Source organism: Mirounga angustirostris, unplaced genomic scaffold (genome assembly GCF_029215605.1).
Source record: "Mirounga angustirostris isolate CCGP_5_RB_7025 unplaced genomic scaffold, mMirAng1.0.hap1 SCAF_4, whole genome shotgun sequence".
Taxonomy (NCBI): Eukaryota; Metazoa; Chordata; class Mammalia; order Carnivora; family Phocidae; genus Mirounga; species Mirounga angustirostris.
In genome coordinates, this window is record NW_026991712.1 from 188653425 (window position 1) to 188717451 (window position 64027).

The following is a 64027-nucleotide window of genomic DNA, read 5'->3' on the forward strand; positions in this document are numbered from 1 at the left end:
CCAGTGAAACCCCATCTCCCCTAAAGCTGTGGATGAGCCATGGACTCCCTTCAAAGACCACCTGTCCTGTCCTGTCAAGTTCTGACGTTCAGCATCACCACCACCCGATGCGGGTCGGAAACAGCAAGAAACCCTTTCCACAGGAAGTCAGCTTCCTTTTCAGTTCAGGTCACAACAACTGTCCGTGATATCTGCTCATGGGCCTGCATCCCGAAACGTGCGCCCCACGGCATGAAGCAGGCGCCCGGGGTTACCTGTCTCAGCATGTGCTGCGCTCAGGTGGGGGCCGGGGTCACAGGTGGTGACCCACGGAGACCGCGGGCTCATCTGGCCTGCGCTGCGGGTCTGTGGGCGCCGAGTGCAGGGCAGAGAGGCGGGGGGCCCATCAGGGCTAATGTGAGGCTGAATGTCAGGCAGCCCTCCCACCTGCATGCCCCGGGCCCTTCCCACAGCCCCATGTGGCAGCCCTGCTCCATTATGGCTTTTGCCTAATTAGGGTAATTTAAGTGAAAGTAATCAAAGCAATGGGAGATCTCTTCATAAACCGTCACCGCCACGTTCATAGCTCGGGCGTTGTGCCCTTGTGAAAGTCAGGGAGCCCGCCCCCTGCACACCTGGATCCCAGACTCTGCCTCTGTCCGTGGTGCCCTCCCTAATGGGCCAACCGGCCACACCCCGCGTCCCAGGACACCTGGACCCTGAGAAGCACGTCAGAGATGCAGCGCCCCCCCCGCCAGTGCCCCCCACCCACCCTACCTCATGGCACCCGTGTTGCCCCCCACTCTGCCATCAGGCACCCCACCTGTCTCCCTGAGCCCTGCAGAGGAACCAGGGTTTACCTGGCATCTGGGCACCTTGGCAACTCGAATTGGGAGGGGCCCTCGCCCAAAGCAAGACCATCTCTCCAGGGACATGCAGCTCATCGACCTTCCCCAGGGCCCCCCACTCCTGCTCGCTGCCCATGCAGGGCTCAGCATCTCAGACCCAAGTGCAAAGCCCCTGCCGGCTGAGGCCTCCAGCAGGCTTTGCTTCTTGCTGCGGCTGCTCAGGTGGGGATGGCAGGAGATGGGGGGTTCCCAAAATATTCAGCTGATGCTGCACCCCTTCCTCAGCTACAGTGAAGGTGACCCCCGGCCAGCAGTCTCACGTCCCAGCTTCTCGGAGCCACCTTCTGGGCCTTGTCCCAAGGAGGGGCAGGCCCTCTGCTCAAGACAAGTCGCCTGGGCCAGAACGAGCTAGTCAGCAGAAAGGCGCTGGACGTGCCGAAACGTCCACCTGCAGGCTGTTGGCAAGAGCCTGTGCGGAGGGGCACCCACAGCCGGGCGGGGGGGCGGGGGGGCGGACGGGAGACCCTCAGGAGCCCAGGCGGAGGGGTGGCCTGGGGCAGCCAGTTTCCCCGGAAGCAACCTACAGGAAGAGCTCTGGGATGGCAGGGCCCAGGGCGCCTCTCCTCCGCGGAGCTCCCTCCCCATCTGTGAGGACAGTGAGGATGCGGCGAGGGCTGGCCCCGGCCCCCGGTGGCCCCGAGACCCCCACAAACTCGGGGGGCAGCTCTGCCCTCCTCCCCGACCCCTCCCCTGCAAGGGCCTGGGGGAGGTAGGGGCGGGGTCCGGCCGCGGCGAGATCTGGGGCGGGGACTGCGTCCGGGGCGGGGCGGGGCGGGGCGGGGTCTGGCGGGGTGTTGACGCTCTCCCGGGAAACCGACCCCTGGGCGGAGCCGCACCCACCGCCCTCCCCACCGCCCGCCGCGCGCGCCCCGCACGGGCTCGGAGCACAGGCGGGTGTGCGTGTGTGAGCGCCCCGGCGTGAGTGTGTGTGCGTGTGTGCGTGTGTGAGCGCACAGGCGTGTGCTCTATGTCTCAGGGAGCTTGTGCGGCTGTCTGTGTGTTACAGGGCGTGTGTTGGGTGGGGTTTGTGTGCAGGCACTTTGGGACCCGAGAGAGACTGTCCCTGAGTACTGTAGTTAGTACTTAAGATCAGATTTGGGAAGGGGGGAGGGGAGTGGCAGGGGCTGGTCCCCAGAACCAATCTCAGAACTGACCCCCTGGCCTGGGCCAACGGGGCTCCCCACCCCCACCCCAGAGCCCGGCAAGTGCCCCTCACCACCCCAGCAGCCCACCACTCCCACCCAGAATGGCGGGCTGTGGGAGGTGGGCAGAGGTCTGGCCCTGAGTTTGGGCGGGTCTCTGGAGACTCAGCAGAGAAGGTGGCCTGGGTGACCTGGACAGGGAGCGGGTGGGGGTGTTCCACCTTCCTGTGGGGTCCTCTGCTGGGGTTGGGGTGGGGAGCAAGGGCCTGGAGTCCCTGACCCCACAGGCCACCCGGCTCTTCATGTGGGTCGCCGAGCAGGGTAAGGGTCTCATTCTGCAGAGGAAAGGAGCCTGGCCTGGGGAACCCTGGCAGATGCGCCCAGCCCCACCCGACTCTTCACTCGAAGGTGCTCTGCACGGACTCTGGGGTCTCAGTGGGGAGGAATGGGGACTAACCGCGCCGCCTCTACCCCAGGTGCCCCCCAAGGACTGGACATGCGCCCACCATGGGCACAGCCGTAATGTCGGCGCGGGAGCTCGTGGCCTGCCTCTGCCGGGAAGGAGACCAGCGCCTGGCCCTGGGAGAGCCCCTCCTGGCCACCGCCTTCTACCTGGCTGCCTTCAGCTGCCACGCCCCCTCGGCCGTGCGGAGCGTCAGAGCTGCCCTGGCTGAGGCTCGAGGGGCACCCGTGGTGGCCACCCTAGAGGCCTGGTGCCGCGGTGACAGCCAGATCCCCGCCATCCACTGGGACGGCATGGCGGTTGTCTCCCTGACGGGGACCCTGGCCTCCGCATTCCTGGCCAGCCTCTGCCCGGACCACCCCGCCGCTGTCCTGCACTCCCTGGCCAGCCTGCTGGCTCAGGGGCGCCACCAGGAGGTGGTTCAGCGCTGCAGCACCTTGCTGGATGCTGGCTCCCAGCAAGCCCTGGAGCTACAGCTGACCCGCGCCCTGGCCTGGATCCTGTCCGGGGTGCAGGTGGACGATGGCGTGGCAGACTATCTGCAGGCCTTTGCCTCCAGTGCAGACCGGACCGTGGCCTTTGTTCGATCCCATCAGCAGCCCTACCTCCCCGTGCTGATCAGCACCCTGCAGGACTATATCTCAGGGCACCAGGAGGCGGACAGCATTGGCCAGCAGGAGGCCGGCTGCCAGGGACTCCTGGCAGCCCTGGACCCTGGGGGCATGTGGAGTGACGCCCTGTCCCCGGAAGTCCTACTCCGCAGTGGCAGGTATGAGGACTGCCGGTTGGCGTGCAGCCGGGCCCTTGAGTCTGACCTGACGGGCAGCCCACCCCAAGGTAAGAGTGCGGTTCTTGTCCCCCTAAGGGCCGGGGTGAAAGTCGCTCCCGCCATGCCTTCACGGCGTGCTTAAGTTCTGGTTATGGTAGGGTGGGGGGGTTGTTCCTGGGGTGGGGACACCACGGTGACAAGATGGGCAAGCCCTGTCCTTACAGAGCACCCAAGAAAAGGAACAAACAAAATATGTGCTTTGAAAAATGGACCCTGCAAGGTGCTGCCCTAGCTGGGTGGTCAGGGTAGGCTTCTTGGAGGAGATGTCACTTGAATTAAGGCTAAAGGATTCCCAGCAGCAGAAACAGGACATGCCAGGTCCTTAAGGGAGAAAGAACTTGGGGTGTCCATGCCACTGAATGGAACCATAGTGGCTGTTGGGGGGCAGGAGCAGAGGGAGAAGGGGAGGCATGGAAGAAATAGATTTGGCTAAGCCCTGCTGGGCCTGAAAGGACTTAGCATTTTACCCCCAGAGCAGCGAGGAGCCATGAGAGGGTTTTGAACTGTGGAGTGAGGTTCTCTGGGTTGCATTTCTATAGTTTCTTCTGTCTGCTATGTGCAAAGTGTGCCAGGGGAGCCAGAGTGATAACAGAAGCTGCTGGGAGGCCGGGAGGCCGGGAGGCCGGGAGGCCGGGAAGAGGACCAGGCCGGGAGCCCAGAGGAGCAGTCCCGGCAAGAGATGGCAGAGGCACAGGTGAAGGAAGAAGGAGGGTCAAGAATGATTTCAGGAGTTTGGCCACTGGGTTGCAGAGCTCAGGGGACGAGCAGACAGGGAAAAGGGGGCTACAGGGGCTTTGGACACACCTGGTTTGAGGTACTGCTCCTGTCTGGTCCCTTTACAGAGTCCTCCTTCTGGTGGGGGCGTGGGCAGTGGCTGGATGGCTGGAGAGCCCAAAGCCACACACCAGCCTACCACAGACACTCCAAGATCCCTCCCGGCCCGGTGGCCCTCTCTGTGCCACTTCCCCGTGTGCACGTGGGGATGGGGGCTACACCCACTTCTGAACTTGCTGCTGAGATTTCAGTGAAAGTGTGTATCAGACCCTTAAAATGGCATCACCCACTAAGTGCTCAAAAAGATGTCCCTTGAGTCAATCATGTGGACCATGTCATTGGGCAGCTGAACACATGAGCCTTGAGGTGAGAGGGGGCTTGGTTTGAAGAAGGGATTTCAGAATCCAACCCACAAAGAAGAGATTCAGAGTCAAGGGCTTAGATATGGAGGGAGTGGGTCAGCCACACACTTAGAGATGCGGAACGGCCATGCTAGCTGCCATTCATTGAACACAAGGTGGGCAAACCATTGTAAGGTTCGATGTGCATTCAATGAGAATGAATGCAACTTCCATGGGCAACCCTCCAAGGGCACCTGGAGTGTTCGTGGTAGGCTCCTAATGACCCACCACACTGCCCCCACAAAGAAGGACCCAGCAAAGGGGACAGGAGGACAAGAAGGAAGAAAATGAGGAGCCTGCAGTGTGCTGATGAGAGCCAGAAGATGCAGGTGTTTGCAAGATGATGAGGCACACGCTGCCATTTCCATGACGAGAGGACAGAAGGTGTCTATTTTCTGTGCCACATGGGGTTTACTGGTGACCCCAGTGTTTGTGTGTTGGGGAGGGAGGGATCAGACAGAGAGAACTGAAAAGTGAGTGGGCAAATTTGTTTCTGGAAATACACTAAACCAGATGCCGTGAAGCCTTCCTACTATAAAAGGTACAAAGAGGCTCGACAGAGTCACAAAGAATCCTGAGCTTATGAGAAAGTAGGGTGCCCTCCGTGCCCAAAGCATAAACGTGCAGTGGGCTGTGAGCAGGGGTATTGAGGCTGGGGGCACTCAGCAACTCCCAGGGAGGAGGGACCTTCCACCTTAATGACCAGTAGAGACCCCCATCAAGACCAGAATTCCCAAGGCTACAACATCAGGAAGCAAGTGTGTTAGATAAGCTCTGCCCACCCCACCCCCCAACCCAGGGGAGACTGCCAGGAAGCTTGTCTGTCCTGCCTTGGCTCTGCAGTGGACAGGACCACCTTCCCTAAGAATCACTGCATTCCTTAGACCTAAGTCACTTACATCACAGGGAGTCACCCTATTGCCACCATCCACACAAACATGGCTTACAACATGAATAAATAAATGGCCTATAACAGACCTTTTACAAACACAGTTTCCTATACTAATCCCAAGGTTACTTATAAGGGTCCTTGAAAACACTGAACAAACCCTGTATATTTGGGAAAGTGCTCTGCCCTTCTCAGTAAGCAGACAAACTCTATATGAAGACAAGAATAAGTATAGTTTTAACTCAAATCTCCTATGGGTCAACATCCAAGCACCAAGGTTCCCTGAGTGGTTAATCTTCCCAAAGTGCCCAGGGCTACCATCTCTCATCCATTCAAGGTTTTTCATTAAGAATTACTGCAGTAGGTAGAAAGCATGGCCATGGTTGTTAAAGCTCCTCACAGCAAGGGGGCAGAAGTTGGCTTGGCCTCAAGTCTTGCTGGGACCAATAGAAAATAGAGGAATAAACATGATGTCATGTGATTCTGGAGGCCATGCCTCAAGGGGCCCAATAAGTTCCACCTTCATCCTCTTGCAACAGCCCCCCCAGTGCCATGTAGGAAGCTAGATCAGTGAACCACAAGGGCACACATAGAGGGAGGCTCTACCAATGGCCAACACCAAGGCCTCAGGCCTGTGAGTGAGGCCACCTTACACCCTCTTTTTTTTTTTTTTTTTTAAAGATTTTATTTATTTATTTGAGACAGAGAGAATGAGATACAGAGAGCATGAGAGGGAGGAGGGTCAGAGGGAGAAGCAGACTCCCTGCCGAGCAGGGAGCCCGATGCGGGACTCGATCCCGGGACTCCAGGACCATGACCTGAGCCGAAGGCAGTCGCTTAACCAACTGAGCCACCCAGGCGCCCCACCTTACACCCTCTTGCCCAAGCCAACAGATGGGTGCAGACATGAGGGACCCCAGGTAAGATCAACAGAACTGTCCAGCTCAACTCAACTCAGTCCAGACTGAGGAAGAACCATGGGTTCCTCTGGCTGTTGAAATGGTCATTGTTTTAAGCCACTACGTTTTGGGGGAGTTTGTTGTACAGTGATAGTAACCAGTACAACTGCTGAGTCAGAGCAACAGTTTCTGATGCCTGTTTTAGCCAAAACTCAATTCAATATAGGAGTTGTAATTTTGTGTTTCCATAATAATATTATTCACTACCTTCATTAATGAAAGAAAAAAGAGCATATGCTCATTGCAATGAATTCAGAAAAAGCATTTTATAACATATTAACACCCCACAAATTTAAACAAAGAATAGAAGGAAACTTACTTAATTGAAAAAATAATATCTATCAACACCTTACCAAAATATCAACTTAGTGGTTGATAGTAGCCTTCCATTTAAAATCAAGAATGTAGTAGCTGCCTACTCTCCCATTATCTATTATTGTACTAGAGATCCTAGCCAATGCAATAAGATAAGAAGAAAATAAATGTAAGACTAGAAAGGAAGAAACAAAGTTATTCCAGACAATATGATTAGCTATGTAGAAACCCAACAGAAACAACAAAAATGGGGGCGCCTGGGTGGCTCAGTTGGTTAAGCGACTGCCTTCAGCTCAGGTCATGATCCTGGAGTCCCGGGATCGAGTCCCGCATCAGGCTCCCTGCTCAGCAGGGAGTCTGCTTCTCCCTCTGACCCTCCCCCCTCTCATGCTCTCTGTCTTTCATTCTCTCTCTCTCAAATAAATAAATAAAATCTTAAAAAAAAAAAAGAAGCAACAAAAATGTATTAGACATAGGAACAGAATTTAACAGGATATACAGAAGCATTTATATTTATAGACACCAGCAACAAATAGAAACTTTATAATTTTAGACTATACCATTTACCATAGCAACAGAAAATAATTTATTTCAAAGAACATACAACTTTGTGGAGAAAATTATAAAATTTTATTAAAAGACAATAACGAATACCTATATAAATAGATATCCAATGTCCATTGTTAGAAAGATTTGATATTATAAGAAGAAGAACAAAAAAACAATAATAGACAAGACAAAGAAGAAGAGGAAGGGGAAAGAGATGAACAGGAGGTGGGGAGAGAGGTGGGGGAGGAGAAAGAGAAGACAGAGAAGAAGGTGGTGGTATAAATATTTACTCTACCAGTTAATACAAAGCTATACTACCCAATACAGAAGGTTATTGACTTAAGTGATGGATAGAAAGACCAATAAAACAAATTAGACAGGCCAGAAACAGACCCATAGGTATCCAGAACTTAATATGTGAGAGTGAGCATTACAAATCTATAGGGAAAGAAGAGGACCATTATTCAGTGGATGGTGCTGATTCTGGAAAAAAAAAAAAAAGTAAATTCTAGGTGGATTATGTGATAGCTAAGTTTTATAGTTTCTAAAAGAAAATATAAGAGAATATCATTAAGATTTCTGTGGATAGCTGGACTTCTTAAGATACAAAAAGTGGAGGGACACCTGAGTGGCTCTGTCAGTTAAACATCTGCCTTTGGCTCAGGTCATGATTCCAGGGTCCTGGGATCGAGTCCCACATCGGGCTCCCTGTTCAGTGGGGAACCTTCTTCTCCCTCTGCCTGCTGCTCCCCCTGCTTGTGCTCTCTCTCTCTCTGTCAAATAAATAAATAAAATCTTTAAAAAAAAAATACAAAAATTGGAAACAGTAAAGGGAAATTTGTTGTTTGATTTAATTAAAAATGTTAACTTCCATTTTGTCCATAACTATAAAAAATGAAAAGAAAATCCACATCAGAGAGAAAATATTTGCAAAATATACAATGAGCAAAAGATTAATAGCCAGAGTATTTGAAGAATTCTGACATATCAATAAGAAAAAAAAATCCAATATGAGAATTGGCAAAAGCATTTCCCATAAGAGAAAACACAGATGACAAAGAAACGTGAAAAATGTTCAACATCATAGTAATGATACGAATGCAAATTAAAACAATGAGATACCACTTTCCACCCACCAGGTTGGAAAAAAATTTTTAATTAAATTAATCTAATTAAATAAATTGCCCTCACTAGTAATCAGGAAAATTAAAATTAAAACAATGATGAGATAGTATTTTGTATCTTCCCATATTGTCACAGTTTTTAAGTCTACCCGTAGAAGAGTCTGGCTTCCATAATAGGGGACTGGCTTGACCAGCCTGTGTCCCACAGATAGCAATGATAAAATTTGGACAAAATACAAAATGCAATTATTTGGAGGCACTGAACAGTGACCAAATGTGGGCAGAAACTGGAAGTTGACCCTTGAAAGAAGAGGGCTATACAATGTGAGATTTGCAGCCTTGCAGCTTTTTGCCTGAGGAAACTCCTCAATCCATGCTTTATCCACGCAGAAGAGGAAGCTGCGGTTTTACTGGCTTGAGACGTTATAGGACAGAGTTCAGGCTGAGAAAAGTGGCTGGAAAGTTTAGAAGGAAAATTCTGAAAAGGAGGGAGCCACAGAGGGGACTAGACCCAAAACCTGTGTATTAAATCCACTTAAATCCTTGGAGGACCACTAAACTACACATACGTGGGAGAGACTGGGTGGTCTGAAAGAGCAGCTGCTGGAGCCAGCAAGAACTACAAGAGCTAACTGGAGATTTTAGCTGTGCCTAGCAAAGATAAGACAGAATATGGAGTTCGATCCTATCCCATGTAACTGCCCGCTAAAACAAAATTCAGTCCTCTTCAGAGGAACATGGCTAAATCCAGAGTGTCTACAAAACACCAACCAGATGCCCAGTGTACAATTTTTAAAAATTACTAGACATGCAAAGAAACAGGAAATTAAAATGTGAGCCACCGTCAGGAGACAAGTCAATATAAACTGACCCCAAGATGATCCAGGTGCTGAAATGAGCAGACCAAGGACTTTAAAGGAACTATCATAGATGTATTCAAGAACTAAAGGAAAATATGGTCATGATGAATGAACAGATGTGGAATCTGAACAGATAAAAGGAAACTATTAAAAAAAAAGAATGAAATGGAGGTTCTAGAATTGAAAAATTCATAGCATAATGGAGAAAGCAGAAGAGTCAGTCAAGTTGAAGATAGAAATTATCCAATATGAAGAACACCAGAAAAATGAGCAGAACCTTGGTGACCTGTGGGACAATGTCTAGAAGCCTAATGTGTGTAACTGGAACGTCAGAAGCAGAGCAGAGAACACACTTTCATGTGGGTAAATAAGTAACAAATCCCCCCAGGGCCCAAGGGCTCTCCACCTACTGCAACTCCCTAGGATCCATGAACTACCGCAAAAATCAGGTGTAGAATTGTTTTGTTCAGGAGTTAGTAACTGACTGGAAAGGCCCAAAGTCTCTTTTTCTTTGGCCACCAGGACTAGACAGGGTGACCTTGTTGGCTGGCTGGTTGGCTGGATGGTTGGTTGATCTCAGGATGCAAGATGTTTTTCTTTTTACATAACTCTGGGCTGTGGCGTGATGCTTACCCTAACAGAAAAGGGGCAGGGTCCCAGCAGGCTTGCTTCCATGCAGAAGTGAAGGTGTTTTACCCTCTCCTGTATTGGTGTAAATGTTGGGAGAAAGCTCTTTGAGAATTGTGAAGGACTCCATGCCAAAAGCACTAGAGTGGACGTTCTGAGACCCAGGATTGAGAATCACTGGGGTTCTGCAAAGCTCCCCTCCCCAGAGGTATTTTCCTAACCTGCAATGCAAGTGTGGGTGCCCATGATCTTGAGCTCCTGCCAGCACTGAGTTTTCTGGGATGCTCTCCACGGTGTGCACCTGCCTGGGCCCTGTTGGGAAAGGATGGCTTGGTTTCGTTACCAGAAAGCCCCCATCCTCATGAGCACACTTGGACATGAGGTATGAGGAGGCGGGATGACGCTGTTGCTGATGGGAACCTCACTGAGTAAAAGGCCCCCCAGGGGCCCTTTTACTGTTCCAAGCACTAGACAAGCATTAATCCATTTCATCCTCATGGCCCTGTGAGTGCAGACCTTTTTTTTTTTTTTTTTTTAAGAATTTATTTATTTATTTGACAGAGAGAGAGATAGTGAGAGCAGGAACACAAGCAGGGGGAGTGGGAGAGGGAGAGGCAGACTTCCCACCAAGCAGGGAGCCCGATGTGGGGCTCGATCCCAGGACCCTGGGATCATGACCTGAGCCAAAGGCAGATGCTTAACGACTGCGCCACCGAGGCGCCCCGAGTGCAGACCATTTTAAACCCCATTATAAAGCAGAAAAGGAAACTGAGGCACAGTGAGATCCAGTAAATGGCCCAAGTCCCCCACAGTGTAAGCAGCTTTGGGTGTGCCTTTCCCTCTTTCCTGCATCTGACTGCAGTCCCTGTTTCAGAGGGAAGCTCTGGGCCCCAACATTGCCCCAAGATGGCAAGAAGCAAAGATGCTGGAGTAACAACCAGCCCCCCCCCAAGGTCACAGGGTCAGAACCTCAGCACTAACCTGGGGGCGCTAATCCCAGAAGAGGGAACTCAATTCCCAAATCCATCATTAAAAAGTAAAGAGGTTTTGTAACTAAATGTCCTTCTTGGCCAATCGGTGAGGTTGACTTTGAACCCATGGGAAGAGAGCACTGCTGAGTAGGCATGCATGCAGCTGCCCACCCCAGCTGTCCCTCCTGATTTCTGCTCTGTCGCTGAGGGTCTATCGTGGTGATGCAATGTCCTGGACTACTGGGACACTCTCGGGAGATGCCGTGAGATGCTTCAGAGGGTCCAAAGCGCTGGACGGTGGGGGGCTAGGTGGCACCCTGGAGGCTGTGACCCGACAGGCAGGACCAGTGCTTCTGTTTCTCTCCCCAGGTGAGCATCGGGCCGCTCTGCTGGTCACCCGCGCAGCCGCGGCCTTATTGCTGGACAGTGGCGCCCGGGACCTGCTTCGGGACCTGCATGAGGCCTTCCGACAGAGCCCCTCGAGGGCGCGGAGGCAGTTGGAGGCGGTGCTCTCCGCGGAGGACCGAGAGCGCGTGCGGGCTCAGGCGCAGGAGGCAGCGGACCTGGGCTTCGCCCACTTCCAGGAGGCCGTGCGGAGCCGCGCTGAGCTCCGCGAAAACTCGGGCCTGGAGCTGCTGGCCCCGGTGACCTGCGCGCTCCGTGTCCTGCTGCGCGTTGCGCCGCCTGGGGTGCGCCGGGCACTGGGCACTCGCTTGGCCGAGTGCCTGCTGCTGGCGGGGGACGCGGCGGGCGCCAGGGCGCTGTGCGAGCGCTTGCTGCGGCCTGCGCGCCCCGAGGACCGTGCGGACTACCGCATCAGGGCCCACACCGGAGACCGCGCGCCCCTGTTGGTGCTGCGCGGCTTCTGCGCGCTGCACGCCGGCGATGCACCGCGCGCCCGGGAGGACTTCCAGGAGGTGGTGGAGCACGCGCCGCCGCACCTGGGCAGCTGCGTGCGTGCGCTGTGTGGCCGAGGGCTGTTGAGGGTGCTGGAGGGTAGCGCGTTCCTGGGTGCGCTGGACTATGTCACCGCCTGCCGCCTGCACCCCGAGGAGGCACTGCTCGTCGCCAAGGCCTACGTCCCCTGGAACCAGAGGGGCCTCCTGCTGACCGTGCTGCGGGAGGAGGGCCGCAGGATGCTGCAGCGGAGGCCAGACCTGGGGCTCACGGGCGCACGGGGCCGCCGGAGTAAGGCCGTGGAGATGGACAGCCCCGACGCGCAGGAAGGGTAAAAACTAGCCCCGCGTACCCCTGGGGCTACTGTTTCATTCTGGTCTCCTGCGAGGTAGCTAGGGGTGTGTGTCTTCCTTCTTTACAGATGAGTAAACTGAGGCAGGAAGCAGCTGGGGGATTTCCCTAAATCATGGATGGCAGTTTTAGTGCTGAAGCCCAGATCTTAGGACTCCCAGCCACAAACAGTGTGATGCCCTGTGGGAGTCAGGTGCAGGAAAGAGGGCCTAACTACCATAGAAAATTAAGAACTCAAAAATGGGCATGAAAAAATACAACTTTCCCATCACCCCACCGATGGCACTCCCTTCTAGTTGTTTCTCTCTGAGCATAGAAACTAAACTGAATGTGAACTCTATGTGCAAGTTATAGCCCCCTTTTTTTACTCGGTAGATCACGGACATTTCCTTTGCCTCTGGATTCCTTCTCGGGCACCCCAATCTATAGCCCGCCCTGTGACCATGCCATCATTCCTTGACCATTCCTAGAGCTTGCCCTTTGTTATAGCTAAACGCCTCCACAGTGTTCTGTCCTGAGTACGGACACAGAGGTGGGGTTTCAGGGTCAGAGAGCGCAGCCCGCTGTGAGGTCCTCGACTTCCGGAGCTGCCCATCTGCCCGTCTAGCCACGCGCCCAGCCCTGATGTTCGTTTTGGAATTTTTCTGCCAGCCTAATGGATGACCCTGCAGCTGTTTTGATTTGCACTTCTCTGGCTGCTGAGAGGTGACAGGGAGGTGTTTTAACAAAGCTCAAAGCACTGAGCTGGGGGCCTCCTGGGGGGCATGTTTGATGTCAGGTCTGCTGCCACCACCCACCCTGCGCGCGCGCGTGCACACACACACACACACACACACACACTTTCTCTGCCTGCAGGTTGCTCAGTTCAAATTGCTTTGATGTGCTGGTGAGGTGGAATTGCGCAAGATTGGGGGCACTTTATACTTTTTGTCTCTGGGAATTGTCATAATTGGAGGCTCCAGCCCTTCTCCCAGTGGGAGCTCATTCACATTCCCAGCACACCAGGAGCATTCCAAGTGAAGCCTGTGTGTTCTCTAACTGCCTTGAACACACCCCTGAGCCCTGCAAGGCCAACACTGTTATCCCGTTTCTACAGAAAAGGAAACTAAGGCAGGGTTGGCTTGTGGTCAGCCCACAGATGGAAGCTGTCTTCCATCTGCGAAATGCTTGCCACACGGGGTGGTGGGAAGATGGGGCGGGGAGTGAGCACTGAGGGATGTATGTCAGAGAGGGCAGCTGTGGTTTCCAGAGACCCCGTGTGTGAGGGTCCTTCCAGTAGGACCCGGGGCTCTGTGGCTGGGTGGGAAGGGAGCTGCCTGGACCAGGTGTGCGGGGATAGAATTTGCCTGTGGCCCACCTTCCTGGGCAGCTGAAAGGGGTGTAGACAGAGGCTTGGCTGCCTCTCCCCCAGCTATTCTCTCCACAGGGATGCCCATGGTGTGTACCAGCTGGCCACGCTCCTGGTGGAGCTGGACAGGGAAGATGAGGCGTCAAGCCTCCTGGGGGCTGATGCCCTGTACCGCCTGGGCCGTCTGGAGGATGCCCACAAGGCCCTGCTGCTGGCCCTCTCCCGGAGGCCCCACGCGGCCCCTGTGCTCGCGCGACTGGCCCTGCTGCAGCTGCGGAGGGGCTTCTTCTACGATGCAAACCAGGTGAGCAGGCCCCGCGGGGCCACAGCAGGGCAGGTGGAGATGGGCCACAGCCCTGTGGAGGGCACGGGCCTCTGGGCCCCTCACTCTGCACCCCTCAGCCTGGACTTTGGAGCAGGTAAAACGTGTCTCAGCCCCGGGCTCTGCCACCTCCAGCAAGGCCCCCTCACCTCCCCGACCCTCAGTCTCTTCGTCTGTGCTCTGGTCTTGTGGGTTGTCCCGAAATAGCTGGAGCAAGACCTCCAGCAGGTCTCCAGCATGCAGTAGGTGCTTCATATTTGCTTTTGTTGTGTTATGAAGGAAAAGGGCCAAAAGTCAGGTGTAGACTGAGCTCCGACCCAAACCTCCCAAGTAAACTAGGCTTGGAGGTGACCCTGCCTAGGGAGGGGAATGGCAGAGAGGCCTCCAGGTCCTCAGTTCCGGCTCACCTCACCTCTCTCCAAGACCACCCTGCTCCCAGGAAAAGCAGAACTTCGCCTCCCTCCGGTGTTAAGAGGGCTTCGCGTTGGAACCGGGGTCAGAAGGTTATGTTCCAGGGGGAAGATGTCGGGCTTTGGGGCCTGTCAGCTTCTTCTGCTCTGGCCGGATTTGGGTTCCTGGTTCCCCTGCCCTGGGCCACACAGGCGGGAGAGGGAAGGATGCCCAGGAACCGGCCGATCCTTCTGCTCTGGGACCTGTGTCTTCAGCGAGCGGCCAGCAGGGGCAGCATCGGGTCTCTGTGGGACGGAGCCGCTCAGAGAGCCAAGGTTATGTCCACCCGGAGTCTCGCTGCACCCAGAGCGGGCACTGATCCCAGCGCATTTGCTCCTCGCCCGGTGCCCTCGGTCACCTTATGATTTGAAAACCCCCTTTCCCCGCGCTTCTCATTTGGACCTGCAGTGTGTGGGCCGGTGAAGCGAGAGCTCCACCTCCAAGCCACGGAGGAGGTCCTCCGGCTCGGGGACACTGGGACCCCCACCCCCACCCCTCGCCGTGCAGCCCAGAGGAGCAGCCCCGCGCAGGCTCACACCTCGGGCCCTCCGCCTTCCCTGGGCTTAGCGCCGGGGACGCGCAGTCCCTGCCCCTGAGCCCATCCCCGCGGGCCACACCCCTGTACGCCCCGCCCCGGGGCCCGCCCCGGACGCTCCGGCTCTCGGGCCACGCCCCGCGCGCCTCGGCCCCGCAAGGGCGGCTGAGGGTGGAGTGGGCTGGGCATCAGGCACAGGGAGGAACCCGGTGGCTGCCTTGCCCCTGCAGCTGGTGAAGAAGGTGGTCCAGTCCGGGGACACGGCGTGCCTCCAGCCCACCCTGGACGTCGTCCGCCACGAGGACCGGCAGATGCTGCGGGGCCACTGCCACGCTCGGGCCCTGGCCATCCTGCGGGCGCGGCCCAGCGGGGCCGAGGGCACAGCCCGCACCAGGGAGGCCATCGCCTACCTCTCTCTGGCCATCTTCGCTGCAGGTAGCTGCTGCCCGCCCGCCCCCGGGGTTCCCACCCTGTGCCAGGTACCTAGGGGCAAGAGGAGCAATGCGGGGGTCAGAGACCGGGCGGAACCAAGCCCGCTCTTGGTTCACGGGTGTGTCCGTGCGCTGGGGCCGCTCGCGGAGCACGCCTTGCCCTGAGGCCCTAGCTGTCCAGGTGAGCACGCTAAAGCGTGGGAGAGGGGCCAGACTAGCTGGGACCTGAGCCGCGATCCTCCTGGCACCCTGGGCCCTGTGCGTAGGAGGGCCGCCCTTGATTGAGGCCATTCTCCCAGCTTGGCCCCTCTCCAACGGGGAGAGGCCCTTCCTGGAGATAGTGGGGTGTCTTTGTATGAGTGTAGCTGGTGTCCCCATTTGCCCAGCCAGCCCACCCAGCACCATCCTGGGCGACAGAGCCTCTTGCAGTTGGGCCTTCTTAGCACAGGGCCATAGGGCACCCAATCTGGAGGGAAGGGACTTTCCCAAGGATGCACCCCGATTTCCTGGGGTGCATGGAGATTCAAAGTGTGGACTTCAGATGAGAACAGCAGGTGGACTCCTGGCTCTGCACTTACTAAACATCTCCTCACTTACCTCTTCTCAAAGTGGGTGACAGAGACACTGGTGAGGGCTGGGAGTGAGGATCACGTGAGCTAGTTCATGGACAACGCAGGGCTGGTGCCTGGTGCAGCAGAGCTCATGCCCTGCACACATTAGTGAGGAAGGGGACACGATCCAGAGCGTGCGTCCTTCTCTCCGTCACGGGACAGACTCACCGAGGGTGCTGTCCTTGGGAAGGGGCTTCTGTGCCCAGCATTCAGAGGGCTCCTCCCTGCCCACGTGGCACCTTCCCACCTTTGACTATTCCATGTCCAGCCCCAAGGACCCGTCCGCCTCCTGGCCCCTCACCTGGCCTCACCTCAGATGCAGCTGCAGCGGCCCCTCCTCTCGAGACCCCTGTCTGACTCTCCACCAGCCTAGATGCCATCCTCACAGTTGGGCTCCCTGTTTCCCACAGCCAGTGCCCCCAGATCAACCCCATCGGCCCTCCAAGACCGTGTCTTGGTGCCCAGTGGTCTGTGAGCTCCCCAAGGTGGCCTCGAAGCTGGTGCCCCCCTGCCCCACCCCACTGTTGGGTACCAGCAAATGCTGGATGAGGGCAGACACGTTGTACCCACCAAGGCCCAGCAGCGGTCATGCCCCAATGCCACACCCCCCCTTCCTCCAGGGAGTCAGGCAGTTGAGTCCCTGCTCATCCGAGCCCGCTGTTACGGGCTCCTGGGCCAGAAGAAGACGGCCATGTTTGACTTCAACTCAGTGCTGCGGGCTGAGCCGAAGAACGTGCAGGCGCTGTGCGGTCGGGCACTTCTGCACCTGGCCCTGGGCCAGCAGAAGGTACCGGGCCCCACCCTCCCCGCCCGGATGGGCACGTGGGGTTAAGGGAACAGTGCTTTAGGGGAGGGGCACCTAGAAGAACCAGCACGGTCTTCCTTCTCAACCCAAGCCTAGAGGGAACAGGGCCAGGCCGTCTTGAGTGTGAGACGCCCATTAAAACCCTTCCTGCTCGGGGCTCACATCATCATCACACCTTCCATGGGAAGAGGCCCACTGCCTCCCAGCCTCAGCATGGACTGTGCAAACCCTGGGGGCTACTAGACACCCCCCTCCCCCCGCTTAAAATAACAAGACCTCAGCTGCCTTCTTGGGTACCACACCCTGAGCTGTCTGCACAGAGCCCGTGGATTCAAGCGGTCAGCTTGCAGGGACAGGGGTGGGAGGGTATCCACACTGTCGGGCCCCAGGCGGGTGCTTTTCCCGGAGAAAACCTGCCCACAGGCGGCCACAGCTGCACAGCCCTGGACAGGGGCACTTCTCAGCTGAGAGCAAGGTCACAGGTGAGTGGCTGAAACTGAGTGTCTGCCCTGAGGCTCTGCAGCCCAGAGGTGACCTGCCTGCCAGGCTTCTTAATTAAGGAGAAATGATGCCAGATGCCACTGAGGTGGGAGCCCCTACAGGTGGAGCTGGCGTCTGCCCCTCAGGATATCTGACACCCCCCTGCCCGTGGGCGCTGGCAGCCTGATTTCTGCTCCAGCCTGCCGTGGGCTCTCAGTGTGAGCCCCCCTCGGTCCGGCCATCCCTCCCTTCCCACAGCTCCAGTTCACTGGCTCACCATGCTCAGCTTCCTGTAGCTCAGCAGAGGGGCCCTCCGGCTGCGGAGGGCAAGAGCTGGGCCGTCTGCCCCTTCTGGTATCCCCAACACCCAGGCAGATGCCCAGCGGAGGCGATTCTGCCGCCCACCCTGCCCTCCTCCCCCCTGCAGGAAGCTGTGGATGACATCCTCTTGGCTCTGAAGCTCGACCCCAGGAGTGTGGTCCCTGAGATTCGCTCTCTGAAGCCGGAGGCTCAGGCCCTCATCACCCAGGGCCTCTGGTCCCGCTGCCAGGCTCTCCTGAGCCAGCCGCTGGACACTGGGGCTCCCCTCAGCGACGAGGACGCCCGGGGCCTCCTAGCTGTGGGGGAAGCGCTGATCAAAATCGATGCCGGGCAGCCAAGCGGACACATCCTGCTGGCAGATGCACTCACTGCAATGGGTATGCCCGGCCCAGGTTTGGGGAATGTGGGTGTCTGTCCCAGCCCCTCTCACCCTTGATTCTATTCTGTAAAATGGGAGAGACCGACCCTGGATTCAGTGCCTCCTGGGGTCTTTCCACCCCAAATCCTGATCCCTGTGACCAGGTCCGTGTGGGGCCTGGGGTGCAAGTGTCTTGAGCTCTCATTCACCTGTGTGGTTTTGCCTTCAGGGAGGAGAGACAAAGGAGCAATTTGGGGTTCCATAAAAGGACCCAGATGATTGGGGCTTCTCATTAGCTCATGCAATTATTCAACAGATGTTTACAGAGTACCTATGGAACACCAGGCCGTATTGTAGGTGGGCTTGTGTCAAGCCCCCATGTGCCCAAATCCCAAGAATATTACAGTCCTAATGTGAAAGGAGAGAGTTCTGTGCAGCCTGCATTTCCCTGACCTGTCACTGTCACCTCCAAGCCTGTGGAGGGCCCCCAGCCAGGCCTACACTGCCCTGCCGCCCAGTATATATTCCCGCAGGTGCTCAGGAGAGCCCCCTTGTGGTGACCACAGTGAGCATTGCTCAGAGACCTGCTGCTCAACCTGGGGGTCTTGCACCCTAGTGACCCCCCATGACGGGCTCAACAGGCAAGCTGGGGCTGGCGTGGTGTCACTGTGTCCCCCTGCCCCCGGCCTGAGCCCCTCCACCAGCTGGCCCCTCCCTGAACCAACACTGAGCAAGAGAGGCTCTGGCCAGCGTCCCACCTCTCTCGCCCCCTGCCCCAGCACCCCCCTGACTGTCCTTCCTGGATCACTGACAGGCAGCTATGAGGAAGCTGGCGCCTGCCTGCAAAAAGCCCTGCAGCCCACCCCACGGTCAGAGGCGGCCCGCGCCCGGCGAGGCCTGCTCCAGCTCAAGAAGGGAGACGTACCCGCTGCCGTGCGGGACCTGCAGTGCCTGGCCGAGACGGAGGCCCAGGAGCTCGGCTTCCTGCTGCGGCGCCTGGAGGCCTCGCAGCGGCAGAGCCTCAGCCAGGTGTGCTCCGCGGAGCCCCCCCCCCAGCGCCTCCCCAGCACCCCGGACCCCGCCGTGCTCAGGGCTGCTGTGCCCTCCCTGCTCCCCAGTTTCAGCTGGGGGCCAGGGGGGAGACAAGCCCGTTTAAGACAAGCCTAAACCCCAGCAACCTCCCGGCTTCTCTGCATGAGGCATCTAGGCCACAAGGGACAGGGCCTGGGAGAGAGCGCGGACCCCTCCTCGGAGCCGGCCGAGCCAGCCAGGAGCACCTGGCCCTTGCAGGAAGCCCACGCCCAGCCCCTGGTGGGCTGAGAGCCTGGCAGGAAGGCAGCGGGCTGAGGCGGGCATTGGGCTAGGGCCACTGCGGCTGGCTGGCTGATTTTCGTTCCACTGTCTATTCGGTGGGACGGTGGAGCCGCTACCCCACCCTGTGGGCCTCCCGTCTCAGGGGAGACAGGGTGCAGGTGCCCTCCTGAGTGTGGTGGTATTGAGAAGACCCTACAACAGGCCAGTAGTGAAACGAGGCGGCACTGGAGGTGAAGCCATGATGGGACAGACAGGCCAAGGCGAGGGCCAGAAACGGGCAGAACGTCGGTGCAGCTGCTGTGGGTGGAGGAGGGGGCGGGATGGGGGGAGAGGTTTCTGGGCCCAGTCTGACAGCCGGAAGGGGCTGCGCCATCCACCAGCTGGAGGCAGGAGCCCCAGCAGGCGGGAGGAGAGGGAAGGTGGGGGACAGCGCAGAGAGGAATCCCCCGAAGTGGCTGCATTTCACCTGTGCGGAGGGGAGGGGAGGGGAGGGACCAGCAGGAAGAGGAGGCCCCGAGCACAAGCCTTGGAGTGGGAGTGACTCAGAATCAAACCGTGAGTGGCCTGGGGCAAGTACCTTACCTCCTCACGCTAGCGTGTGCCCAGGACTCTAGGGGTTTCTCTGGGGACCCCGGAAGAACAGAAACCACACTGGTGTTTCAACCAGGGGGTTTAACAGAGCAGGTGGCTGCACAGGCCTTAGGGGCGGGAAGAGCAGAGAGAGAGCCCTGGGTAATGCAGGGTGACAATTGCCCCAAGGGGAATGGGTCATCAGGACCTGGCGCTCAGAGCAGAGCCCTGAGGAGTGGTCTGGCTGGGGTCTCAGCACGGAGACTGCTCTGGTTCATAGGACGGAGCTGGGTGGAGTCTCTGAGCCTTTATGAGGGTGCGGGGAGGGGGTCTCCGAGACGGGAGGAGGGGGGCCGGGCGGGGGTCTCCGAGACGGGAGGAGGGGGGCCGGGCGGGGGTCTCCGAGACGGGAGGAGGGGTGCCGGGCGGAGGTCGAGACAGGAGGAGGGGGGCCGGGCGGGGGTCTTCGACGGAGTTTGAGACAGGGGGAGGGGTGCCGGGCGGAGGTCGAGACAGGAGGAGGGGGGCCGGGCGGGGGTCTCCGAGACGGGAGGAGGGGGGCCGGGCGGGGGTCTCCGAGACGGGAGGAGGGGGGCCGGGCGGGGGTCTCCGAGCGGAGAGGAGCGGGCGGGCGGGAACACGAGGTTAAGAGCAGAGGCGGGCAGTGTGGTCTCCGCGGCCGTTGAAAACCCGCTGGGCCGTCGCCGGGGACGCGCGCCGACCCGGAAGTCAACGAGAGGTCCCGCCCCGCTTCCGGCGCGCGCCCCGCCCCTCAGGCGGCACTGCGCCTGCTCGGCGGCGGCTCCCCGCTCGCGAGCGGGACGGGCGCTTTGAGGTCCGAGGGGCGCAGAGCCCGCTCTCGCCCGGCCTGCCGGCGCCTGCTCCCGCCGCTCGGCGTCCCTCGGCCGGGCCCAGGCTGCCCCCCGGCGCGCCGCCTGCATCCCAGCCCGACGGCGTCCCTGCCGGCCCCGGAAGCTCGGTGCTCTTCCCGGGGCCAGGGCACGAGTGCGACCCGCCGCAGGGCCGAGGGAGAGGGACAGCGGGGAAGGCCGGCCCCGGGGATGCTCTGTCCCGGGGCAGGGGGGGGGCCGGCGGGCTGGGCTACCCAGACGGGGTCCAGCAGTCCCCAGGGAGGGAAGGACTAGGTTGGACGGTGCCCGCTGACCTCTGGCTCCGCCCTGCAGCGTCCTCGGAGGCTGGGAGTGGGGGGCGCCCACCGCAGCCCTCAAAACACCACGCTGCCAGTCCCGGGGGGGGGGTCAGGCACCACGAACCCCAACACCTGGAAATCTTTCTAGCAGACGCTGGAACTGGTGGTCCATCAGCAGCACAGTCTCTTCCCCTTGACCCTAGCTCTGCAGGGTCTGCTGGACCCTATAGTGAGAAACCCACCAATGCTCAGCAGGCCCTGCCCTCCTGACCTCAGGCAGAGGAGGGGGCTCAAGGACCAAGCTGGGTAGAGGCGGTGCTTGCTACCGCCCTCAGGGCCAGGGCAGCCTTGGGAGGGTGGGCAGCTGCCCATCCATGGGCCTGTTGGGAAGGCGACTGCAGAGAGGGGCTGAGACAGGGAGGAATGAGGGAGGAGGTCACCAGATGATAGAAGCAGTAGGGCTAGGAGGGAGGGGAGGACCAGTGAGGAGGAGAGGGGAATCCAGGAGGACCCCATCTGAGCTGGGCTTCCAGGGTGGTGGGGTTGCGGGGTGTGTCCTCTACCCTGTACTTCCACTCCCTCCAGAGCAAGTGGGCAGCCGCTCTGGGCAGGGAAGGGGCCTGTGGCTCTCTGGGCTGACCCACGCTGCCTCCCTCTGTCCCCTCTGTGCAGGCTGCGGCCAAGGAAGCCAACACCCTCCTGAACTCAGGGCAGCCCGGGCGAGCGCTGGGCTACTGCTCACTGGCAGTCCTCGCTGGGGGCAGCAATGCCTGTCACCTGCGCCTGAGGGCCACCTGTCTGGCCGAGCTGCAGGAGTTTGACCGGGCACTGGAGGACCTGGACCATGTCCTCCGGATGGATGTGGGAGCCCGCGACCTCCCGACGCGGGTGGAGGACCTGTGCTCCCAGGGCCGGCTGCTGCTGAGCCTGGGCAATGGGGCCAGGGCCACAGGGGCCTTTGCCCAGGCCCTCAAGCTGGCACCCACCCTAGCCCAGAGCAGCCTGTGGGAGCGGCCGGGCCGGGGCCCCACTGCCCAGGCGTTCCTGTGCCATGGCCAGACCTGCCTGGGGGAGCAGCGCTATGCAGAGGCCTGGACGGCAGCGGAGAGTGGCCTGCTGGCAGACCCTGAGCACAGCGGCCTGAAGAGGCTGAAGGCGAGACTCCAGAAGGAGGCATCCTTGGGCTGCAGGCTCCACTGACCCCATGCTCTCGAGCCCCAGATAGGCGCCACCCGGCCATTCCACCCCAGATGGGCTCCTGAGCAGCAGGATACGGTGGGCCTAACTGATGTAGGTCAGACTCGGCTGAGAAGAGAGACTCTATGGACTCACACATTTTAGGTTACTGAGAAAGTGTGACAGCCTATAGATAGTATTACCTCATCTTAAGACAACAAAGCTATAAATTTTTTGGAGTTTCTTGCATGTGAAACAGCTCTTGGGTCCAAGAGGAGATCACATCTGAAATCAAAGAAAATTGAAAAACTAATCATAACAAAACCCGTGGAGAGAAGCACCTGCAGGATGCAGCCCCAGCGGGGCCCCGGGGAAGGTCCGACCCCAAGCAGATTACTAAGCAATGGAAAGAAAATGAAGTACGTGTTCAGTTCGAGAAGTTAGAAAAAGACAATAAAACTAAGGAAATCAGAAGATAGGAATTAAGGATAAAAGCAGAAATTAATAAGTTAGAAGAATAAATAAATACAAAATCTGGTTCTTCAAAGTAAAGTTAATGAACCAACAGCTAATTCTCTGAATTGAGAAAATGGAGAAAGCACAATGGCCTTCACCTGGGCGCCTGCTGCAGTGAGCCCCACATGTCTCCTGACGAGCAGACAGTGTGGTTGTGCTGGCTCTCAGGACAGCAGGAGGCACTTTGGAAAAAAGGTCTCCACTCGCAGGTCTGGAAGGTACCCAGTGGGCTCAGGGCCGCACAGCTCGGTTGCAGAGACTGCAGACCTGGCGTTCTGCCTTTAGTAGGGCCTCAGGGTGGGATCTCAGGGGTTTTGTGGGGTCACTCGTTATTGGCTAGTTTGAAGCAGAAAAGTGGGAATGGGGTCTTGGGAGCTGCAGGCAGGGTCACAGAAGCAGTTACCAGGGTAGCTGAGAGCTTTCTGAGAGGGGGACCTCACAGGTGTGGGCGGCCCACTTCCTTCTCTGGTCGCTTTGCCTAACAGCTGTGTCCAAGGCTGGCAACACGTGTGTTCCAGATGAATGTCTTTGGAAGTGGACACCCTGGCAATCGAAAGTTTGACGTCAGCCACACCACAGAGAGTGCTGTGGGTGTGCCCAGCCCAGCTGGGGGAGGTAACGGGCGGGTGCACACCAGCTACTGGAAGCGGTGCCGCCAGCTCACGTGGCGGTGCGCACTCCGCACCGGTGGCCCACACTTAACTTGAGATGCCAGGTCCTCCCTAGTAGAACAGAGACGGCATCCAGAGGTGTAGGGAGGTCTTCTCCCATGTGGCGGTGCACCCCCACTGCAGCCCGCTCGAGGGATCACAGGACTTATCTTCTCCAGGCTCTAGTTCTGTGATGAGCTGCATGAACGTGTGTCCTAGTCTTGAGCCATCCTTGCATTCCTGCACGTATTGCTCTGGGTGTATTCTTCTTTTAACATGCCGCTGGATTTGGGGCTGTTGGTATTAGGATTTCTGGACTGGTGATTCATAAATTGGTTTGTAGCTTTCTTTTAGTTGAGATTATGCTTTCTTCCACAAAGAACTTGGAAGCTTCTTTTTCTTGGCCTGGAAGTGTTTAGAGACATTTGGAATTGACTGTTCCTTAAAGGTTGACAGGCTTTTCCATCTGGAACTGAGCCTGCTTTAGGGGAGGCTCCCAGACAGCCTTCTCTCTTCATCCTTGGCAACTGTCCTGCAGAAGTTTTAGGCCTATTCTGGTCAGTTTAAATATCTGCCTAGGAGCTAATTCATTTCATCCAGGCCTCCAAATTTATTTGCCCAGAGGAACATAATTTCTTATGATGCTTTTAATTTTCTGTTACTTTGTCCTTGTCACTTCGAAGCACACCCAGAGCAATACGTGCAGGAATGCAAGGATGGCTCAAGACTAGGACACACGTTCATGCAGTTCATCACAGAACTAGAGCCTGGAGAAGATAAGTCCTGTGATCCCTCGAGCGGGCTGCAGTGGGGGTGCACGGCCACATGGGAGAAGACCTCCCTACACCTCTGGATGCCTTCTCTGTTCTACTAGGGAGGACCTAGCATCTCAAGTGTGGGCCACCGGTGCGGAGTGCGCACCGCCACGTGAGCTGGCGGCACCGCTTCCAGTAGCTGGTGTGCACCCGCCCGTTACCTCCCCCAGCTGGGCTGGGCACACCCACAGCAATAGGGCCAGCCCAGCCCAGAGCTGTATTCCCTCTGCCGTGGCCTGACCCCACACACAGTCTCCAGGGTCCCCAGTGTGAATTAGAGCTTGCAGTTTTTGGGGTGCATATGCTAGTTCCTCCAGGATCAGGCTTTGTACCTGAGCCCCCCCCCAGAGATGCTGAGATTAGACCCCTTCTGTGGGTTTAGAGTCAGTAGGTGAAGGAAGAGGGTTGTGGAGGTTGAACAAAATGAGCATCCTCCTTTCTAAGCACCCTGACCCACATGAGGCTCTCAGGATTTATAAAGAAAAAAGGCAAGTCTCTAGCCCTGGAGGACAAGTTGCATCCACTGCAAAGGGGCTCCGAGGACTTGGGGATTCAAGGTCCTCAGCTTCCTCTGAGCCCCTTCCTAGTTCCAGGGTCCCACTCCTTCTCAATCAGTGCCCCAGCTTTTCATAAGAAAGTTGACGAGGCTGTAAATGAAACCAACACTGTAATTGCACGGCTCACAGAATTAAATGTTGTTTTTGACTCTTAGCACTACCAGCCCTGTGCACGTCACAGGGGCTTCTCAGGGGCCACGGAGCCCTCTGACTCCCGGGCTGTGACCCGAGCTGGTCGTTCTCTTCCTGTTTGTGCTCCAGGACATTCGGGAGAGCCCTGCCCCATGCCACGGTCCCCGCGGCCACTGTCACTGTGTGAACAGCCACGTGCAGCAGCACCTGAGCTCCCACGGCCCCTGAGCGGGTGGGGGCATCACAGCCACCATGAGGAAATCACCCCACACCACAATTCTCCCTTCCCAAGGAGCACAGCCCTGCAGTCAGGCCCCAGATCCATCTTTGAGTGTCTGGCGACAGGGACCACTCTTGGTACCGATTTATGTATCAGTCAGAGTCCACTTGGGAGACAGAAACCGCACCAGTGATTCAGACGGCGGGGATTTAATAGACTTGCTCGTTAGCTGTGATGTGTCAGTTATGGACGTGGGGTAGGAGGAACTCCAGGGACCATGGAAGTAGCAACCACAGAGCTCAAAGTCGGACGACCCAGCCTGCCCAAACAAGCTGCCAGCCGTCACCCACACCCCTCAGCTTGGTGACCAAGCTTCCCTGCATGTGCCCCTTGCCCCACGTGGTACTTCCTCACCACAACTTTGTGCCTGGCACTGTGCCTCCATTCTCTCATCCGACTGCAGTGAATCTTATAGGTGAGGGGACAGAGACCGGGGACAGTGAGAGCACCCCAGCCCCTTCCCTCCTGTCCAGGATACCCAAGGCCTGACATCAGGAAGCAGCTGTCGGGAAAGTGTGTGGAGGGGGGACTCCCACAGGCCAGACTCTCACCCCAGCTCTCTCTGAGTGCTTCGGAAATGTCCTTCAACTTCCTCCATTCTTTGCCTCCTCTGAGCAGGGCCCCTCATGCCTGCCCACAGCACAGGTGGGCAGAACCAAGGAGAGATCTGAATCCTGCCCTACAGAGGCCCAGAGACACCTGCCAGATGGGGCTGCGCTTCATGCAGAGGACAGCAGCTTGCCCCAGACCATCCCGCCTAAGAGTGGGGGGCAGGAAAGGGGTGGACCCAGGTGTCAAGGGCAGGTGTCTGCTGAGCCTGAGAATAGCCCCCTGCTCCATAGCAGCAGTGACCAAGGCTAACTTCTAGACCTGCCCTGGTCCCAAGGTTGATAAGGGAGGTGGCACCCATGGTTGGCTGGGCCTCCAACTTCCACATCTCACATCTTTTGCCCAAGAGACAGGGAGGAGTGAGCAGGGAGCCTCCACTGGCCCCTGAGCTCACCTAGGAGGAGGGATTAAAATCCACCCTCCAGAGTGTCCCAGGCAGCAATGGGGCCTGGGACTCACTGCATCCAGGGACCTCGCTGGGGCTGGGCGTCTGTAGCTCCTTGGCCTATGGAACCCCTTCCCTGGTTTCTCTGGGCTGCCAGGTACCTGAGCACGGCCTTGCTTGGTGCCACACCAGAACCTGCAAGCTCGGCACCCCGGCTCGCTGGCCCCTTGCTTGCTCACAGCCTGTCTTTCACTGACAGGGCTGCAGACAGAACTCATGAACAGGGCAGCTTGGGTGGGAGAAGCGGGACTGAGCTCAGCCAGCACCTGCATCCAGGCAGCCTTGGTGGCGGAGGGGGAGGTGCTCTGGCTGGCCTGTGCCTGAGGAGTCCAGGGCCATCATGCTCTGGGAAGGAGCTTCTAGCTGGCCGGGCTGGTCCCTGGTCCACCCCAAGCTCCCCAGGAAGGGCAGTCCTGGCTTCTTACTCCCCTGACCTTGACCTCCTCCCCTTCCAGGTCAGCAGCCCAGGCAGTCTCCAGGCCAGGCTACCAGCTCCTCGCTCTTGGCGGGGTTCCCAACCTTCGGATGGGGTGGGTGCTGGGAGACAGACAGCGGGCTGAGGAGAGCCTGGGCTCTGGGGCCATGTCTGGTATCAGTCCCCAGCAGAGCTGCCCTCCTCCCAGGGTGGGGCCAACCTGAGAGGCCGCCCCAACAGGGTCTGGGCACCGATGGCCCTGCCCAGACACCCTTCCCGAGCCCCGGGGGCCTGGGGGGACCGCTCTTTCCATGAGGTTCTGAAACAGAAGCAGAACCGTGCCTGAAGAAGGGAAACCTGGCTTCTGGCAGGACCTGCTCTGCCCAGGGCCCAGGCCCCATCAGCAGGGTAACTGATTCACTCTCAGAAGCACTGGTGGGGCTCTGTCACATCCAGAAGGCTCTCTCCCCACCCCCACCCCCACCTCCCCTGCAACTTCCACCTGGCAGGGCCCCCGGAACCCACCAATCTCACTGGAGACTGAAGTGACAGAATCCCATGGCAGGGGCTTTGCAACCCCCACGGCCAGGGTGGCTCTCTGGTCCCCATGTCTCAGGCAGGGTGGGGAGAAGGGTCTGGCCTTCCTTCCCAGCGGCCCCTGTGGCCCCTTTGGACTGTGGAATCGAGGAGGGAGGAGGGGGCAGGACGCAGGACCGCAGGGAGCCCCGGGCTCCCCGAGCTGCTCTCTGCCCCCTCCCCCCTCCCCCCCACACCAAACCCAGATGGAACACCCCACCCGTGAGCGCAGGAGATGGTCCCCGCCTCCAGGGAACCCACACCTGCATCACAAAGGAGGCCCGGAAGCCTCACTCACTCGGGGCCCCACCTGAAGCCCTTGCTCTCTGCCCCTGGGAGCCCTCCCACCTGGCCCCAGCTCACCGAAGCTCTAGGCCACCCCGCCCCAGCCTTCTGAGACCTGCCCGCAGGGGGGTGGCCCTTCCTGAGTGCCCTGAAGGTGAGCGAGTGTGGGGCCAGCCTGCGGGCCATCTTTCCTGGGCAGCACCGAGGGATTCCCTACAAGCACCCAGCCTGTCTCCCGGGTGCCGGGCAGAGTGCAACCTGTACCCAGGGCTGGCACCCCCACACACGCAGAGTTCTCCTCCCCAAAGGACCCCCCTTTCCCTGGCTGGCCACCATAGCCCGGGGAGGCCACAGCAGCCTCCCTTTCTGATTCTCTAGTGCTGGGCTTGGCCCTCAGCCCTCAATAGGAGAGTTAGTGTGTATGCACCTTTCTGCCATAGCGGGTTCCTGGAAGCCAGCAGGACAGAATGAGTGAGTGAGTTCATTAGTTCTGATGGAAGAAAGAACACACTGGTGGGACCGGAGCCACAGAAAGCTCAGACATGTCCAGCTGAATCATTCATTCATTCAGCATTCAGCAGATGTTGGGAGATGCCTAGTGGGCACCAGTCTGGGTGCTGGGGGCCCAGGCAGACGGAGCCGCCCGCCCCCATGGCATGGACATTTCCCCCGGGGAGGTGGACAATGGAGATAGAAGGGCCGCGGAGGCTGAATCGCACATCCGGTGGTGAAACAGCAATCAGGTCTGGGGTCGGGCTGGCTCTGGTGAATACAGACCCAGGGAAGGCGTCACTGGGAAGGTGACCTTGAGCAAGGACTTTTGGAGTGTGAGCGGGGAGCAGGCAGGAATCTGGGGGAAGGGCAAAGCCCCTGAGGAGGGGTCTGTCTGGAGGTGGGGTGGGGAGGACGGCAGGGGGTGCGGAGAGAGGTCACAGGGGCCACGGGGGATCCTGAGATGAGAGCAGGCCTGGCTTCTCTCAAGTCAGGTCATGGGGCAGGTGAGGCCCAGACCCCTGGGTGCTGGCAGGTAAGAACCTCTCACCCTCCCCCCACAGGGCAGGACTGGGGTTGCCCTACTCAGGCTTCCCCCAAACTGTCGGCCCGCCTGGTACAGGGTAGGCGCTGGGGCTCCAGCAGCAGGTGTGCGGTGTGTGTGAGGACCAGGAGTCTGACACAGGGAAGAGCAGCCTGCTGCGCTCCAGCTACATGAGCAGCCTTCCGGGGCAGGGGTCCGAGTTCCAGCAGCAGAGGCACACGCACACGCATGCACCCACGTGCGTAAGGGAGCACACACAGACCCCAGAGCCCGTCCTGCAAGCAGCCCTCCCCCTTGTGCACGCGGCGGCAGCCCCGAGTGTCCTCCACGGCTACCCGCCTCCTAGCGCGGGCCCTCAAAGGACCGGGCAGGGGAGGATGGGGAGGGGAGGCACAGGACCAGCACACCAGCCAGGTGACCGCGAGAGCCGGCCCTGCCGTTCCGTCCTGGCCTTCTGCTCACCGCCTGCATGAACGCAGGTCCTCCTGCTCTCCCCCCTGCCCACTCCTGGGCTCTAGGCAGGAAAGGTGGGCAGGGGGCCCAGTGGCCCACACCATCTCCCGGAGGGTTTTCCTGACCCGGCTCCCGGACCCCGTCCCCACCCCCTGGCGCTAGGGCCCCTGGCAGGCTCCCCTGCAGGAGCCCTTGGCAAGCACGGGAGCTGGGCTGGCTGGGTCCCTAGTGCCCACCACCGGCTGTGAGCAGAGGGGTCGCTGGGCCTCCCCTCCAGAGAGCGGGCTCAGAGAAGCTGGCCTTGGGAAGAGGCTGCCACCATGGCCGGCACGCTGGGCACCCGCCCCCCCTCACCGGTGTCTCGGGCACTCAGAGACTCTGGCCCAGGGACAGTGCCGCCAGCCGGAGACACGGGCTGAGGGCCGGGTGTGGACTTGGCAATGGGAGAGGAGCCGCGAACGTCCTCAAAGGACCAGCACCTGCCCCCAGCCAGCGTCAGGCCTCCCGGCCTCAGGCAGGGTCTCAGGGGCTCCACACGCGTCTCCCCTACCCTGGTGGCCCCACCCTGGCCACACACAGCCCCTGCCCTTGGCCTTGGGGTTTCTCAGCTGTGCACTTTCCCCCGGCTAGAGACTTGGTGATGGGGAAGCCCGAAAGCCCAGTAGGGATGGTGGAGATTGCCGGCTGGTCGGGGCAGAAGCACCGAGGCTTCCTGGAGGGGGGGCTGCTGCTGCTGCTGGTGCTGGTGACCGGCGCCCTGGTGGCCCTGGGCCTCCTCTACGCGGCCCACAGCAGAGGTGAGTGAAGACGCCCCCGCCGCCCCCCCCCCCCCAGGGCCTGCGTGCCTGCCCACCCTGACGAGCCCTGACGAGCCCGCCCTGTCAAATGGGGCAGGCGCGTCGGCCCTGGGCGCTGAGCGGCAGGGTGCCCGCAGCCCCTTCCAGGAGGCTCCGTCCAGGGCTGGCTGGCGCCCGCGGGCTCCTGCGGGACTCCCGAGGTGCAGGTGCCCCCCTCCCCTCCCGCGGGCAGCCACACCTCGCTCCGCAGTTCGCAGCCTGCCCGGGACGCCCCGCCCCCGCCCCTTCCCGCTGCTCACCGTGTGTCCGCGGCGGCTACCGGGCGGGAAGGCCCTGCTGGGATGCTCCTCCCCCGCCCCTGAAGGTCGCGGCCTCCCAGACCCGCTCCGCGTGTTGCAAGATGGTGGGAGGGGTCAGCCTGGGTCCCAGAGCGATGGGGGCGCGGCCAGGGCTGCTCTGCAGGGACACTGCCTCTTCTGCTCTCTCCCCTGCCCCATCCCTGCGTGGACGTGGAGGGGCTGTCCCCGTCTTGGGTCGGGGGCATGGCCGGGGCCCAGGTGCATGCAAGCTGCGCCCCCTGCTGCCCACGGGCACCACTTCAGGCATGGACGCCGGTGTTCACGGGGCACAGCTGCGGTGCGCTCCTCCCCAGGGCCGCGGCGGGCACAGGATTCAGGAGCGGTGCCCTCCTGGTACTCTCAGCAGCGGGGCACCACAGCCTGTGTCCCTAGAACATTCCCTCACTGGCTTGGCCAGGGCCATCTGCGCTGAGGTGGACCATCCATCCATTGCTGGGCGTCTCAGCCCAGGGCTGCTCCCAGCCTGTGCAGGTGCCCGGCCAGCTGCTTCGGTCTCTGGGTGTCCCCGCAGGGTAGAGGGGCTCTGCTCCATGGGCAGGGGTCAGGGGAAGGACCGCTGGCTGCACAGAGAGCCTTGGGGAGCCCAGACCTCAAGGAGCCTTTGTTCAGGGCTCACTGGGCTGGAAACACCTTGGTTAGAGGCTTCCAGAGGACAGGGCTGGTCCCCTACCCCCACCCCAGCTGTGGGGTGCAAGAGGGCCCCTGTCTTCTCCCAGGTAATGCAGAGCAGCATGAACCACCAGACAGGAGGGACTCTCCCTACCCAGTCTGCCTTCTCCTTGTGGTCTCCTAGATACAAATGGGGTCTCTGCTGGGGCTCCTCAGTCAGAACCGCCATGCCCCACCTCCAGAAATGACGCCCCCCAAGCTGATCTCAGCCTCAGGCTCTGTTGAGTCTGTGGAAGGATTTATATGCAGTATTACCATTTATTTCTAAGCGGTTTCTCCTTTCCACTATGATTTTTTTCATTGATTCATGACTTATTTTGAAATCTTTTTTATTTTAAAATCCAGATGCATGGAGATCTTCCTAGTTACCCTTTTTTTTTTTTTTTTTTTTTTTTTTTTGGTTTCTGCATTAACTGCATTGTTGTCAGAAGCCGTGGTTTATGGGATACTGATTCCTCAGTATTTACTGAATCGCTTCAGGACTAACACGTGGTCAGTGCTGCCAATAACCCGTGAGAGTTCGCGGAGGACGCCCAACTGTTAACTCTTAGATGAAGTCGGAGATACGGATACATCCCTTAGATCAGTCGAGTCTTCTGTCTGGGGTTTTCCTGTGTTAAGTCTTGTGCTAGAGAACTCCCGGTTTTCCCCGTAATCATGCCAAGCAGCAATTTGCCGACTTTGAGACCATGTTGTTATGTGAATACAAATCTAGAATTAGCATGTCTTCCATGACCTATCATTGCATAGTGACCCTTTCTACCTTAATGCAGTTTGCCTAAAATTGTTTTGTCTGATACCAATCTAACTATTTGTGACCATTTGCTTAGCCTGTTTTCTCCCATTTTTCTTTCAAACGTTCTGTGTCTTTAGCTTTCGCTGTGTCTCTTGCAACAGTGCGTAGCTGGATTGGGGTCCTTGTCTCTTACCTGCGGCATTGAGTCTCTTTGCATTCACTATGATTACTGGAATGTCTGGTTTTTCTATTGTGTTCTTTTGTGCTTCTTGCACCTCTTTTTTCTCTCGTCTTACCACTATTATTTTGTTCTCTATTCTCCCTCAGCTAGCTTGCAAGTTTTCGAACACTGTCCTTTAAGGGGTTATCTTAGATTTTTTTGTTTTAATAGTTATTATTTTAAAAGTTATAGACAAACACTTTTCAGAACATCAAAAGTTTTTATAGAAATTACAGTGGGAGGCACAGCCCACCCTGGAATCCTGCTCCCATGAGCAGCGACAGCCACTGTCCAGCACAGAGGCCAGCAAACTGCGACCCATGTTTTGTAAATAAAGTTTTACTGGAACACAGCTGTGCCCATTTATTCATATATTGTCTATGGGTATTTTCATGCTACAAGTTGAATAGGTGAGACAGGGTCTGTATCTGGTCCATAAAGCCTAAAATATTGGTTACTTGGCCTTTTACAGAAAAATATTGCCAACCCTGGAACTGAAGTGTCCTCCTGTGTCTAAGCCTTGACTTTGAACCTTTTTTACTGTCACCGTGGGATGGTGAGGAGGTGTTATAAGGTTGTGGTGAACACCCAGGCATGGCTAGGCATACCAGCTCCCCCAAATCTACCTGCGTGACCTTGGCAGGTTTCCTTCACACCTCTGTGCCTCAGTTTCCCTACCTGTAAAATGGAACATAGCATAGCATATACATTAGAGGCTTACTTGAGGGCCCATGATTTAATACATCAATAACACTTAGAAAAATGTCTTTGTCTGTCATGCTGTTCATGATCAGATGTGATAGCAAAATATTGGATTTTGTCATTTACCCACCACCAGGGCAGTTATTGACGTGCTGAAGGGAAGGCAGATTTAGCTCCCTACACCAGCCAGGCCCTGCCCTCCCAATATAGATGCGTCTTTGCTTTGGGGTAAAGCCACAGGTACCATTTACAATATTTCTCCTGAATATTATTCACAGCTGAGCTCTCTGCCAGTATCTGGTTTCCTCATCATTAATAGCTGCCTTGTTCAAGAGGTTTCCTTTCTTTCTGTCAAAAGATTTTATTACAAGCCTGTCTTTATCTCAAATATCAACCTCTTGCTCCCTAAGATAGATTTTTAGTTAATTGTGGGATGCAGCTCGAGTGCAAAGTACTCATAGCTCACCAACAGTGCTTACTGTTAATTCCTGTCGATGTGAGCCTATTCAAAATGACCTCTCTGATCTTTTCTCCAAATAATTCTTAAGAAGTGAGCAGCTTCTAATATCACACAAGTAGTTACACTTGCTGTCTCCTGTAAAAGGTTACAGGCCTGAATGAAAAAGTCCTTCCAACATAAAAATTGTATCTCAGTTCTTCTTACCCACCTGTGTGGTGACTGTCTCACTCCTGGGTCCTGTCAAAGGGGAGATGGTATCATCTCTGCTTAGAGGGGCTCATCACTCCCTGAAACTCTGTTTTCCTAGTTGCCCTCTGACCTCAGATCCTAGATGGGTCCAGAGAAATTGCAACGTCTGTAGATTATCTGGATTTTCCTTGCTGTTGGGGTGGGAATGACATTCTGTCATGGATTTTGACATTCTAAGCAGAAAGCAGAACTGTTCTACCTTAGATCTGTGTATGCATATTTAACTTAATAAAGTGTTCAGTGAATCAAGACCTCCATATTTCTTCCAAAAATACAAGCATTTAGAGCAGGTCAACTCTCCTTCTCCTCCACCCTGTCCATGTTATTGTGGGCAGCACTTGGTTTCTATCTTATTTTTATCTGCCGCACATAAGCAGCGTTATTTAATACAGTCGATGTTAATTTTGGATTTCCCACATCCTAATCAGTTTCTTTGGTCATCATTTTTCTTCCATCTCAGGTGGTCCTTATGAAATACTGTTTCTTCTCTCCAAAGTACATACTTTTGGAGGCTTCTATTCAAGATGTGATTTGTGGACCAGTAGTGTCAGCCTCACCTGGGAGCTTGTCAGAAATTCAGAGACTCAGGGCCTGCTTGGGGCCTGGATTAGAATCTGCACTGAATTCCCATGTTGTTCATCTGTGCTGAAGTTGAGGAGCACTGATTCAGGACGGTGTTTGCTGAACTTGCTGATAATCAGAATAACTGGGGGCAATTGTTAAAACTCCAGACCTTGGGCCCTGTCTCAGTCTGCTCAGGCCGCCATCACCGAATACTGTAGGCTGGAAGTTCAAGATCAAGGTGCCAGCCAAGTCATTTCCTGGGGAGGACTCTGTCTTCTGGGCTTGTAGTGGCCACCTTCCCATTGTGTCCTCACATGGCGCTCAGTGTCTCACCTCTTCTTAGGATCAGGACCCTACCCTTGTGACCTCATTTAACCTTTGTCCCTCCTCACACAATCCCACTGGTGGTCAGGGCTTCAACTGTGAACTGGGTGGAGCCACAGTCAGTCCAGAACAGGCCTCCACCCTGGTGTGACCTAGAAATCTGTACAGGACGAGCCCATGAGGCGTCTCTCATGATCAGGCAGGTTTGGAGAGCACTGCTTTAAAAGTTTTTCACACTTATTTTTTGCTTATTTGAAAATAACTTCATTCAGTACCCATCCTTCATTAATAGTTTAACTGGTGAAATACATCTGAGCCTAATTCTCCCTTGGTGGCTTGAAGATTCTGTCTCACGGTCTGGCTTCCGTTGCCACTGTCCAGAAATCTGGGCCCATCTAAATCTGTGTTGTTCATTCTGCTTTGGAGAGGTTGTGATCCCCAAATCTCAGCCTTGACACCATGTATTTATTGTGGGAAGTTGTACATTATCTTTCTGAATATTGTGTCTCCCACATGGCCTCTCTTCTCCCGTTCTAAAATTCTGATTCCATGTGTCCTCGATCCTCCCCCCCTCCATCCTCTGTGTCTCTGGAGAGTTTCCCTCTCTGACTTTGTCCCACATTTTGGGTCAATTACTCTGAACTACATTCCAGCTCACTAAACCTCTCTTCACCTGTGTTCTTTCTGCAGAAATTCTTCCCCCAAAAAAACCTGCAATAACTTGGAACACATACACTTTAGAACACTGCCTTTTCTCATATATGAATTAAAATGTTGCTTGTGTTTTGCAAGATGTCAATTCTCCAAAAATATATCTGAATATTTCTGTACTGCAGTGCAGTTGAGGTTCAGATGAAACCCCATAATTAGAGTGGCATGCTCTCACTCAGGTTTCAATCAGCAAAGTAAACTGCAGCTCAGGGGAAAAAATCCATTTTGGATTTTTTTTTAATTTAATCTCAGTGGGGGTACCCGTGTGGATCAGTCGGTTGAGCATCCAACTCTTGGTTTCAGCTCAGGTCATGATCTCAGGGTTGTGTGATCAAGCCCCGCACTGGACTCCATGCTGAGCACAGAGTCTGCTTGAGAGTCTTTCTCTCTCCCTCTCCCCCCTCTTCTGCTCCTCCCCCCATTCATGTGTGCTCTCTCTCTCTCTCTCTCTCAATCTCTCTAAAAAAATAAGTAAATGAAATCCTTAAAAAAATTTAATCTCAGCAACTACATTCTTTTGTGTTTCTAGAATTGACAATTTATTCTCTCAAAAACTGATTCTTTTTAAATGTTTCATGACCTGTTTTCAATGTTTTCTTTTGCTTCTTCAAACATACTTGGATTATTTTCTGCGCCAGTGAGGTATTGCTGCCTAACACACTGCCCGGGGATTAGAACAGCCCTTATTTACAGGGACATGCGGGCACACAGCTGTGCCGGGGGTCAGCTGACCCGGCTCAGGCTCGCAGGGCGACTCCGTCCCACATAAACTATACCCCCCACGAGCACCAGCAAGCAGGCCTGGGCAGGAAGGAGCCTCTCCCGGCACAAGTCTAAGAGGACAGTGGAAAGCACACAGGCCTCCTGGGGTCCAGACCCAGAGCAGGAATAGCGTCCCATAGCATCATTTCCTCCTCATTCTGAGGCCAAAGCAAGCTGTGCAGTCAACCCACAGACAAGAGAGGGAGAAGGTGTCCTCCAGCAAAGGCATGGGGCAGAGAGGAGTCGAGATTTGGGGTCCATCATGCCCTACACCTTTGGGATCAGAGTCCCCAGATAGAAAATCCTTGGAGATCATAGTTCTGTGTCTGTTTTGCACACCCGTGGAAGCTTGCCTTTGCATCAGCATGAATCCATGCTCACACTGGTTTCATCTGTGGGGACCCTGTGTCTCTCAGGCCGGGAAGTTGCCATCCAGAGAACATGTGTGTTTGTTTCCACCAAGCACCTGGGGAGGCCACCAGCCTGGGCCTGCTTAAAATAAGTGTCTCAGCTTGAGGTTTCCTTGGCCACATGGTCCTGTGAACTCGTACCCACAGCTGCATGACAACCAGCCCATGATCACGCGTTCTCCAGGGAGGAGGGCTATTTTCCACCCATCTAAGATTTCTGTGGCCTTCTTTTTTGAGAGAGAGATAGGAAGAAGAGACAGAGAGAGGGAACATAAATCATTCAAATCAAGGCCAACCTTTAGAAGAGCAAAAGTTACAGACAAAAATGTCAAAAAACTTTTTTTCCAAAATATTTTTTTTAATGTAGTCTATGTGAAAATAATTCACATATTACAGAAGTTATGTGAGCAAATATAAAACAACAAAGAGTGGATTCTATGTCAGTTGGGTGTTAAGGAAAGCTGCTCCCGTCTGGAATTATGAAGGAGGAGAACATCCTTCTTGGGGTCTCTTTGCTGCCTTTCCTGTTGGTCCTTTTTTAGCATTAAAGTAAGCTTCATTTCTATTCAACCTGTGAGTCAAAATGTCCTTGCCGTTTTGTTTGCCAGTTAATAATTGGGATGCCTGGGTGGCTCAGTCAGTTAAGTGTCCCACTCTTGATTTCAGCTCAGGTCATGATCTCAGGGTCATGAGATCGAGCCCCATGTCAGGTTCTGCACTGGGCATAGAGCCTGCTTAACATTCTCTCTCCCTCTCCCTCCGCTCCTCCCCCGCAATAATAATAATAATAATAATAATAATAATAATAATAATAATAATAATAAAGTCCCACAGGTCCTAGATCCTGTGTTCCAGTTGTTTTAAAAGTAATTTAAAACTTTCTTAGAACAGCTCTGGGTTCACGGAACTATTACAAAGATAGTGCCGTGCACCATATGGGCCTCGCCAACTTTCCCTGTTAACCTTCTACTCTACTCACTAGGATACATTGTTGCAAGTAGTGAAGCAACATTGCTATCTAACTATTAACTAAGGTTATACTTTGTTCAGATTTCCTCTGTTCTTCCCTCATGCCTTGTTCTGTCCCAGGGTCCTACAGGATGCCACATGACATTATTCATCAAATTTCCTTAGACTACTCTCGGCCGTGATGGTTTCTCAGCCTTCCCTTGTTTATGACCTTGACAGTTTTGAGGGGTCCTGGCTTCGTATTTTGTAGAATGTCCCTCAGGTGGGACTTGTCTGATGTCTTTCTCATAATTGGACTGGGGTGATGTGTTTTGGGGAGGAAGCCCATAAATCAGGGGGACATACTTCCAGTGACTCCTCACCGTTGCTGACCACGATCACGTGACCTGAGCACGTAGCGTTCATTAGGTTTCTCCACTTTCCTCCCACTTTCCATACTGTCCCCTTCAAAAGGAAGCCACCATGGGCATCCCACACCCAAGGGGTGGGGAGTTAGAATCCACGTCCATAGAGGTGGGGCACCTACATACACTATTTGGAATTCTGTATGGGGAATCTATTTCCCCCATTTATTTATTTATTCAATGATTTATTTATGTCGGCATGGACTCATGAATATTTATTTTATACTTTGGATTATAATCCAATACTAATTTATTTTGTTGTTCAAATTGTTCCAATTTAGGCCATTGGGGGCTCTGTCAGGTGGCTTCTGTGCCCCTCCAACCTACCCCCCATCACTGTAGCTTCGGGATATTGGAGGGGAGGGTAGCACTTTCTTGCTTTCTAGCCTTTTGAGATGTTCCAGGCTCATCTACCCCTTGTGCTCCCCCTGTTCTGTATCCACCACCCCTACTCTGCACCCCTGCCAAACACCTGGTGATCATTGTTTACCACCTCTGTGATTGCTCTTTCAAAATGTCATCTAATTGGAATCATGCTGTATGCAGGTTTTTCGGATGGCTTCTGCACTTAATAATATACTCATAGGATTTATCCATTCATCTCTTTGTGGCTTGATAGCTTACTTCTTTTTATAGCTCAATAATAATGCCATTGTATGGATGTAATACAGTTTACTTATTCATTCCTCCATTGAAGGACATCATGGTTGCTTCTAGTTTTTTGGAATTGCAGACAAAAAAGCTGCTATAAAATTCACATTCAGGTTTTTGTGTGGATGTAACTTTTTGAACCAGTTGGGGAAACACTTAGGAGTGGAGTTGCAGGATCATATTATAAGACTGTGTTTGGTTCTGTAAGAACCTCCCACACTGGCTTTCGGGGTGGCTGCACCATTTGGGGATTCGGGGATGTTTTCCTCTGTTCCGTCTGTTTTGTCTTTTTCCTTCGTGCCATGGTCTGGATCACCCATGTTGACATGGGTTCTTTCTTGTGCAGGTTCAATGTGTTGTGAAGCCTGTAAAACCAATCCTTCACTTCAGTTCTTTCTTACCATTTCCATTTCTCTGGTGACGTTCACCACATACCTACATCCGCTTCCCATCTTCTGTACCAGACCCTTTAACTGAATTATCATAACCACTAAAGATTTTGTCTGCTGACTGACATCTGGTCACCTGAGTCCACGTCTTTGGACTATCTTGGGTTTTTCTGATGATGGGTCACATTTATCTACTTCTTCTTGTGGGGCGATTTCTCTCGGCTGTCCTGCCCTGCCTGTGCCCTTGGGGGCGAGGGGAGGACCTGATTGTGGGTGTGCCATGTGGAACCCCATCCCTGGCGTGCCAGCTCACAGGCTCCTCCAGCTTCGAGCCCTGGCGCCCAGGGGAAGGCTGCCGCAGGCCCCTCTCTCTGGGGAGGGCACCTCCCTGTCTGGAATCTGGCTCTGTAGATTTCCTGCCCATAGCTCTCTAACGGATCTCAGCAAACCCCCATGTTCTTGCATCTGCAGCTTGTTCTCCTCACTGGGAGGGAGCCACGGTTGCCTCCAACTTTCTTCGTCCTGATCAGAAGCAAAAATCCTTTCTCCTCCTCGTCACTGTCCCTGAGGGGGCAGCCCTTTGGGGTCCAAGGGCTAGTTCTTGTCCCAGGGCTCTGGGTTAATGAGCCTGACAAATACCCGTGGGACAGCCATGCCCTGGCACCCACGGACCACATCATTTCTGGTTGCGATCAGCACTGTTCTCCTGTGTCCACCGGGCTGGGGCTCCCTGAGGCAGGGCCAGGGTCGTACTCATATCTGAATCTTCAGGGCCTGGCACTGGGGCTGGCTTGTAATAACCAACAAACGTTGGACGGATGGATGAACAAAGGGTGGGTGGGGAGGGCAGCAGCAACAAGTGGGGGAGAAATGCCTCTGCCCACCCACCCCAGACCCCGTGTTTCATAAGCATTCCTTCCAACTCCCAAAGTTTGGGGAGCTCCCTGCACCCTCTGCAGTCTCTGACCTGCACAAGGCCCTGTTTCCTCCTTCCCGCCAGGTGTCCATGTGCCTCCCTAGTGGGGAAAATCAGCCACAAGCCAGGTCTGTAGGTAGCTAGGCCTGGCATGCCCTCTCCCTGGACCTGCCTCTCCCCTGTCCCTCCACATCCCCCTTCCCCACCCCCACTCCGGGTAGAATTGACAACCACCCGGAAGATCCCGAAGCTGACCAGACAATGCCCCCATCCTATGCAGAGGAGGGATGGAGGGAAGGTGGCCAGTGGGTCAGAAAGTGAAAGTAACATCCTTTCCTGGTAAATGAACCTGTTGTTCCTGCCTTGGTAGGACCCCAGGAACTGCCACCTTGCATGGTGTAGCCCATGATCCCAAGCTAGAAGAGGAAGTCAGAGGAGAAAGAGGTCCCGCCTCAGGAACCCTCTGGGCCCTGGCAGATAGGGGTGGGGCTGAGTGGGTTGGGTCTGGAGAGCAATGGGGTGGGCAAGCCCATGGGGCCCCTTCCCCCTCCCACTCAGAGATAAGTTCTGCTGGGTGACCCTGGTGACCAGGCCCGGCTACAGGGAGGCAGGCAGGCCCCAGAGCACCCTGGACCCCAGCACTGCAGGAAAATGCCAGGGCTGTCCCCAAGCAAGCCCCAAGGTGTCCCAGGAGGGGCTGGAGGCAGAGAGCTGAGTGCTGTGTTTCTCCCCAGGGAAGCAGCTGACACTCTTTCCTAGCCGGCTTTGCTTCTCAAAGGAAGAGAAGACCATTGTAAAACGAAAACCCCGAGGTAGCTTTGCCTTCCCTATCAAAATACAGCCCGAGCAGGTGGGCTGTAAACTGGGCCTCCTGTGGGCTGGGCAATTCATGGCAGCCTAGGGTGTGCAGCTGGGGAGTGGGGCCCTGCCCCGGGGCCCCCAGAGTCCCATAGAAAGACAGGACAGGGCAGGGATACAGCAACGAGCACCTGCTAGACACAGGATGTTCCCTGGGCTCCAGGAAGCCAGCATGAGTTACACTACCCCCCAGGCTTGGGGCGCCATCCCCAAGACCAGGCAGGCACACCTTTATACAACCAGCTAGTGCCAGATAGAGGGTTGGGGGGGCATAGTGTGCAGAGATGAACAACACAGGCAGGCTGCCTGGAGGAGGTGACGGGCGAGAACTGGCTGGCATACAGGCAGGAGGGCAGAATGGCCAGCTGCTGTCCTGGGGACCCAGGGCAGCTATGGGGGTCAGTGGAGGCAGAGGGTATAAAGAGGCTCCCAGGTCACAGCAGGGCTCAAGCCAGCATGAGGCTCACCCTCACTCAAGGCCCCAGTCCCGGGCCACCTAGGGAAGACTCAGCGCCCCAGGTTGGACTATCCCTGGGGGCTGGGGGTGGTTTGAAGCCTGGTCCCACCCGCCCCAGCAGACTGATGCTGCCTACACCCCGTCCCCCTCCACCTCCCCACTTGCTCACACTGCGTCTTGCCCACAGCCATCCAACGGCCCAAGGAGATGGGCGATATCTGCACCAGTCCGGGCTGTGTAATAGCAGGTAAGCCTCCTTCCCCGCACCTTCGACAGCCCTGCCCGGGGCGAGGGGGCTCCCATGAGGCTGCCACAGGGCCCCTTGAGGCCAAGGGGAGCCACCTCAAGATGTGGCATGGGGGCTGGCAAGCAGAGCCTGGCCCCGCCTGCAGGTGGGACTTCTGTGGTGGGCAAAGAAAATAGGTGCACTTCCGCTTCCCATCCCCGTGCCCCCCAGGAAGCCGCCCTGCCCCTGCCGAGGCCCCCGTGATGGGGAGGAAGGTAGTGCTGGGCCTGGGTCTTCCTGCAGTTACAGAAAGAAAGGTCACATGAACGTACAAGTTTCCTCCCACGAATTTGTCTTAAAATTGGGGTCCATATGCTGCCATTTGCAGACTGAAAAGAGTGAAAATGGCCTGAAGAAATGCCGGTGAAAACTCAGAAATGAGACTTTTCTGCCCACATTGGGGGCATGGACAGGCATTCGAGCTGGTGCTTCCTGCCAGGCCCCAGCCAAGTGGGACAGAAGGCGAGGGAGGGTCCCAGGGTGGGGGGGCCACAGGGGGGAATCCAGCCTGGCTGTCTCAGCTGAGAGCCTTCAGCAGGGAACCCCGGACCCCACTGATGCTGCACACTCAGGGTGCTAGGGGCCAAGCCCTCTCCTCTAACAGCAGACAAACCCCAAGTGGTGGGTAAGAGCCCCCTCTCCCCCACAGACACACTGGCGAGTAAGGGGGCTCCAGGGGCAGGGCCCCCAGCAGAGCACCTCCTGGGAGCCCGGACTGCAGGCATCCCAGGTTTGCACATGAAGGGCAGAAAGGTCACGTGGTTTCAGGTCATGTGGCTAATAAGTCATAGCCGTAGAGCTTGAATCCAACCACGCCGAGCCTCGGGGAGGGTGACTGACACTCCCCAAGGGCACACAGCCATGATTGAATATCCAACTGTCCCTCGGCTGCCCATAACTGGGTGCCCCTCTCCCTCTCCACCCGTCTCCATGAGCAGCCGCCAGGATCCTCCAGAACATGGACCCATCCAGGGAACCCTGTGACGACTTCTACCAGTACGCTTGCGGAGGCTGGCTGCGACGCCACGTGATCCCCGAGACCAACTCCCGATACAGCGTCTTTGACATCCTTCGAGATGAGCTGGAGGTCATCCTCAAAGGTGAGAGCAGCTGCGACCTTGGGGGTGGAGCTGGGGTGAGGCTCTGCGTCTGCCCCACTCTAGGGTGGCCATGGGGCCAGCGGGACGGGTTGCTGGGCCCTCTGGGGTCACAGGGCAGGGCACAGGGGAGGAGAACTCCCCTGGAATAAAGGCCCGGCAGGCGCAGAGGGACCACCTCTCACTGAATGGGGTCAGGGCACTGGGACCTTTGACCTGGCTCTCCCCACAGCCGCCTCAGGTCTCCGTCTAGCTTCCTCCTCTGCCCACAGGGGTGCTGGAGAATTCCACCACCAAGGACAGGCCAGCTGTGCAGAAGGCCAAGATGCTGTACCGCTCCTGCATGAACGAGAGTGAGTGGCAGAGGGCTGGCAGGAGGCTCTGGGACCCACAGCCCCTGCAGCACAGCATGGACTCATGCCAGAGGGGCTGTGCCCTCACCAGACCACTGGGTCAAGGCTCCCCTGGGGACATGGCCTTGCTACCAGCTGCCTGTGACCCTATCTATATCCTGACCCCAGCCTGGGGCCACCCTGTCCAGGCAGGAGGAAAATGGTGAGGGGCCCACCTAGAAGCCCCAGGGAAGGTGCACGAGCATGCACATGGACGTGTGTGTGTGTGCATGCACGTGGATATGTGTGTATGTGCATATGTGTTGTGTGTGCATGTGTGCACGTGGACATGTGTGCATGCATGTGGATGTGCGTGTGCATGGACGTGTGTGTGCATGTGCATGCATGCACACGCACACTGTTAAAGAATTAGCACGACACTTGTGAAGGACGGTGAGGCAGACTTTATTCAGGGCGTTCTGATGGGTGCAGGGCCCACTGCAGTGGGATTTTCCACAGGGGAAAGAGCGGGGGGGATTTCTAGCCCAGGGGCAGGATGGGGTCGGTGGACAGAAGATTACTAGAAGGGGAAATTGGGTTGAGGGGGCTCTGGCTAAGCCAGCCTTATAGGACTGCTGCCGAAGGCAAGCCAGAGTGAGGGGACATCACCTGGCCAGCCCATAGGCCCCTGTGTCCCCACCTTCACCTTATTTGTGACAGAAGCTCCCAAGGTCCCTGTCAAACCATCGCTGCCCGGGGGAAGTTGTTCTGTCGGCCGTGATGCTGAGCTCCCCCACCCAGGCCAGAGCGCCCAGGGCCGCGCACAGGGCACCTCTTTGAGCACTCCTGGGCCGCAGGGCCTCCCTCAGGCTGGCTCACCCGGCACCCGATCGCCCGTCCCCCTCCCACGCCCATCTGCTTTCGCCGAGCCCCAGGCGCCTGTCACAGCCGCATCCGTCAGGCCCCTCTGCATCCGGCGCCGCAGCGGGTGACAGGGGCGGGGCTCGGCGCCGGGCGAGCGGCGTCCCCGCGGGCCTGTGGGAAGGTGCACACCCACTGCGCGTCTGGGCCAGTGACCCCTGCTCTCCTCTCAGGCGTGATAGAGAAACGAGACTCGCAGCCCCTGCTGGACATCCTGGAGGTGATGGGAGGCTGGCCGGTGACCATGGAGAAGTGGAACGAGAGCGTAGGTAAGGCCAGGGCCTGGCGGCGGCCTCGCCCAGCAGACAGGCCGACACCGCCTGGGGCTCCTGCAGCTGAGCCCTCCAGGCTCCTGCTGGCAAGTGTGTACCAGCTGCTGGTGGGCCCCCTTCCAGAGCCCTAGGGAGTCCTCACCTCCCCCCGCCGCACCCCGGGCTCAGGGGGCACAGGCGGATGGCAGGCCCCACACGCGGGCCCTGCTGTTCCCTGGGCACGTTTTCGGGAAGTGGGTCCCTTGTGTCCCTCAGCCCCCGGGCACCCACAAGTGTGCTTGCCACCATGAGCGGGGCAGGGGTCTAGCAGGCTGGGACCCAGTGTCCGACGAGGGCCTGGCCTGGGACCCCCAGGAGCGCAGCCTGGCCCCAGCCTGAGGCGCTGACTCCCCAGGCCCCAGGTGGGAGCTGGAACAGCAGCTGGCTGTGATGAACACGCAGTTCAACAGGCGCGTCCTCATCGACCTCTTCATCTGGAACGACGACCAGAACTCCAGCCGCCACATCATCTACGTACGAGCCGTGCCGGGGGGCCGGGGTAGGCCGGGCCCCTCGTGCCTGGCTGGGGGCGCCTGCAGGGCAGTGGGGAGCTGGCCGGGGCCGGGGCTGGGGAGCGGGGGAACGCCGGGGGTGTCCCCAGAGCCCTGCTCCTGTCCACGTCCCGCTCGGGGGCACTGGCCGCCTGCGGAACCAGGTCCCGGTCAGGGGAGCCGGCCCGTGTGCCGAGCCGGTCCTCGGGGCCACCTGTCCGGGCCCCTGGCACCAGGACAGGAAGGCTGACCTCAGAGAGCCACCACTGGCCACAGCCAGGCCACACCACTCTGGGAGGGCGAGGGTGCCGTGAGGCCACCTCTCAGCCCGCCCTGCAGTCCGGCCCCTGCGGCCCTCCGCCCATCACTCGCAGAGCTGGGCTGGGACACCAGTGTCCACATACACACCAGCGTGTGCCCGTCCTGGTGGAGCTCGTGTTTCCACTGGGCACAGTTCACGGGCAGTGGAGAGAGCTGCTGTCCTCGTCAGCCAGGCTGTGGGGATCCCCGGCTCCCTGCCCAGGTTCACACCCTCTGTGTCTCCAGATAGACCAGCCCACCTTGGGCATGCCATCCCGAGAGTACTATTTCAACGAGGGCAGCAACCAGAAGGTGAGTCAAGCGGGCCCCCAGGCCCCTCCCCCTGGCACTTCCTGCCTGCCCCTCTGCCCTGCCCGCCCACCCGTCACTTCAGGGCCCCCTGTGACCCGTTGACCCTCGCTGCCCACAGCTAGCCTCTGTGAGCGCCTGCAGGGGGCTCTGAGGCCTGTGGACAAGCTAAGCGTGGCCTTCGGCCTCATCAAAGGGACAGTCCCCAAACACCCTGCGCCTATATGGGGACAAGCTCAGCTCAACCCATAGCCCCGAGGGTCACACCCCGCCTGCCTGTCCGGCAGTACAGGGCTGCGGTCCACACTGCTAGTCTGCTGTGGAGAGCCGGCTGGGATCTGAACCCAGGCCGCCGGAGCCCAGGCCTGCTCCCTTAACCATTCTGCTCCTGCCTCAAGGGAGGAGGGAGACGGGGAGCCAAACCCAGGCGAGCAGGGTAGAAGGTAGAGCCAGGGAGCGGTCTGTGACAGGTGGAAGCTGTGAAATGACCCACGGCGGGGAAGCAGCATGGTGGGCTCGCTGGTGGAGGCGGGCTATGCGCTAGGCTGTGATGGGTCCAGCCAGGAGAAAAGCAGGCGTGGCTGATGGAAGAGCCCGGGAGTGGGGCAGTGGAGTTGAGAGAACCAGACTGGGCAGCAGAGAGACACAGCATCTGGACGGGGTCATGCCCAGCAGTGTGAACCAGAGCTGGCAGCGACGGCCGAGCCTCAGGCTGGAAGAGGCGCCCCAGTGGCCCCTACCTGCTATGAGGGACGCCCCTCCAGGATGGGGCACGGAGAAAGTCCAGGAGGGGCGTCCATGCTCAAGACCCACTTCCTGACCCTCGGGCTGAGGCAAGCCTGGAGAAGGCAGCCTAGCCGACAGCCCAGGGCCGGCCCTGGACCTTTATTGAGCACCTGCTGTGTGCCCAGCACTTCACAGGCTGCCATCAGACGGACAGAATGGGTCTCTGGTCCTGTGGGAGCCCAGGGGCCTGGGGTCGCGCGCCTGAAAGGGGTGGAGCGGGGAGAGCAGCTCTGAGCTGGCTGGGCGTGGCCTCAGCGTGGAGCCGAGTGCGCAGGTGTGAGGACGCAGGTCCACCCCGCCTGCAGCTCGCACCTCCCATGCAGGCTTGTCCGGCAGTGTGAGCGGCAGCTGAGGCCCTGGCCCTGGCCTGGAGGGCGTGGACAGGCTGGAGTGCCCCATCCCAGTGCTCAGGGGCCCTGCCACCGCCTGCTGGCTGAGCTTGGCCCCACGAGCCTCCCGGGGGCCTGCTTCGTGTCATACGCCCACCCCCACCCCACAGAGAGCTCCATGGGAGCCAAGGTGGCCGAGGCCGCCAGACTCAGCTCTGCGTCCTTTGGCCCAGGTGCGGGAAGCCTACCTGCAGTTCATGATGTCGGTGGCCACCATGCTGCGGGCAGACATGAACCTCCCGGAGAACAGCTACCTGGTGCGGGAGGACATGGTGCAGGTGCTGGAGCTGGAGACGCAGCTGGCAAACGTGAGGCCGCGGCCTGGCGGGGGCGGGGGGGAAGGGGGGCAGGGGATGGGCCCCAGCTACCCCCCACGGTCCCAGCGTGACCACCTGGCCCCCGGTGCAGGCCACGGCCCCCCAGGAGGAGAGGCACGATGTCACCACCCTGTACCATAGGATGAGCCTGGAGGACCTCCAGAACAAGTTTGGCCTGAAGGTGAGTCCCCGCCTCGGTCAGCTAAGCCTCGGAAATATACGCCCACGCACGCCCACCAGGGATGCTCTCACGCTGGGACAGCAGGTGCCGACTGGGCTGTCCAGGGCCACAGGGTCCCCATCTATGAGGGGCCTGCAGCAATGAACCCACTCTTCTGAGCAGGAAACAAGCCTAGAGGGGTTGCTGATTAACCAGAGCCAGGGAGACCCCCACGCAGGGCACTCTGTCCCCAAGTCTGTCCCACGGATATGCCCACCCCAGACTGAAGGCTGCCCCACACCGCCGCACCCTCAGGCCCTCCCTCCCTGCTGGCCAGGATTTATGCTCAGGGGCTGGGGGCAGGGGAAGAGCCAGAGAGAGGGGAGCACCCCACCCAACCCCAAACTCGGCCGGCTGACCACCCTGAGCAGCCAGCCTGTCCAGCGGCCTCCCCATAGGAGGGGCAGAAGTGCAGTTCTAGCCACCGCCAACCTTACAGCCAAGGCCCAAGTCAAAAGGCAGAGAGGGTGGGCGAGGACAGAGCCAAAGTCAGAGGGCAGAGGGCCTGAGCAGGGATGGAGCCAAAGTCAGAGGGAGGAGAGGGCAGGCAGTAGGGATAGAAACCAAAGCTCCTAACTCCTGACCAGAAAATGCAAGTGTCTGGAGCCATAGAACAGAACCGGAAAATTCGGGGAGACTCATGGCACCTGGTGTTCCAGAAGGCTCCATGGTCCCTGGATCCTGCTCTTTTCCTTGGCACTGGCTCCCAGTGGTGGCCTGCTGCGGCCACCCCCCTCAACCCATCCCAACAGCTGGCCCACCCCCCAGCGGGCACTTTGGGGGGCAGGCCCTATTCTGGCACTGGCCGCATCCGTGAACCGTGCAGGCTATCCCCACTTTGCACCCATGCTGCCATGCAGGCCGGGAGCGAGAAAGAGCGGGACCTGCAGGGTGTGTCAGAAAGCAGGGAGGGGGTGGGACAACGGCAGCCAAGAGTGCGAGAGAAGTCTTGGAGGAGGGGCCGTCTGGGACACGCAGCCCAAACGGGGGCAGCAAAGGCCCAGGTCCTGAGGCAGGAGCCGCAAGGCCGCTGGAGGGCAGATAAGGCCCGGGAGGTGACGGGGTGGACCGGGCCAGACCTCCAGGGCACTGGCCTTGATGCTGTGTGAGAGGGGCTTGGGGCACAGACTTGATTCACACTGAGGACCAGCCTGCAGCATGGCCCAGGCAGGACATGTGACAGGCGGGGACAAGTGTCAGCAGACGTGGCGAGAGGGTGGCTTCTGGATCTATTTGGAAGGTAGAGCCAGCAGAATTTGCAAATGTGCCAAGTGTGGGAAGTGAAGAAAGAGAACCCCGATGGCCTGCAGGCGCCATGCCATGGAGATGGCGCTGGAGCAGCCCCTGGGGAACATTCTGGAAGCCAGGCTTTGGGGCATTTGGTGCATGATGCTTTTATAATGCGTAGACTTGTCTCCACGTGAGCATGTGTACACAGCCCTTACTCAGATCAGAACCGCTACAGACACCCCTCCACATGGCCCTTCCCCTGCCCTCCCCTGAAACAGCCACCACCCCGACTTCTCCCACCACAAGATTCGATCAGAACCAGACAAGTTGACTCACTTGCACGGGGCTTCTCTCGTCCTACGTTTTGTAGGTGAGACTACATCCCGCCGTCATTATACCCCCCATCTCACTGGGCATCAGGCAAGTTTTCACTCATCCTGACTGCTGTATGATCCATTCTGAGAACACACAACCATTACACCCCTGCTGTACTCTTGTTAGACTTCTGGGTCAGATCACATTCTGGACTCTTCTGAATAAGGTGGTCACGTTCATTCTAGTGCATGTCTTTTGGGGTGCACATGCATGCACTTCTGTTGGGTATCTACCTAGGAATGAGATGGCCAGGTCACAGAACACACATATGTTCAACTTTAGCAGATAACTCCAAAACTTTTCCCCTGAGTACAGAGTTGTTGTCCCCAACAGCAGTGTATGAAATGTCCTCTTAAGATGCCTTACATATCTTTCATCAGATTTATTATTAGCCATTTGGTTTTTTTATACTGTTATGAAGGGCCTCATTTTGTAACATATCTTTGTATTTTTTGTTGCTAGCATACAGAGATTCTGACCTCATACACAGCAGTTTTACTCAGTGCACTTACTAGTTCTGATACTTTACCTGTAGGTCCTTTCAGAGTTTATGCACATGAAATCATGTCCTTTGTGAACAGTAAGTTTTATTTCTTCCCTTTCAAACTCTTACTGATTTTATTTCACTTACTTGTCTTACTGAACTGGCAGGGACACTCAGCGCAGTGCTAATGTCATGATAGTGGACATCTTGTTTCCTTCCGAAGAGAAAAGCCTGCAACATTTCACCGTTTTTACATTTGCTGTGGACATGTTTGTTTCTGTTGTTGCTGCTGTTGTATGCAGAGTCCCTTCATCAGATTATTGAATTTACCTTCTATTTCTAGTCTGCTAAGAGTTTTTATTATGCACAGATGGTGAAATTCACTAAATGCCTTTCTTTCTGCATCCATCAAAATTAAGATGTGATTTTCCTGCTTTATCACTTGTCACGGTGAATTATAGGATTCAATTTTCAAATGTTACACCAAACTTGAATTGCTTGAATAAATCAAATTTGACTGTGATGTATTATCCATTTTATATAGGTGTGGATAAATCCTAATTGCTAATATTTTCCTTAGAATTGTTGTATCTGTGATCATAAATGAGACTAGCCTGTTACCTTCTTTCTTTGTAATATCCTTATTTTGGTATTAAGTTATTCTTGGCTTCCCAAATCCAATTGAGAAGAGTTTTCTCTTCCTCTTCTCTGGGAAATTTGAGTAGGATTGGCAGTATGCCTTCCTTAAATGTCAGATAGCATCCACTGGAATAGCCAGATGAGTCTGGAAATTTCTACATGGGAATATTTCAAATTAAAGATCAGTTTATTACATACAAGACTGTATTTGCTACTCTTTGGTCATTTTGCTAAGTTGTGTTTGTTTTTTTTTTCAAGAATTTTTCCACCACACTGAAGTTTTTAAATACATTGGCATAATCTCTTGTCACAGTCTGTAGGCTCTGTGCTAATGTCACCCACCCTTCCCCTGATTCTGATCATCTGTGCCTTCTCTCTTATTCTCTGAATATTCTTTGGTTAGAGCTGGATTTCTTGGATGCCCAGGAGCTGTGTCTACCTCTCTGTCTCTCTTTCTCCCCATGCCCTCTTTCCCCAGGGGTTTAACTGGACCCTCTTCATACAATCTGTGCTGTCCTCTGTCAAAATCAAACTGCTGCCAGATGAAGAAGTGGTGGTCTACGGCATCCCCTACCTCCAGAACCTTGAAGACATCATCGATGTCTACTCAGCCAGGTGAGGACCCAGAGAGGGTCCCCAGAGGCTTAAGCATCCTTGCCCCTTCCCCCCGCCCCTGCAGCTTCTCCTCACAGGAGAGGACCCCAGGGCATTTACTCTGGGAGTGAGGGACATGAGTGGGTAAATGTTAGTGGCCGACAGAGCCTTAGTGAGAGATATGAACCCTCCTTGAGGTATCTCAAGCACCCAGGAGCAGACAGGCTGTATCTGGGGTTGTCCTAGAGGCTTTCTCCACCACCCTGCTTGCGGTGAGCTCCCTGCTTGGCATAGAACCTGTTGACCAAGGGCCCATAAGCCAAATAATCTCTCTAGGCATATACCACTCACCTGTTCTATACCCCACCCTCTGCCTCCTGCCCACAGGACCATACAGAACTACCTGGTCTGGCGCCTGGTATTGGATCGCATTAGCAGCCTGAGCCAGCGATTCAAGGATGCACGGACAAACTACCGCAAGGTGAGTGAGACCCCACAGAGGCAGCTCCTGCCCCTGCCCTGTCATTGATTCACTCAGTTTATGGTACTGAGCACCTGCTGTGGGCCAAACACCAAGGTCCACCCTGGGGTCAGAGCCATGAAAGAGGCTAATGAGGTACCTGCCCTCTTGGGGCAGCCGACAAACTGGAGATCTGCTCTTTCAAAAGCAACAAGTAGGACATCAGAGGAAGGGACAGGACAGAGAGAGCCTTTCTGTGAAGGTGACACTGGAGACCATGAGGAGAGAATGACTGAGACATGAGAAGACTGGGGCAGATTCTCAAGGCGGGGACACCCCAGGGCCACATGAGAGAAAGGAAGGAGATGAGGTCAGGGAGAGAGATGGGGGCCAGCAATCATGGGACTGATGCATGGATTCCACATGCCCTGAAAGCTGCTGAGGCTGTAGGAGTGGGACCCACAGTCTGGTGTCCTGCTTGTGTGGTCATGCTGACTGCTCTGGGGGTGGGGTGCAGTCAGGGCAGAGCAGGGGACCCACTGGGAAGCCCTGTGGTGTTGGTGGCTGTTCTGGGACAATGATCAGAGGGGGCGTGGAATCAGAGTGGAGACAGGTGCCATCATCCAGGTGGGGTGACAGGGTGGACCAGGGCATCAGCAGCAGATGGAGGTGCCTACAACAGAGAGTTGAGGTACAAATGGAGGAATGAGGGGCATGGGAGTCAGGGGGACTCTGTGGTTCTTCACTAGAGAAATGGGATGGGCAGAGGTCCTCCACAGCATCAGGAAAACATGGCAGAACCGTTCGGGGCAAGTCGGGACCCCAGCTTGTCATGTTAGGTTGGAGACACTACTAACAAAGCCTCTCCACTTTAGTGATGGGAAAACCGGGGCCTGGAGAGCTGGTGACTTGCAGCTGAGCTGGATATGGCCCCCCAGGACCTCCAGAGTCAACACCAGCCGGTGCTTTGGGGTGGGGCTGGAGTCCTTGAGGTCAGAATCCGGCCAGCCAGCCAGGCCAGGGTGGCAAGAACAGGGCACAAGGAGGCACTGAGGGCTGAGGAGGTCCCTGCCACTGCCCTGGGGTAAAGGTCCAACCCAGAGCCTGGGTCGGGAGCCCGCCCCTGAAAACTGCACCCTCGGTCCTGCCCACACCCATGGCCAGCCCTCAGAGGGGAGTCTGAGTTCACCCGTGTCCGCCACTGGCTCCTGGGCCCCTGAGGCCGAGGGCAGGGAAGCGGATGTTGGTAAAGGCAGCAATGAGTGAGCGAGTGAATGGCTGACCGGCCACCACAGATGCTGTACGGCACGACCGTGGAGGAGGTGCGCTGGCGGGAATGCGTCAGCTACGTCAATAGCAACATGGAGAGCGCTGTGGGCTCCCTCTACGTCAGGGAGGCCTTCCCCGGAGACAGCAAGGACGCGGTGGGTGCTCTGCGCTTGGACTGCTATGGCACCCCTGTCCATGGTCCACGGCCCAGGGCCAGGAGCTTCCTCCCCACAGGGACACTGGCCCACGGTGTGTGGGGGCCCAGGTCCCAACCCCACACCCCGCGTGGTGACTCCTGGCTCCTGGTGTGGGAACCCCGAGGGCCCCCCAGCTGCACGTGTGTGCTCAGTGGTTCTGGGAGCACACATTTGCCCATCCCCTCACATGGAGAGGCCAGAGGCCCCACCCCCAACCCTACAGATCTGCCTGGGAAAGGGGACAGGTCATACAGGCTGTGAGTCCAGGGATGGGCAGGCCCCAGGCCCACCCAGGAGAAAGACCTGCAGCCAGGACCCCTGTTCTGGTGGGGATCATTCCTCATCCCCAACCCCAATGCCACAGCAGGGACGGGGCTTTGGACCAGACCCTTGCAGAGACCCCAAAGCTGGTCATGCGGGACAAGGGTCATGCACTCCCCCCAGGTCAGAGAGCTCATCGACAAGGTGCGGGCGGTGTTCGTGGAGACCCTGGATGAGCTGGGCTGGATGGACGAGGTGTCCAAGAAGAAGGCCCAGGAGAAGGTGGGTGGGCGGATGGAGCCCCCAGGTCAGGGCTTCCTGCAGGGAGAGGGCAGCCCCAGCGTGGGGACGGGAGGGTGACCATCATCATACCCGCTTCAGAGATGAAGACACTGAGGCTGGGTGTGGCTTGCTCAGAAAGGGGCTGTGGGCAGAGGCAGGACCAGAAGCCAAGTCTGCGAGACCCCCTAGCACCCCTGGGAATGGGTGGGGGTGGCCATGGCCTCAGAGCAGAAGCCCCTCTGGGCCAGTGTGACAATTGGAAGCTGAGCCACTCCGCCCAGGGCTCGCCCCATCAGACCCCTGGCTGCCGGCCAGGCGGGCAGTGAAGCGAGGGGCAGAGCCAGGATTCCCACGGTGGGGCAGGCACAGACTGGCCCCAATGTCCTCCCTAGGCCATGAACATCCGGGAGCAGATTGGGTACCCAGACTACATCCTGGAGGAGAGAAATAAGCACCTGGACGAGGAGTACTCCAATGTGCGCCCCATCCCCGGCCCAGGGGCCCTCCAGAACCTCCCCTCTTCCTCACCCCAACCCGATCTGCCCCTGAACCAGCCCTGTGAACCGTAAGCCTTCAATGCCCTGGCAGGTGGCACTGGCACTAACTTGGCCCCCTCACTGGGTGGGCGGCTCCAGAGTTACCTGTTACAGACGGGGAGACTAAGGTTGCATAAATGCCCAGAGCCAGCAAGAGCACCCCCCACCCCCCATCTGCACCCAGAGCCTGTTGGCCTTGCGCAGGACTGCCTGGCCAGTCCCAAGACCAGTCCCCAGCCACTCTCTGTGCAGTTGCCTGCACACCCGAGGTGACCGCCCCTCTCCCATAGCTGAACTTCTCAGAGGACAAGTACTTTGAAAATGGTCTTCAGAACCTCAAGGCTGGGGCCCAGCGGAGCCTCAAGAAGCTGCGGGAGAAAGTGGACCAGAACCTGTGAGTGGGGACGGCACGTGGGAGCCAGTGGGCTGAGCGCAGGGCCAGCTGGGAGAGGCCACTCGGTCCGACTCAGAGCCCCGCTGTGCCTTCTGCTTTGGGGCCCAGGGCTCAGGGAGGATTCGGATCTTTGGTTTGCCCAGACCTCGCCCTGGCTGTGGGCAACGAGGGTCTCATGGCACAGCCACTTTGTGACCCTAAGTAAGGGTGGGCTTTGGTCAGCCAGCAGGGGGGGCCTGTCGGGAGGGCTCCAGGTGACCGGCCTGTTCATCACAGCTGGATCATCGGGGCAGCCGTGGTTAATGCGTTCTACTCCCCAAACCGAAACCAGATAGGTACGTTCGCCCCCTCGGTGACTGACCCCAGCCCCTCCAGCAGCCCCCACCCCTTCCTCCTAGGGGGCACCTCCAGCCTGTGCTCAGAAGGGGAGAACCTCTCCCCACCTGTAGGAACTCCACCCATCACCCCACCTGCGGGGACGTTCCTCTCCTTGTGAGCAGTGGGGCGAGGTCTTAGAGAATGGGGCCGCACACCCCTGTCCCAAGGCAGCAGAGAATGGTGGGAAGAGCGGGATCTGCTGCCCACTGGCCCTGGCCTCTTGGCTCCGGGGCCTCGACTTTCTTTTCTGTAACATGGGCCCGTTCAGAGCCCTGCCTCCTGGGCTGCGGGGTTCAATGGCAGGAGCCCCAGGGGTGCCCACCCCAACCTGGCACACAGAAGGTGCGCTCGCTCAGGGCCTGTTCCCCACCCCATCCCCGTGCAGTGTTCCCCGCTGGGATCCTGCAGCCTCCTTTCTTCAGCAAGGAGCAGCCACAGGCCTTGAACTTCGGGGGCATTGGGATGGTGATCGGGCATGAGATCACTCACGGCTTTGACGACAACGGTAGGGAAGCTGCGTGGGGGGTCAGAGCGACACCTCCAAGTCACACACCCACACACCCTCTGCCCTGAGCCACAGTCCTGGGAGGGGACTGTCCCTCCAACCCCTTCCTGATTCAGATGGGGACACTGAGGCCCAGGGCATGGGAAGGACTTGCCAGGTCCCCAGGGGAGCGACGGTGGCAGGACAGGTCTTGAACGGTAGGCCCCGGTCAGGCCTCTTGCTCTACGCAGAGCCATGGAGGAGAGAGCACAAGGGCCTGACCCTGACTCCACCTCACTCGCTGGCCACTCTCCTCCCCTGGGCCTGTGACATGGTGACAGTGACGCCATTTCCCGTGTAGCTCTGAACCCACGGGTCCTGGCCTGGCCTGGAGTCTGGCCTGGTGTCATTCCAGGACGGCCAGCATCCTCCAGCCCAGGGATACGCTGACCTGACGTTCCCACCTCCCAGCGTGGGCTGGGGACCCCTGCCCAGCTCTCGTGGCCTGTGACCACGCACACGGGCTCCAACTGCAATCCGGGAAGGCTGGCTTTCCCACGGGGCTCGACCACTGGGACCTTCTGAGGGCAGCCTCACGTCCCCCAGGACCATGTGCTCCCCAGACAGTTTGGATATCCCAACAAGGGTCATTAAACCCTGAGACCGGACACCCCAGGCCCTGACCTCGGGGGTGGCATGGGAGACCACCAAGCCCCTCTCCCAGGCCTGAGCAGCCCAGTGACATTGTGCTGACCCTTCAAGCAGGCCGGTGCCCTTCAGGGGCCCGCTCCCCGCTCACATGCGAGCTCTAGGTATTGGGGCTCCTGAAAGGATGTGCGGTGAGGCTGGCCCTGGGCAGGCAGGGCCATGTGGGCAGCCCACCTGTGCCCGCCCAGGCCGGAACTTCGACAAGAATGGCAACATGCTGGATTGGTGGAGCAACTTCTCGGCCCAGCACTTCCGGAAGCAGTCGGAGTGCATGATCCACCAGTACGGGAACTACTCCTGGGATCTGGCGGACAACCAGAATGTGAGCCAGCCATCAGCTGTACCGCCACCCCCAGGGACCCGCACCCCAGCCCCGGCCCCTGGGGGAGGCAGGGCAGCCCGGGCCGCCCTGCCATCCCGGCTCCTGTGCGCAGGTGAACGGCTTCAGCACACTCGGGGAAAACATCGCCGACAACGGAGGGGTGCGGCAGGCATACAAGGTGGGTCCGAGCAGGGGCCCCTCAAGGACGGGCGGCTCGTTGAGGCAGAGACGGTGCCCCGCCCAAGCCGAGGCACACCCTGGATCCCTCCTCCATGGGTACTGGAAGGCAGCAGGGCCCCGGGTGGGCAGGTGGGCCGTGGGCGGGTGGGCACCTCCCCACATTTTACCCCGACCTTAGCAGAGCCTTCGACCTCTGGGGAAGCCACTGCCCATCTCCAAGTGAGACAGTGACATTCACCACGTACCCGCCGGCCTCGGCAGCACCCCTACACCTGCAGCCTCAGGCCCTGGGCCTCGGGAGCTCATTCTGGGTGGGTGCTGCGTGGCCGTCTGCCTGAGCCCAGACAGTGGAGTACTGAGATGACCACTGGGCAAGGCAGGTAGGAGTGACCGTCCCTGGGAGTGCTCAAAGGGCCTTAAGCTGCAGAGGCAGGACCTCCACCAGGAGTAGGCCATGGAGCCAGACCTCCATTCTCCTGGACCCAAGGACCCTGGAGTCCCTGTGGGCTGGTGTGACCCTGGGAGCGAGCACAGGCCTGGGCCCAGCACCTGTTTGGCACCTGCAGGCTTACCTAAAGTGGATGGCAGAAGGGGGCAAGGACCAGCAGCTGCCAGGACTGGAACTGAGCTATGACCAGCTGTTCTTTATCAACTACGCCCAGGTAGGAGCCCTAGTCCCCACCCCACCTGCTGCCGTGCCACCTGGGAACCCGTTGAAGGGCCTCCACTATGGGATGCTTCCAGGGGCGCAGTGAGCAGGCAAGCCAGGCAGAACCAGAACTTACCAGCCTGGAAAGCTTCTTAGAGAAAAAGGATGGCAAGGGGTTGGAGCCCGGGAGGATTCAGATGGAGCTGGGGCTCCCCTCCCCATACCCAAGAAGGGGCAGCCTGGGACAGGGGGGACTCCCTTGTGCCTAGAAAGAAATGAGACCACACGCCTGTCCCGGCCACCCACGCCTGGATCCCCTCGGGACCCCCCCTTATCCCTCCGTCCCATCCCCCGCCCCAGGCCCGCCCTTCCCCCAGTCCCGCAGCCACGCCCCTCGTGCGCCCACAGGTGTGGTGCGGGTCCTACCGGCCTGAGTTTGCGATCCAGTCCATCAAGACCGACGTCCACAGCCCCCTGAAGTACAGGCAAGTAGCCCCTGCCTCCTCCCCGCGGGCAGCCCCCCTCCCCCCACCCCGCGCACCCAGGGAAGCTGGTCAGGCCCCCCTGGTCGCCCTCAGGGTGCTGGGCTCGCTGCAGAACCTGGGGGCCTTTGCGGACGCCTTCCACTGCGCCGAGGGCACCCACATGCACCCGCACGAGCGCTGCCGCGTCTGGTAGCCGTGGGCGAGCCGCACTGCGTGGCCCATGCGCACCCGCCGGCCGAGGCCAGGCGTCCCTTCCGTGCGCGCCGCTGGAGCAGCGGGCGAGGCCAGCACCGCGTCCGCCCGGAGCCGGGAGCGCAGCCGCAGCACCCGGGGAGAGCGGCGCCGCCTGGTGCCCTCCGCGCTTGCGGCCGGGAGCGCTGCGCCCCGGCCCCGGAGACCTGTTTAACTGTCTGCACCCACTCTCCAAAGCGTCCTTGTCAGCTGTCCGAGCTTCAGACTTGAGCTAAGTAAACGCTTCCAAGAAGTCGGCGGCCTTGTCTGTTTAGGAGGGCCCCGGGGGCAGGCGGGGGGGCAGTGCCCGAGGCCCTAAGCGCTGGCTCTGCGCTGGCTGCTGGTGGCGTGGGGCGAAACATCAGGACACCATGCGGACGGAGGACCACTCCTGATGACTGTCTCCAGGGTCTCTGTGCTGCGGGCACGGCAGTGACCAGGATGCCCCCAAATCCTGGCCCTGTGCCACCACCCGTTCAGACAGGAGGAAGGGCTGCTGAGGTCGGGAGGTGGGCGGAGGGAACTAGGAAGCCATAGCTCAGAATGTAGACTTGGGTTTTATGTGACTAGAGGTCAGTGGAGGAGTTAAATCACAAAGGGACACTGTTACCTGCCCTGAGTTTTTAAATGACCCCTGAGAGGACTGAATGGGGCAGGGGCGGTGGGGGGGTGGGTAAGGTGGGAAGAAGCTGGAAGGCCAGCTAGGAGGCCGCTGTGGTCATCCAGGCCAGGCCAGGGCAGTACAGGGGAGGTGCTGAGACGGTCATCTGGATCCACCCAGACCAGAGAGCCTCTGACAGGGGGGCGGGGGCAGGTTTCCACGCTGGACATGGTAGGTTCCAGTGCCTACTTCGCCTGCCAAGGAATGGCACTGGGGGGGTGCTGGATAAACCAGCTGGGCCGAGACTCCCCCTGGCCAGCCACCCCCAGCCAGGTGCACATGACAAATCTCATCAGTAAAGGTCCTTTGTCTCCCTAAGTCCCACTGTTCACCATGCTCCAGCGGCTGGATGGAGACCATCTCCTCCCTGGAAACCCAGCAGACATGAGCACTGAGCCCGACCCCTCCAGGCCGGGCTCTCTCCTGGGGAGTTCCCAATCCCACCCTCAGCTCCCGCACCCCGGGCCCGTCCTCAGAGCCCTGACCGTCCTGTGCCACAGGCCTGAGGTCACCGGGGAGGCTGCAGGAGCATTTCCAGCACTCCCCACCCCCTCCCAGGGAAGCCTGCAGGCCCCTGACCGCCCTGCTGGCCGGGGAAACCGACAGCAACACAGACAGCTGCCGAGGACACAGGGCTCAGAGCCAATGAAGAAACCTAGTTTAATGCTCACTGCCACTCTGGGACGTGGCAGAGCTTGGTGCACCAGTCCAGAAGTTCTGGAGAGATTCTTCACACCCAACTCCCAGCATGCCCGAGGCAGCAGATGCCTCCAGGATCCGCAGAGGCCCCGGGGGCTCACCCTCTGCACGCCTCCTCATCACACTGTGGAGCAGCAAAAGCCCAGTCAGGCTGGCCACCCTTCCCGGAGTCAAGGGCAGCTGGTCCCACCCACCAGCGGTCTGCGGCCCAAGTGCTGGACACTCCCCTCCATTTGGGCACAGGCCAGCCACCAGGACCTCACTGATGGTGGCTATGGTCACCTCAGACGAGCCTTGGCCCCCCTGAGGCTAAGAGGACAGGCGGCTCGTCTGCCCTGCAGCCCTGGGTAGCCCACTGCTGTCTGGGGAGGGCCCTGCTGTGCCCACCCATCTAGCCAGCCTGTCCCCGGTTCCCCACTGCTCTCAGCCTGTTACCCCTCTGCGGACTGGGGTGACAGGGACATCCTGGGCTGCCATGAGTGCAAAATTACCTGAAGCCTGCAAGGTCCAACCTAACACCTGATCACACCCAGCACTCAACCCAGGGAAGTTGGGTGTGCAAAGGGGGCTGTTTTTAGCAGGCAGTGCCCCCCCAGGCCCAAGCTCACCTGGGGCGACTCACTGGCACAGCCCTCCGCAGAGATGCCCAGGGCCTGCAGGATGCTCTCCTGGGGAACATAGTCGCCTGGGGACTTCTGGACGAAGTGTAGCAACGCCCTGTCACCACCTACAGAAGTGGGGAGGCGGTCAGGGTACCCCTACAGGCTGGGAGGATGGAGGCAGCCCTGGTCGTCCACTACCCCACCTGGTTACCCTGACCAGTGGGCTGTTTTGGCCACACCCCACCCAGCTAAGCCAACACTCAAGAACTGGGCCACCCCATGGAGAAGACTTGACAAGACCAACAAACCAGAGGAAGGGAGGAAGAGAGGGTCAGGGCATGCGGCCAAGTTTAGCAAGACCTTCCCACCCCATGAGACCAGGCACTGACCTCTGGTGCCCCTTTTCCAGCCCACCTTTGGTAACCACCAGCAGCCCTCCACTCTGCAGCAAGTCCCCAGACAGGTTCCCCTGGATGCCAACAGCTTTGGCCTGGAGGGAGGGAAGCAGGTCCAGGTCAGCCCTAGAGGGAAGCCCCACCTCCCCAAGTCCCACCCAGCCTTGGCCGTCACAAACCTTGAGGGCCACATCGCACACAGGCTTCCCCAGGGCAGCGGGCACAATGCTCAAGCTGTTGTACCTGCGAAGACACAGCTGGCTTGTCCAGGCCCTGGCTCCTCTCTGAAGCCCTGGCCCCAGTGCCTGTCCCCAGATTCTACAAGATGCACAGACCAATTCACACAAGCAAGCTTCACATCTCACCAGGGACTCGGGGGCCATGGGGCAGCCAGCCAGCAGCCAGCCCAGCCAGAGCTGTGGGGCACCCTGGGGCCCCGCAGAAGACCTGGGGAGTGTGGACTGGCCCCCAGGCCGGGTGAGCAGGGGGTTCTGGCTCAGCGGGCACCACTGATCAGGCCCCACAGCAAGTATACGTATGACCCGGGCACTGGAGGGGCTGTGATGACCCCTAGGCACTAGGCTCCGGGCCCCCTCTGCAGGCTGCTGGGGGTCGATCTTGGGTGAGAAGCCCAACCTACAATTGTAACAGCCCCCAAGAGACAGCTCTGCAGAAGGACGGGCTGAGGAGCGGATGCCACCAAGGCAAGTGTCCAGGAAGAGGCCAGCAGGGAGAGGGGAGGAAGCGGTGCCCCCACACTCACCTTCTGAAGCCCAGCTCCCTGTAGAACTGCTTGCTTTCATCCAGGTAGAGCTCTGGAAAACAAAGGCCCCAGGTGTGTACTCAGGCCCATCTACCACCTGGCCCAGCCCCCTGCATCTAGCCCCCTGTCTACCCTTGCTTGCCCACGCAGGACAGGGAGGAGCAGAGCAGAGCTGAGTGTCCCCACTGTTAGAGGAGGGTGGAGGCCCAGAGGGGACAGGGACAGGGAGGAGCAGGACTCGCCTGGACTCTGCCACTCGGCCCAGGGCTCTGTGAGTGCCAGGGAGAGGAGTCTAGCAGGGTGGGAATGTGGGGGCAAGCCACAGCCTTGTCCTAGCTACTCCTTCAGGCTCCTGGGAAGGTGGGGAGCTGGCAGCTACCCAGTAAAGACCATGGTGGTGATTGGAGACCAGCATCACCACTGGGCCCTGCCACTGTGCACAGTGGGAGGGACATCATGGCTGGGGATGCAGGTAAGGGCAACAGGTGGAGGACCCAGGAAAGATGACTGGAGATCCTGGAGCGAGAAGGGTCAGGGCTGGGCAAGGAGGGGATGACCAATACCCTGAGCTTGGGTGAGGATCTCAAGGTAGCTGGTGGGGCTACAAGTGGGGGGAGAGAAGGAGAGCACAGGCACCTCCTGCGAAGTAGCCCCCGTCCAGGAACTCCTGCAGGCCCAGGGCCTCGGGCCCCACGCCCACCAGGCGCACGCCATGCTGGTCCAGTAGCCCCCTGAGGCTGCTGAGGTCCCGGGCGATCCAGCGACACACCGAGCAGCCGAAGCGCCGCAGGCCGGCCACCACGCACGCCTGCTCCCGCCACAGACTCCGCAGCTCCACGGCCTGCGTCGGGTGGGCGAGGGGTGCCGCTGGACCACCGCCCACACACGTCCGCGCCCCCCAGCTCCACGACCCTGTCAGGACCCCCGAGGCCGGCCTGGGATGCCATTGCCGGGGCACACGGGCAGGTCCCAGGAGCCCACCCACCGTCCTGCGCTCGTCCGGCCTCACCTCCCCGGTCACCGCATGCTTCAGGACACACGCGCCCACGCGGGCAAGGTCGACCGTGCTCATGTCTTCCTGCAGTCCCGCTCCGGGCTGTTGGTCCTGCTCGGTGTTGCGGGCCTCACCTCTGCCCGGCTAGGCCACGCCCCCAGCCCGCCTCTCCTGCCCGGCCCCGGCCCCAGATCCAGTCACCCCTGCCGGCCCCGCCCCGGACCGTGGCCCCGCCCCGGATGGTTCCCCCGCCCGCAACGCCCCTACCACAGCCCCAACAGCGCCCTGTCACTTGTTTTGCATATGCATAAGCCGGTCGGCCAATGGCGTCGCTGTCCGGGCTGCGGGAGAAGCCGAGCGGAGGGGCAGCAGGCACGTGGTGCGCCTGCGCACAGAGCCGGTTCGCCTGGGCGCGGGCTCGGAAGGGGTCGCAGGTGCAGAGCAGAAAAGCCCGCAGGGTCCTGGGTCCGGGGTTCACGGCCCAGCGGTTTGGCCGGCAGGGTTAAGGCGAGCGGAGTAAACGCCCATGTTAGGCCCCGGCGGCGGTCCTACAGGCATAGAAGCACCGGGCTTAGCCTTTACCCTTGCTTTTATTTCAGCTTTAAAATCCATGCGAATGCATCGTTTTCTCAATTACGTGGGCGCTTTGGCTTTAATCATAAAATACTGGCAACTTCTTACGAGCGAAATAGCCTCTTTTAACCCCCAATCTTTGGGCAACATGGAGCCCAAAGAAATAACAGCAGTTTGCTACGGACCTTGCGACAGACGTTGTCTTGTTTATTGCTGAGGACAGCCCTGTCACACTGTGATCATCCGGTTTTACCGATGAGGGATCGAGACACGGGGGCGAAAAATGAAGCCAAGACTTCACCCAGAAAACGGTCACCCACATGGACATCCGCCCCGATCTGTGGGCCCCTGCATTCAGCGAGCAGAGACCTCGAGGGCCTGGACCAGGCTGGATATCCAAGGGGGCGGATGCGTGCCCAGGGATTGGGAGAGGGAGCCTCCTGCCTGACACTGCACAGTATATCACAGGACCCCCCATACAGAAGAGAAGACAGGCCTAAGAAAGGTTCTGGGAGACTGAAGGAGCTGGGGTGGCCAGAGCGGCAGGCTCCGCACAGGGGTCAGACTGCACACATGTCCCGAGTACTGAAGGCAGGAAGAGCAGGAGGAAGGAGGCCACACAGCCCACCAGGGAAGGAGGAATCCGGGACCACCCACAGCTCCAGGACCCAGGAGTGCAGCCCCCAGAGGCCAGGGCTGGTTCTGTGAGGAGGGGGCTAGGCCCCCACGAGGGAGGCAGCCTATTTCCGGGACACCCCCAGAAGGAGGAGCACGAGGTCAAGGACTCCTCTCCTGCGTCCTTAGCATCTCCCTCCAGTGCTCCTGGCGCTGGAGCCTAAAGCAAGCTGCAGGCAAAGGAGGAAACCCGTCGGCCACCCCAGGCCCAGCCCCGCCGAGCCGCGAGGTGGCTGGGCAGCTGGGGGACAATGACAAAGCAGCGGGCCCACTGGTGCCTTCGGTGACTTACTTTACAAAGGCAACTGAGGCCTGGGAGTGGGCCTGGGGCTTTGACTGGGTGATGAGAGGAGAGAGCAGCCCCCGCCCCTGGGGCTCCCCCACACCCACCCCCCGGAGCCAGAGCCTCTCCGAGTGGGTGGGCATCAGCACGCCCATTGCAGAGGTGGGGTCTCACCCACAGGCCGAGTCCCAGGTCAGAGTCCCACAGGACTGCGTCCCCCTGCACGCCTCGCTCCGGGACGCTGCTCATTGTTCAGGAGAAGCGGAGGTGCTCAGGAGGCCTCTTCCCTCCCAGCGGGCATGGGGTCGGCCTCGGCTGGCTGGGCAAGAGCCGGCAGGCCCCAAGAGCATCAGGCACGCCCCCTGGCCTCTTTGAGCAAGGAGGGGCGGGTCCAGACCATCTGCGAGGGTCGCCCTACTCAGCTAGTTCAACCCAGTGCCCCCAGGACGGGCGTCTTGACTATCCTGCAGACCCCCTGCGCCCCAGCCTCGCTGGGCCCGGACCATGCAGCAGAGGGAAGGTTCCCAGGAAGGGTCCCGGCAGGACCTGCAGGCGACATGAGCCAGCGGCCACGCACGGGACACGAAGCTGCCCCGTAAGTGCTGCTCGGATGGATGAGCGAGTGGGGAATCGGGCACATCTCCTCAGGCCGGGGCGCGTCCCTTACAGAGTCAGACTTGGTAGCGGGGCCACTCACCCACGTTGGACTTCATCTGTTCAATGATTTGTCAAATGACATCCAGCGACCATGTGGAAATGAGAAAGGCAGAGGGCAGCCGTCCTCTTGTGTTCCTGGTGACAATGAGGGGAAACCATGGTGACCGTCCTGGGTGGGGGCTCCCTCTGACAGGCCCTCAGGTGTGGGGGCATGGCCCGTGCTCGTCTCGTGGGGGCTCCCAAGCCCCTGGGTCCGGCCTGACCCCTCTCCTGCCTCGGAGGCTGGGCTGGTCATCCTGGGGACGGTGGTCAGAGCGCTTCTGAGCGCTGGGCAGCCCCACTCCAGCCCGTGATTCACCCCTGCCTGCTTCCTTCCCTGGCACCCACGCTGTCCTCCTCGGTGTCCCCCGGAAGTGGGATTAGGTAGTGACCCCAGGGCCAGTGGTGCCAGTCAGGACAAGGAAGGGGCTCGAGGTCAGTCTGGGCTGGTGACCAGAGATCAGCTCACTGGAGGGGGTGGTTCCTGGGTCTGGTGAGGGCTGGACCTCGGGGTCTGACGGGAACGTGCCCGGGGCCCTTGGAGCTGGACTCGCACATCAGGGTCGGGATGGGTCTGCTGGGAGGGAAGTCAGAGGCTGCCATGCCCATCACACGAGCCCCGGGGCTGAAATGTGACGTGGGAGCCATGGGGCTCCGGGGGAGACGCCCCAGGACACTTCCCATTTGAGGCGCCAGCAGGGGTGTGCTACCTCTCACCAGCCCCCAGCCTGCGTCAGGGCACCAGGCATGCGGGGGCCCCCCAGCCCCAAGCTGCCCACAGGGCCACCAGCTCTGCGGACAGCGGTGGTGTCGGGAAGCCCGGGTTGGGGGGGCCCCTTCTGGATGGGGAGATTAGGGCTTGGGTCTGAGCACGGTTCGCACCCCAGAGACCCTGGGCCAGACCCTGCTGCTTTCTGAGCCCGTTGTCCCATCTGTGAAATGGGAGCGAGAATTAACCGGCCCAGCCCCCTCCCAGGGACAGGTGGGGTGTGAACCCAATGGGTGGGGCTCAGGGAAGGCAAAGTGTCACCCCCTCCCTCACTCCCACCATGGGTGGCGGGGGGGGACTGAGGGTGCTCCGCTCCCCAGCCTCCAGCGGTCTGCGGAGAGACCCCTCTGCAGAGCTGTGCTCAGGAATGTGTAGGTGGAAACCAGCCCTCCCCAGTCCCAGACAGAGGGCACTGCGTGGGGGACGGGGTTCCTTTGGGGGGACGGTCACCCTGCTTCAGCCGACGCTGTGACAGGGAGCAGGAAACCAGGAGGGCTCCTTGTGGCCTTGGTGCTGGAGGGAAGCCGCTGGGTGGCTCCCCGGGCATCCGATCGGCAGGGGAAACGCAGGTGCACGATTCTGGGGGGGCACCCGGCTCTAGAGGAAAGTCGGGGGTTGCTGCTGAGGGAAAGGGGAGAGGCCAGGAGAGCTTGCTCAGCCAGAACTTAGCGGGGCAGGCAGACGGGGCCCAGGCTGTCTGTGTGGTCCCGCCTCC

The 64027-nt window shown here is 58.3% G+C and overlaps 3 protein-coding genes across 4 annotated transcripts; 2 read left to right on the plus strand and 1 right to left on the minus strand.

Annotated features, from left to right (window-relative positions):
- Positions 1-2527: 2527 nt before the first annotated feature.
- TTC34 (tetratricopeptide repeat domain 34) lies at positions 2528-22449 on the plus strand. The gene is made up of 8 exons (XM_045898871.2): positions 2528-3329; positions 11160-12018; positions 13465-13690; positions 14924-15128; positions 16356-16522; positions 17448-17718; positions 18514-18728; positions 21406-22449. Exons 1-8 carry the CDS (start codon positions 2537-2539, stop codon positions 21931-21933), a joined length of 3264 nt encoding a protein of 1087 aa, XP_045754827.1. The 5' UTR covers positions 2528-2536; the 3' UTR covers positions 21934-22449.
- Positions 22450-29298: 6849 nt separating this feature from the next.
- MMEL1 (membrane metalloendopeptidase like 1) lies at positions 29299-56164 on the plus strand. The gene is made up of 23 exons (XM_045895531.1): positions 29299-29475; positions 39705-39782; positions 40473-40532; positions 41510-41671; positions 41941-42021; positions 43095-43190; positions 43588-43706; positions 44270-44335; positions 45681-45815; positions 45916-46005; positions 49251-49387; positions 49754-49847; positions 51122-51250; positions 51737-51835; positions 52228-52311; positions 52662-52765; positions 53042-53100; positions 53529-53648; positions 54524-54657; positions 54770-54835; positions 55404-55499; positions 55895-55971; positions 56065-56164. The coding sequence occupies exons 1-23, from the start codon at positions 29319-29321 to the stop codon at positions 56162-56164; spliced, it is 2343 nt and encodes a 780-aa protein (XP_045751487.1). The 5' UTR covers positions 29299-29318.
- A 1387-nt stretch (positions 56165-57551) lies between these two features.
- PRXL2B (peroxiredoxin like 2B) lies at positions 57552-60474 on the minus strand. Of its 2 annotated transcripts, XM_045895532.2 has the most exons (7): positions 60332-60474; positions 59959-60163; positions 59323-59374; positions 58739-58802; positions 58579-58654; positions 58171-58289; positions 57552-57686 (listed from the first exon to the last, which is right to left on the minus strand). In XM_045895532.2, the coding sequence occupies exons 1-7, from the start codon at positions 60392-60394 to the stop codon at positions 57660-57662; spliced, it is 606 nt and encodes a 201-aa protein (XP_045751488.1). In that variant the 5' UTR covers positions 60395-60474; the 3' UTR covers positions 57552-57659. The 2 variants fall into 2 exon arrangements, with proteins under 2 accessions (XP_045751488.1, XP_045751489.1); XM_045895533.3 differs by lacking the exon at positions 57552-57686 and having other exon boundaries at positions 58554-58654.
- Positions 60475-64027: the final 3553 nt, after the last annotated feature.

Coding starts and splice junctions, on each gene's coding strand:
- TTC34 (XM_045898871.2), top strand. CDS start 2,537: ATGGGCACAGCCGTAATGTCGGCGCGGGAGCTCGTGGCCTGCCTCTGC. Junction 12,019..13,464: donor AGCCCCGACGCGCAGGAAGG/GTAAAAACTAGC, acceptor TTCTCTCCACAG/GGATGCCCATGGTGTGTACC. Junction 17,719..18,513: donor AGATGCACTCACTGCAATGG/GTATGCCCGGCC, acceptor GATCACTGACAG/GCAGCTATGAGGAAGCTGGC.
- MMEL1 (XM_045895531.1), top strand. CDS start 29,319: ATGGGGAAGCCCGAAAGCCCAGTAGGGATGGTGGAGATTGCCGGCTGG. Junction 41,672..41,940: donor GCTGGAGGTCATCCTCAAAG/GTGAGAGCAGCT, acceptor CTCTGCCCACAG/GGGTGCTGGAGAATTCCACC. Junction 44,336..45,680: donor ACGAGGGCAGCAACCAGAAG/GTGAGTCAAGCG, acceptor CCTTTGGCCCAG/GTGCGGGAAGCCTACCTGCA.
- PRXL2B (XM_045895532.2), bottom strand. CDS start 60,394: ATGAGCACGGTCGACCTTGCCCGCGTGGGCGCGTGTGTCCTGAAGCAT. Junction 58,290..58,578: donor GCTGCTGGTGGTTACCAAAG/GTGGGCTGGAAA, acceptor CCACTTCTGTAG/GTGGTGACAGGGCGTTGCTA. Junction 57,687..58,170: donor GTGCCAGTGAGTCGCCCCAG/GTGAGCTTGGGC, acceptor GCTGCTCCACAG/TGTGATGAGGAGGCGTGCAG.